General features: G+C 42.5%; 1 protein-coding gene across 1 annotated transcript; it reads right to left on the bottom strand.

The window, feature by feature from the left end:
- Positions 1 to 11,187: 11,187 nt before the first annotated feature.
- SV2B (synaptic vesicle glycoprotein 2B) lies at positions 11,188 to 39,952 on the bottom strand. The gene is given in 13 exon segments (XM_026709341.2): positions 11,188 to 14,509; positions 16,646 to 16,805; positions 18,392 to 18,592; positions 20,873 to 21,006; positions 25,207 to 25,371; positions 26,277 to 26,342; positions 26,344 to 26,354; positions 27,224 to 27,334; positions 28,588 to 28,677; positions 30,718 to 30,851; positions 32,574 to 32,725; positions 33,922 to 34,102; positions 39,438 to 39,952. Coding segments are annotated over 13 exon segments (2,073 nt in total). The 5' UTR covers positions 39,922 to 39,952; the 3' UTR covers positions 11,188 to 14,325.
- Positions 39,953 to 71,874: the final 31,922 nt, after the last annotated feature.

Genomic DNA, 71,874 nt, shown 5'->3' with positions numbered 1-71,874 from the left:
TTTCTGGCTCTAGGGGGCGGTGCTTGTCTCCGTTACAAAGCCAAAGAGCCAGCACTGTCCGAAGACGTCTCTGTGGTCATGTGGCCAGCATAACTAAATGTTGAAGGTGCGCGGAACATTGTTCCCTTCTCACCAAAATGTTCCCTATTTTCTATTTGCATGTTTACATGCTTTTGAACTGCTGGGGTGGCAGTGGGACAAGTAGCAGGAGCTCGTTCATTAGGCAGTGCTAGGGACTCGAACCACTGAACTGCTGACCTTTCTGATCGACAAGCTCAGCGTCTTAGCCACTGAGCCACCACGTCCCCAGTGAAAGGTATACTTTACTAAAAGCCAAGAGGTACAGCAGAGGCCCCCAACCCCCAGCCCATGGACCGACACCGGTTCCTGACATGCCAGAAACCAGGCTATGCAAACAAGTGAAATCCCATCCACGGCATGCAGGCAGCATGCAAAACGAAAGCCCCTCCGGTCCACAGAAAAAGGTCTCTCCACAGAACTGGTCCCTGATGCCCGGAAGGTTGGTGGCTGCTGGTTCCCTGTATAGTACAGCCAGAACTGAAGTTCACATGCCAGAATTTCCAGGTTAACTTTCCCCACCTAGTTTCTTTCCAGTTCCTGCCACTTGCTAGTCTCTTATTAACAGATTAACAGAGTTGGAAGGGACTTTGTAAGTCATCTAGTCCAACCCCCCGCCCAAGCAGGAAACCCTACACCATTTCTGATAGATGGCAGTCCAGTCTCTTCTTGAAAGCTTCCAGTAATGAAGCTCCCACAACATCCAAAGGCAACTTCTGTTCCATGGGTTGATTGTTCGCACTGTCTGAAAATTTCTCCTTACTTCTAGGTTGAATCTCTCCTTGATCAGTTTCTATCCATTGTTCCTTGTCTGGCCTTCAAGTACCTTGGAAAATAGCTTAACCAACTCAGTTAAGCATGTTGTGTAGAAATTAATCTTTATAATACATGAATATTATATACAATTACATGTTCTATGGAGTGGCTGAGGTAGGGTTGGATGGTAGTGGAAGGATTTGGTTACATAAGAGCATTTTATCCTTCCACGGCAGGCCTTTAGTTGAAGCTGTTCTTGTCCTTTTGTAAAAGTTGGGCACTTGCAATTTCTGAGAATGAGAAAACTACTATTCATGTTTTCCTTCCAAACTCACTAAAAAAATCTTGCTGGAACAGTAGAGTGGGATCTTTATCGATTCACATATTTCGACAGTATGTTGACCGTTGCCGAGTATTTCCAAAAAACATACTTGATGTAATCCTTAGCAACTGCATTTTTCTCCAAGCAAGTATTTTTCCCTTCTAATACCCTATAAAATCAGTTTTCATAATATAACAGGTCTACTTGCTACTCGGTGTGTGTGTTTGTGTGCCTCGTGTAAAGTGCTGTGGAGAATGTTTAGCAGGTGGCTTTAAAATGCAGCAGCGGGAGCTCAGTAAGATAAGTACTCCACTTATCCATAGTTTGAGATGTGTGTGTGTGTGTGTGTGTGTGTGTGTGTGTTGAATGGCACCAACTTGAAGTTTCAAGCTCACCCAAATGTCACTAGAGTGGAAAATTAAATCTAGACTCTGCCAGAATGGATCCCAGAGAAGACAAGAGACCATGAAAGCCAAGACAACAATGTCCTAAAGAAGTTTCTCCTTGATATTTTGTATTTCAAATCGCTGGAAATGTCTCCTATTATCACCAGCCCTTAGATAACTAGGAAACAGAAGACAAAAATAGCTTTTCAAAGTGATTGGGTAAACGTAGGGTATTTTTGCGGCAGATTGCTTAGCTGGTTGAAGAGAAGGAATGAGGATGATCTACAGTATTTGACAGGCTGTCATAAAGAAAAAGGGGTTGACCCAGTGGTGGGATTAAAAACTTTTTACTACCAGTTCTGTGGGTGTGGCTTGGTGGGCGTGGCAGGGGAAGGATACTGCAAAATCCCATTCCCTCCCCACCCTACTAACCTGCTTTCCAGCTCCATTCTCCTGTGCAGGGCAACCAAAGAAGACCCAGCCGATCATCTGGGACTCAGGAGGCAGAGAATAAATGGGATTGGCGGGGCCAGTCAGAGGTGGGATTGGCCAGTTCTCTGAACTACTCAAAATTTCCGCTACCGGTTGTCCACAACTGGTCAGAACCTGCTGAATCCCACCTCTGGGTCAACCTATGCTCCAAAGCATCAGCGGGCAGGGCATGAAGTAATGGGAGAAAGATCGTTATTGGGAGATTCCACCTGAAAGTAAGGACACATTTCTTAACAATGGGAACAATTCATCAGTGGAACAGTTGGGCAGCCACTTGTCTGAAATGGTATCCGATCTCTTGCTGGAGCAGAGGGTTGGACTAGTTGACCTCCAAAGTCCATTCTGTTATTCTCCCACCTTGGTTCCCAGTTATTTTCCTTCCTAAAGCATTCGGTGATCAACCCTTACAGATCTGAAACCTTTGGAAGATATCTCTGGACAGAATAAAGGAAGAAAAAACTACAAGTCATCCTCACTTAGTGACTGCCTTTTCAAAGTCACTAAATGGCGCCCAAAATCCACTTAGCAACCAGTCCTTGCATGTATGACCTTTGCAGGGTCCCTCTGCTCTCATTTTCACTTGCTTATTTACCTCATTCCAAGATGCCCTCAAGGAGAAAAGCTAAAAGCCCCAGTTTGGCTGAAGAAAGTAAGGAAAGCTGCCAAGGAAAACTGAAATAAAATTGTAAGCACTGCTGTGATCACGTGATTTTCACTTAGCAACAGCTTTGCTTTGTTTCATAACAACTTTATTAAATGTTCCAAAATGTACACCTAAAAACTAACATAAGCTAAGAATCAAGCAAAAAGATAAAGAGGAGAGAGAGAGAGAGAGAGATAACACTGCAGAAAGATATAAAAAAAAAGAAAGGAAAACAAAAATGCAAACCAAGAATGACTTCTGACTTCTTCCAAGGATATTTAAAAAAATTATGCTTATATTCAGCTCTTCATTTAAGCACCCGGAAGAGCTTTTCTTCTGGCCTTTTGTAATCAAACCTGGAGTAGAAGAGTAAAAGGAGACCCTCAGGATTGGAGAAGATTGATTGCCAGTTCATTTACTTAGATGCAGCAAGAGGAAAACAGGGCTCATATTTTCCATTTCACAATGCCAAAATGCCCAGAGCAAACAATGCTTCCTGTCATCCATCCAGGATTTATACAGCGTTGAAAGATTGGATTGAGTTTCTTTGAAGTTGCCAGCAATAGGTTTTTAAAATATTAGACTCTGGAGAAGTTTAGACAATGCCAGGATGCAATCTGTCAGAATCTGGAGCTTAATTGTTTTGTTGGTTGTTTGGAGGGTGTGATCCTAACGTTTGCTCAAACTGCGCGGTCTCTCTGTCACCAACCACTGACCATCCCTGGTTATGCTTCTGATTAGGGGTAAAACTGCTGATTTTGGGGAGCAATAGCAATGCCACTTAGACTTATATACTGATGTGTCGTGCTTTACAGCACTCTGTGAGTGATTTACAAATGTCAGCCTATTGCCCCCAACAATATGGGTCCTCATTTTAGCCACGGAGCCACCATGGCTGCAAAGCATGGGGAGCATTTCAAAACAGACCCAAGTTTTCTGAAGACTAAAAAAAAAAAAGAGGGTGTGGAAAAAAACTTTCCACCTTGCAAGTTTCTGTTAATGTAATCTTACAATAAAGTAGGATTAGTTCATCTGGGTGTCCATCTGATCTGGATTACTTCGCAAGGCTGACTCTTGGGCTGCATTCCTCTGAATTTGTCTCATGGAATTTAGATGTGGCTGTCACCCTATATGGGTAGTTCTCAACTTATGACTTATAATTGAGCCCCAAATTTTGGTTGCCAAGTGAGAAATTTGTTGAGTGAGTTTTGCCCCATTTTATGTCTTTTATCGCCGCATCGGTTAAGGGAATCCCTGCAGTTGTTAACTTAGTCACATGGTTGTTAAGTGAATCTGGCTTCCTCATTGACTTTGCTTAAGCGAAGGTCGTAAAAGGGGGAATCCCATAAGTCCAGGACACTGTGACCGTCGTAAATGTGACTCAGCTGGGAAGCAAATGTATATCATGAGACCATGGGGATGCTGCAATGGTCATAAGTGTGAAAAATGGTCATAAGTTGCTTTTTTCAGTGCCGTTGGAACTTCGAATGGTCACTAAATGAACTGTTGAAAGTCAGGGACTCCTATACTTTTGTAAAAGAAAAGAAAGAAAACAAAAAAACAGCCACGTGAAAGGTAAACTTTGACATTTAAGAATGGAGATAATTCCCAAAGAAACTTCTGAGGGGGCGCTACCTTACAAACCCTCCTGCTTTGACCTGTTGGGAGTTAAAAAAACCCACCCTCTCTCCTAGGAAAATGAAATATTTTAGGACCGTGTTGGCAAACCTATGGCATGCATGCCAGAAGTGGCACGCAGAGCCACTTCTGCTGGCATGCGAGAGTTCACCTGGAAGAGCCCGACTGCGCATGCTTGCACACCGCCACCACCCGACAGGTGATTGTCGGGCATCTGGCACGCATGCGCAGGGGGCAGGGGGGCAAGGGAGACAAGAGCTCATGCACAGAGACGCACAGCATGAGGGGGAATCACACGCGCATGCGCAGGGGGAAGGCCCAGCACACATTGCCTACTGGGTGCTGGCACACAAGCACGAACACACGAGCGTGCATGCAATTATTGGCACGGGAGCCGAAAAAGGTTAACCGCGACTGTTTTATGATATACTAAAAAGACAGAATATCTCCCCTAAAGGGAAAACTAGAAACTCAGAGGCAGAAACTCAGCCGCCCACCTTTGCTAATGGAGCATTACACGGACCTGGGCCAGTCTATTTTACATAACAAAGTTCTACCTCATTCAGGCAGACCTGTAATAGGAATTGCCCAAAGCCCTTTCATTACATCATCATCCAGCGAGGCTCAACCAAGCCTGAGACTCAGGACAACCTACAGAGTTGCCCTTGCATGACCCCACTGGGAGTCTGACAACCAATCAGAATACAAGCTGAAATTCAAATCCCAACAGAAGGTATATAACTGAGGTTCTCTCAGCATCTTGCGCCTTCTTTTTTCCTTCAGCCAACATCTTGAAGCATGTGACCATCCTTTTCACTTTGGAGCTTCAAGCCATGTGGTCCTGTCCACCATTAAACCATCTTTCCAAGCAGCCACCATATTTCCAGTGTCTTTCTTCCCCACTTGGAACTGAACCCAGAAGGATATTTCTTCCAACAGACCCATGACTTATTCTTAATTATCTGAGGGGTCCTTCATGGTCTCTGAGCTTGGTGGTTTTCTTGCAGATGTTTCATTACCCCAAGCTAGGTAACATCCTAATCTTAATTATCTTCTCAGCTATTAGAGAAGCACAGAGGGAGAAGAACTGGAACTAAGGATATATATGTTGCAGCAGATGTGACATATTTTATTGGCACAGTTGTTACCTTTAGCAGATTTAATAAAACAAAACTCAGACATATTTTTAGCTGTTTAGAGACATAAAGAGAGGACAGATTCCTTGCTTTTAAAAATACACGTTTTATTTTAATGGATCCAGCTTGGGATATCCATAAGTCTTGTTCTAATAGCAAAAAAATCCTAGGGACAATGAAGGGATCATTTTGTGACCTTTCCTGGAAAGATCAAGGATGCCTGACATCCCATCTTCCTATGAACAGATGGGGCAATATTACTGTGGGGAAAAAATGAAGGCAAAAGCTGGTCCCGATATTTGAGGGGCTGCCCCAAAGAAGAGGGAGTCAAGCTATTTTCCAAAGCACCTGAAGGCAGGACAAGAAGCAACGGGTGGAAACTAATCAAGGAGAAAACTGACCTGGAAAATAAAGAGAAATTTCCTAACAGGATAATAAATCAGTGGAATGGTTTTCCTCCAGAAGTTGTGGTTGCTCCAACCGTGGAAGTTTTTAAACAAGAGATTGGGTGGCCATTTCTCTGCTCTTACATCCTTGGCAGTTACCATCAGTTCAGAGGTGGGTATTCAGCAGGTTCTTACCAGTTCTGGAGAACCGGTAGTGGAAATTTTGAGTAGTTCGGAGAACCAGCAAATCCCACCTCTGACTGAAGCCACCAACCCCATCTCTTCTCTGCCTCCCGTTGAGTCCCAGATGATCGGCTGGGTTTTCTCTGGTTGCCCTGCACAGGAGAACAGAGCTGGAAAGCAGGTTAGTGGGGTGGGGAGGGAATGGGGATTTTGCAGTATATCCTTCCCTTGCCACGCCCACCAAGCCACACCCACAGAACCGATAGTAAACATTTTGAATCTCACCACTGCATCAGTTGCAGTATAGCAAGGAGAATAAGTGAGTTCTGAAGCACCCTCTAGCTTTCTGTTTTGCCACTCCAGGAGAGCCTGCAGTGTGAGCTCACAAGGCCAATTCAGTCAAAGGCCGCTAATGATGAAGCAAAAGGAGTTGTTCAACTTATTTTAAATCTGCCAGAGCCCTGGCTGCAGGCTGCAGTTTTCTGTTACAACAGCCCTCGAGCCAGTTCTTCTCATTTAGCCTTCAAGCACCCTGCTGATTTTAATGGATTGGACTTGGAACCTACAAGGGTGAACCAGGAAACTCAGCAAGAAAACACCCTGGCAATAAAGCTTTAGATCTAATCAAACTTTGCAGAGGCAATAAATTAGCCCTTTAAATATATTAAACATTCAGGAGCTATTAACATAAACATTCATTGCTCATTTATTGTCTGTTAGCTTGGAGCCCTGCCTTACCAAAAGCTTCCATTGTTTTCTTTGCTTTTCTTTTTTTAAAAAAAGATGGTTTTATTAAAAGTTTTTCAAGCAAACAGTAAAGCAAATTAATATAAAGTAAGCAAGAAAAAAAGAAATCAAAAGGAAAACTAAAGAGAAAGAAAGAAAGAAAGAAAGAAAGAAAGAAAGAAAGAAAGAGCTTCTAATCCTTTTTCCAGCAGTTCAAAGTACAACCATAAATTTGCCTCTTTCTCTAAAGTCACATTGTGATTCTCTTCTTTCTATAATGAATCCCGTCTAATCATCAAAAACATAAATCAAAAGTTCATTTCCCCCCTATTTTACACAAGAAGAGCCCATAAGAGGTTTCCAGCCGGCAATAAATGGAAACTTTGATGTTCTCTAATCAAAGAAGTCAATTTGACCATCTCAGCAAGTTCCATCATCTCTTCCAATCATTCTTCCTTTGTCGGTAGCTGTTGCCAAATCATTCCACCTTCCAAAACCCTCCATTTCTGAGTGATTTCTTAATTAGGGAAAGGAGGGAATCCAAGGAGGATTAAACATCGTTAATGCTTGGTATATCGAAGAAATGTTTCATTCTTTTCTGGAAAAATGGCAAAAAGAAAGGAATTAATGAATGTAAAGTCAGCTGTGGACCTTAGCACAGCCCTTCTCCCCGCAAAACCAATCCTCCCAGCTGCTTCACCCCTCGCTTCTCCTCCATGTCTGTTTTCATGCGAGTTAGCTTGGAACGTGGGTTTAGCACTCTTTCAAAAGACTGCTGGACTCGTGTTCAAAAGTAGCTCAACAGGCGTGAAGGAAGACTGCGCCAAGCAGCAGGAGAGAGAGAGAGAGAGAGAGATCCTTTCTGACTTTGTTATCATCCATGTTGGGGCTTAAACCTGTCGTTGTAAGCAGCCACCTGCCTTCACCCAACCCAAACCTGCTTCTCATTGGGAAGAACAATTGGTGATTGTTTTCCTGCTAGTAGGTGGCAAAAGTAGCAAAACTGGGGAAAACCCACCTAGTCTCTTCTTTAACTTCTTTAACTTTAATGTGCCACCACACCAAAGGGGCTTTTTTCAGGAGGCAACTGGACTTTCTTGTTTTTTCTTTTGAAGATGTTTCGCTTCTCATCCAAAAAACTTCTTCAGCTCTGACTGGATGGTGGGGAGTGGAAGGATTTATATTCCTTGCAGACAGCTGGTCGTTTGCTTTCTTTTAGAGAGTCATTGAGGCCACTTGGAGGTTTATCTGTGTCCTCAGGGTCACCTGAGTGGTGCTCCTGGTTCCTGTAATTATTTTCCTCTGGAAATCCATTCCTGCTCCATTCAAAGGGTGTCGATCCCAAATTGTACAGCATTCAGGAGGCAACTGGACTTTGTTTTTTTTCTTTTGAAGACATTTGGCTTCTTATCCAAGAAGCTTCTTCAGCTCTGACAGGATAGTGGGGAATGGAAGGATTTATATACACCTTTGGGACAACCATGACCTGGATGACTGAGAATCTTGAGAGTTTTTAGTAATGGTTCATGGTTAGAATGCAGTCTTGCAGGCTAATTCTGCCCACAGTCAGGAGCTGGATCCTGGATGGCTCGAGGTTGACTCAGCCTTCCATCCTTCCGAAGTCGGTAAAATGAAGAGCCAGATTGTTGGGGGCAATAGGCTGTAAACTGCTTAGGGCTGTAAAGCACCAAGAAGCAGTATATAAGCGATATGTAAAGATAACATATTTCCCAGCCCTGTTATTGTTGTAGGAGGCAGCACAATTTATGCCAGGGCTGTCTTAGGCCTCCTGAAGGATTGTTGCAGAGCCCTTGGATGCAGCTGGCTGAATTCTCTTTTCAGCAGTCTTTCCTGGCTGTTATTCTGACTGTCAGCCGGACAGTTTTCATGATTAAGGGCATCAGAGATATCCAGAAACAACTTGGGAAGCTTCCGAGATATAAGCCAGGCAATTACGGTCCCTTTTAAAGCAGAGGTAGATGGGGAGGAGGGGGAGAGAAAGAGATGGAGAGAGATTGAGAGAGAGAGATTGAAAGGGGGGATTGGAAGAGAGTGCGGGGGAGATTGAGAGATCAATTGCTTGAGAGAGAAATTGAGAGGGGAGATTGAGAGACAGAGACAGACAGACAGAGAGAGAGAGAGAGAGAGAGAAAGATTGAGAGAGAGCAATTGAGGGGAGAAGAGAGAGAGAAAGAGAAAGCAGGGGACATTGTGGCTTTACCTCAAGCACAACTACCAATTACAGGTAGTCCTCAACTGACAACCACAACTGAGCCCAGAATTTCCATTGCTAGGCGAGACGGTTGTTAAGTGAGTTTTGCCCCATTTTATGACTTTTATTGTCATGATGGTTAAGTGAACCACTGCAATTTTTGTCAGTAACACAACTGTTAAGTGAATCTGGCTTCCCCGTTGACTTTGCTTGTCAGAAGGTTGCAAACGGGGATCAAATGACCTCAGAACACGGCAACCATCATAAATAAATACCAGTTGCCATGGCTCCAAATTTTATCATTTGACTGTGAGGATGTTGCAACAGTCTTAAGTGTGAAAAATAATCATAAGTCACTTTTTTTCAGGGCCATTGTAACTTCTAACATTCACCAAACCAATGGCTGTAAACCAAGGACTACCCGCACAAGGCTTGACAAGGGGAAAATGGAGTTATAGTACCAGAATATTAGATACCTAGCACCACAATCAGGATCTGTCCTGTGATGGATGGTTAGAAAAATACAAGTCCACTGTGGATAGCCAGACCCGCCACCAAGCTCCTTCCACAGTGCTCCCAATTTAAATCCAAGTTTCTAATGATTTGAAATGGCTTTTAGCTGGAAGTCCCTCGTGGTTCCCCAAGGACGGGAATGGGTTGCAAGGTTAAGCTGGATATGATGGCTCCACAGTGGATGATTATCCGTTCATCACAAGATGATTTTTTTTTACTTTTCTCATCTGAGAAGGATCAGCCATAATTTTCTGCAATAACTTTGCATTACTGCAAGTGGATGCAGCCTTCAGCTGTAGCTGCTTCCCGTGGAAAATCACTCCCATCCCATCCACAGTAGCATCCTTGCATTTCGATCTAAGCGAGAGGTACTTCATCCAGATGTACATCAAGTCTCAAGACCTAAGAGGAAGGATTTCTGGGAATGTTAACTTTCACACCCCAGAGGGAGTTGTGAGCCTCGATGGCGCGGTGGTTAGAGTGCAGTACTGCAAGCAACCTCTGTTGACTGCCGGCTGACTGCAATTTGGCAGTTCAAATCTCACCAGGCTCAAGGTTAATTCAGTCTTTCATCCTTCCGAGGTTGGTAAAATGAGGACCCAGATTGCTGGGGGTGAGAGGCTGATTCTGTAAACTGTTTAGAGTGGGCTATAAAGCAAAGTGGTATATAAGTCTAACTGCTATTACTATTGCCCGCCCTCCCTTCCTTCCTTCCTTCCTTCCTTCCTTCCTTCCTTCCTTCCTTCCTTCCTTCCTTCCCACCCACCCACCATCCATGGTGGCACAGTGGTTAGAGTGCAGTACTGCAGGTTATTTCTGCTGACAACCAGCTACCTGCAATTTGGCAGTTTGAATCTCACCAGGCTCAAGGTTAATTCACCCTTTCATCCTTCCGAGGTTGGTAAAATGAGGACCCAGATTGCTGGGGGCAAGAGGCTGATTCTGTAAACTGCTTAGAGTGGACTATAAAGCAAAGTGGTATATAAGTCTAACTGCTATTACTATTGCCCTTCCTTCCTTCCTTCCTTTCCTTCCACCCACCCACCCACCATCCATGATGGCACAGTGGTTAGAGTGCAGTACTGCAGGTTATTTCTGCTGACAACCAGCTACCTGCAATTTGGCAGTTTGAATCTCACCAGGCTCAGTGTTGACTCAGCCTTCCATCCTTCTGAGGTTGGTAAAATGAGGACCCAGATTATTGGGGGCAATAGGCTGACTCTGTAAACCGCTTAGAGAGGGCTGTAAAAGCACTGTGAAGCGGTATATAAGTCTAAGTGTTACTGGATTTAAGTCAGGAATGGATAGGACACCAGCAGACCTTGTGTAGCAAATATCTCCCAAGCCTGTTTATGGCCTGTCAAATCTGCCATCATGATGCCCTACCATTTGAAGATAGGAAAAAAAAACCCCACAGAAAGTCCAGTGTAAGTTTTGCAGACTATAAACACAGAGGGCTATCCTGCAAAGTTCTTTCCCAAAACCTGGAAAATGGAAAACAGTAGTTCTATCCATCTGCACATGGAGGCTCCCAACGCTTTGTAACATTGCCTCTCTCATTATAGTCACTTCCCCATGAAATGTTTACCTTCACCATTAAAATGCCCCCACCTTGTGGCTCCATCCCTTAATGGCTGCCAGGCTAGGAGAGATGGTAGAAGGTCAGCCAAGCAGCTTCTGCAAGAATGCTAGAAAAATGTACAATGAACGCCGAGCCTTGGGTGACCCATTTGGTCTGTATTTATTGCAATCTCATTGCCCGACATGAAATCCAAGGTGATGGGTATGCATTCTAGGGAGGTTGATACAGAAGGTAAAGCAGTTTTTTGGCAGGGGTGGGGAGAGGAACAAGGGTCTAAAAGAAACGTCAGTGCGGTTAGTGATCGCATCTATTCAATAACACATTTTTTTTTCAATGTACACATAATGCTACGGCTACAGGCCCCACAACGAGCGGGTAGGTGTATTAATACACAAGATGCAGGTTGGGTACAAAAGAAGTCCTTAGAAGTGCAGGAGAACATCACAAGAGGAAATGGGAAGATTCAGGTCTGGCTCTGGACCCGTCCACGTCCACATTTTTTATCCCTAAGAGTGGACCAGACCATATGGCTTTTTGATATTTAAGACAACAGGGAGGAAGCAGCTGGGACCTCAAGCTCATTGAACAGATGCCAGAGAACACTGAACATGCACCAGCTGGACAGTATGTAACTGAGTCTTATCTATGCCATAGGTATCATTATGGTTATGGCGGTCTTTGACCATAATAAAGATTGGATTGGATTGGTGCATCCTTACAGTGAGAGGCTCATTGTTTTAGTTTGCTTGTTTTTTGTTTTTATGGCATTTCTCTGAGGATGGCTTCTTTTTTTCCCCCCTGATCTTTTATTTTGGAAGCAAAATTGTGAAGCAGTTTTGTCAATGATAGCAGAGAGAAGGTCAACAGCAAGTCTTCTGCAAACTGCCAACAAAACAGGATGCAGGTATTATGAGAGGTCTTTGGATCCTGGTGAGGATGGACATTCCTGAAAAGCATCCAGTTATCATTTTTATCGGAGTCTTCCTGGCCTCCTTGCCAATAGTCCAAAGCATAGGTCAAGATTCCACATTCGCCAACTGTAGATCGCATGTCTTCAGGCCATCCGTAATGGTCACTCTGCCTTTTTTTGGCAATCACAATCTCTTGCCATCTCCATCCATGGACGGCCTGTGTCTTGATACCTGCAATATGTCTTTGCCCTTTATGCCAATGTTGACTTCCCTCCGTGCCTCCTAAACTTGACCTTGGCATGGAATACTTGAGAACAAGGCAGGCTAAGCAAAGTCAGAATTACAGGTTTCCTCTTCCTGAAAATCTTCTTTTCCTCTAGCCGATGATGAATTTTTAGTCTGTACTACAAAGAAACTTTTAGGGGCCCCAATCTGTACTTTGCATAGTCCAGTTAAATGGACATCTATCAAGAATTCAACAATTGCCATGCATTCATATGGCTATAGTGTGCACAACAATTCCCAATGGTTCTATATTTTCTGCAGTGATAAATTAAATCCTTGCCCCTCTTCATGGGATAGAGAAAGGACATTATTGGTTCTGGAAAACAACATTCAGATGAAACCAGTTCAGTCAAAGACAGCAGCATAAAACCTCATTTTGTAGAAATATTGCCCAATAGAGTACTAGAATACTGTCCAATGGGTTAAATTAACATTAGCAGCACTTTCTCTTTCTACTTTAGGGTCCATTACAGGAATTAAAGTATCCATGGGGAAAACTGGAAGCATTCTGCTTTGTTTGAGACCGTCAGTGAGAATGAAATGGGTTGTTTATTCAGCGTGTGTGTGTGTGTGTGTGTGTGTTTACATGCATACTTCAGAACAATGTGTGTATTTGTTTGCATGTGCATATATATAATACATATAATGCAAATACAGGTCAGGCTTTTTCAAACTGAATACAAAATCTAAATGACCTGAGTAAAGGATTGGACTAAATGGCCTTTGATTCCTCCAATTCCATAAAAAGGGGGGTTTGTTTATTGTGAGACAACAGGAGAAGAGGCTGAGCGCGCCTCCCTGAAAATATAGGCAGCATTGCTTTAAGATCCCCTAAATAAGACTCTACCTTCTACCAAATGTGGGGCTGATGGTTGACATTTTAACAAAAAAATTATCTGAACCCTTGATGGGGCTGATGTTTCTCAGCTTTGGCAACTTTGAAGGTGTGTGGATTTCCATTCCCAGAACTGAGTTTGGGGAGTTGAAGACCACGCATCTTGAAGTGCCCACACTGGACTAGAGATTGAACTGCATGTCTAGCACCTGGGACACCCAGGTTCAAATTTCTCCTCTATGGAAATGCATGTGGGGATCTGAGGCCAGTGTGTCTACCTAAGCCCAACCTAAAAAAAGAATTCTTTTGGGGAAGGAGTGTTATATATTCTACCTTGCTCTTCAAGAAAGGAGAAGGTAGGTAGATGGATGATGGATGATAAAGAGATGGATGGATGGATGGATGGATGGATGGATGGATGGATGGATAGATAGATAGATGATAGATAGATAGATAGATAGATAGATAGATAGATAGATAGATAGATAGATAGATAGATAGATAGATAGATAGATAGATAGATAGATAGATAGATGGATGGATGGATGGATGGATAGATAGATAGATAGATAGATAGATAGATAGATAGATAGATAGATAGATAGATAGATGGATGGATGGATGGATAGATAGATAGATAGATAGATAGATAGATAGATAGATAGATAGATAGATAGATAGATAGATAGATAGATAGATAGATAGATAGATAGATAGATAGATAGATAGATAGATAGATAGATAGATAGATGAATGGACAGATAGACAGAGACGATAGATGGATGGATGGATGGATGGATGGATGGATGGATGGATGGATGGATGGATGGATGGACGGACAGAGGGACAGACAGACGGACAGACAGACAGATAGATAGATAAAAATTTCCTGGAAAACTGTAGAAATACAGATATCAAGGTATATTGATATCTACAGTATATTGATGTTTATACATTCCTTTTAATGTAGAATTTCTCTAATCTACTAGGCTGTGGTGGCGGCTATTGATTAGAACTTTGGACATATTTGTCAGGTAAGGGGTTTATCATGTGTTTTGCCTGGCTGTGTGGGCTCCACCATCACTACCCAATAGTCCTAGAATTCAATAGGAGGTCTATTCTTCTCCCCCTTTCCCCACAAAATATGAGGTACTGGCAGAGAAATATCGGTAGATGTTTTGATGTTCTTCCAAACTGGTCTCTTCGCCATAGGCCGGTTTTGCATTCCATCCTCCAGCTGCTCACATCAGGACTTGGTCTCGTGTGTCTGGCAGCCGCAGGGATAAGAGGCCTCCACCAACTAGAGCAGAAGACGCCAGAAGAATGGGGATCACTTTGGTGATCCCAACAAAAGAGGCAAAGATGGAATTCCCCAAGATGGCCCCAACTTTACAGATGGCGGTGAGTATCCCAAAGGCTGTGGCTCTAGATAAGGAGAGAAAAATCATAGGAAGGTTTCAGAATTCAAAAGCCAGAGACCCAAAGCTCAGTTACTTTGACATATGAACATATGAACATTCTTTAAATATTCATAATGGTTATTTCACCTTCATGGGCATATAACTGGGCACACCAAGGAAGCCAGAACTAACTTACCAGACTTCAATAGGTATCTTGTGTCAAGCACAGCAAAAGGGATTTCCTAACCTCATTTATGGCAAATTCATTGAGTGGTGCAATGGCCTAGAGGTGGAGGTCTAGCCTCACAATCAGGAGGCTGTGAGTTCAATTCTAGGTAGAGGCAGATATTTCTCTCTCTGGGCACAATGAGAATATATCTGCTGAACAAAGCTCTGCATTTAGTGACAGGAAGGGGGTCATGGGGTCATTAAAGGAAGATGATGATTTATGGTGAATTCATTATAGTGGACCAATCTCTTTGAATGTTATGAAACATTTTATACAGAGGCAAGAACAGCAGACAAAGAAATAAGGAGATGACACAAAAGAGAAGGGGAAAAATGCGAGGAAAAAGATTTGAGGGTTCAGTTATAAACTAGGATTCCAGAACCAGCAAAATCTACAAGGAAAAGCTTTCAGGAGTTTCTATGGTAAGTAGAATGAGATGCCAGCATTAAACATTCCCGTGAATAGGCTCACCTTATGCTATCACTGGGGTTAAAAACATGCTTCAACCCATTTTGCCCAGGTAATGGATCCTACATATTTCCATCGAGGTCATCTATCTTAGTCTCTAGAGATGAATCTCATCTTATAACAGCTTAGAACATTTCTTGAGTATTTCCATCAAGGTCATCTCCCTTCCTCTCTACCAGATTTAAATTAAGGTACCCTTCAAATCAAACTCAATTCTAACCTCAATACTCAATCAATCGGTAGTTTCCTGGGAGCAAGAGGAGGGTAGATTTGATATTGCATTCTGCCCAGGATTTTTGTTGTTGTGGTTGTTGCTCACTGTCCGGTCTAATCTGGGGCAATGTGGTTTCCTAGTGATTCCTCTCCGATATCTACTATTGCTTGAGATCTGCCAGCATCCCTGAGTTTAGAAGGAAATAGTTTGGCTTTGTGGGAGGAATTAGGTGGATTAAAGAAATATGATTTCATTTTAATAGAAGGTAAACACATTCCCAATAGGATCACGTCCATCTAATCTCTGCACATAGTTTTGCAACTGTACCTGAACACAAATCACACCAATGTTATCCAGGCTTATTTTTATCTATGTTTTGTTTTGTTATAAATATTCCTATATTTTATTGCAGCTTACGTTTCAGTTTCAATTGCACAATCTTTACTCATAACTCCATTAACACATTTCTCAGAGTTCTAAAGGTTAGCTTTTGATATCTTTTCCGAAGAGAAAAGGTTGTTTAGCCAACATCAGGATTTAAAAATAATGCAAAGGGTGGCCCCTTTAGTCTAATCTAATGAAAAGAAGGACCAGGGGTGACATGATAGCAGTCTTCCAATATTTGAGGGGCTGCCACAGAGAGGAGGGAGTCAACTTATTCTCCAAAGCACCTGAAGGCAGGAAGAGAAACAATGGATGGAAACTAATCAAGGAGAGAAGCAACCTAGAATTAAGGAGGATTTTCCTGACAGTCAAAACAATTAATCTGTGGAACAACTTGCCTCCAACAGGTGTGGATGCTCCAACACTGGAGGTTATTAAGAAGAGATTGGATAACTATTTGTCGGAAGTGGTGTAGGGTTTCCTGCCTAAGCAGGGGGTTGGACTAGAAGACCTCCAGGGTGCCTTCCAACTCTGTTATTCTGTTCTGTTACTCTGTTACTCCTTCTATGATCATGTCTACCCATCCCATAAAGACCAAAGAAAATCTAGAATGCTATAGGATATCCTGCCTTGGGCAGGTGGGGTTGGACTAGAGGACCTCCAGCGTCCCTTCCAACCCCGTTATTCTATGTTCTTTTCTTGGACAGTAAAAATAGATGTGATAAAGGGGAAGTTGGCTAGATTCCCAAGGGGAGCTTTCAAGCAATATATTTTGCATGATCCGATTAAGAATATTCCGGAATACAAGTTCCCGAAAGCTTGAAACGGAGATTCTCCAGAAAAAGAGGTCAGAGGAAATGAATCACCTTTTATGCGTGGGATACAGCTCTACGGTGATGACGTTCAAGGCGTTCCAGGCAGCGATGCTCATGCCACAAAAGAGACACTGCCATCCGATCATGGCTGACTCGCTGTGGCCAAAGAACAAGAAGAAACAACACACTGCCGAGATCAGCATGGACCCCGCTGCAAGAGAAAGCAAGAAAGAGGAAAGAAATATGAGCCTGGCAGTCAACCAAGTCAAAGATGGCGTCCAGATGTAGGTAATTCAAAGCCCACCCTTTTAAAAGGTGCACCTGCAAACAGTTTAACTGCACTGTGGCTGTTTTGACGTCCCTGCAGACGCTTCTGTTGCATCTGTCCAAACTGAATAGAACTTGAATGCCATCTCTGGGTCAGACCACGTCAAAGCAAAGAAAGTGGGATGAAAATTCATTGGAGGGGCACAAGGGCTTGACGATGCCGAAACTGCCAATGATTTGCTCCCAGAGATTGGGTGACCTCCCATCACTCGCTCCCTGGCTGGTGCTCACCCAGCAGTTCGAAAACACGCAATACGGCAAGTAAATAGATGAGTACCACTTGGTTGGAAAAAACCTAGCTAGTTATGTGTCTTTGGGGACCAGAAGCTGGCACTGGACCCGGACGGACGTGAGGCAATGCAAGACAAGGCAAGACCGATGGAGGAGCCTGAAACAGCCAGCAGCCTGAGCACCATTAGTCAGCCGTTGCTAGCTAGTTCACCCATATACCAGGCACACAAACACAGAGCAAAATGAACTAGCAATTTAGGCTATCGGGGCTGCATTGTGTCTACTATTTGTAGATTTCCCTTATTTAACAGAGAGAGAGACAGAGACAGAGAGAGAGACAGAGAGAGAGAGACAGAGACAGAGACAGAGACAGAGAGAGAGAGAGACAGAGAGACAGACAGACAGAGAGATAGACAGACAGACAGAGAGACAGAGACAGAGACAGACAGACAGAGACAGAAACAGACAGAGACAGAGACAGAGACTGGATGAACAGATGGATGGATGGATGGATGGATGGACAGATAGACAGACAGACTGGATGAATAGATGGATGGATGAATGGATGGATGGATGGATGGATGGATGGATGGATGGATGGATGGATGGACGGACAGACACATAAATGGATGGATAGATAGATAGATAGATAGATAGATAGATAGATAGGAAACTGATGGCAGCAAAAGTAAGTTTTTTGTTTTCCTTTTAATTTATGTATTTATGATTTTTTAAAATTTTATTTATTGATTGATCATGATGGACATGTGTTTACCTCAAGGATGTTTAAACTCAGATGACTGATCTACTACCTCCGGTTCCAAGCTACCACTATTCTTTCTGTAAAGTCATACTTTCTAACATTACTTTTGAACTTCCCTCCTGTCGGTTTGAAGTTATGCCCTCATTTTCTTGATTTTTGCTTAATAATTACCAAGGGGGAAATAGTCCTATGGAAGATAATCATGCTAGGAAAATAAATGTACAGCTCCGCCTTCTTAGGAAGGCGCTGTTTTTTCCCACCCAAAGGGATTTTGCATTGTTTGTCGACTGTTTTAAGAAAGGGAGAAGTCCCCACCTATGCAACCCTCACCCCCTATTTGGAACCTGTACAGTCCCAGGAGGCTCTGTTGCTCTTCACCTGTGGATACCTGGCTCTTGAACCAAGACACAACAGCCATCGCATGAAAGGGCTGCGAGACCCCCCTTTCTCCTTTGATACCGTTCATCACCACTCACCAATCATCTTGATTCTTCCTAATTTGTCCATCAGCAGAGCTGAGATGATATTACCAGGCAAGACGGAAAGGCTGCCCAAGAAGCTGACAAGGTAAATGAGAAAATCGTTGTCTTCCTCAAAATCCAGCTGGCAACCCTTCTTCTGCTCAAAGTTAGAGACGTTCATAAATTCGCAGTCAATGAATTTATACTTGTAGAAATCTGTAAGAAGGAAACAATGGAGGCCCATCACTAGATCATCACCGGTTACAGGAACTGAGCCTGGCTGGTCTAGTGAAGAGAAGGACCAGGGGAGCAGTGTTGCAGTGTTGCAATACTTGAGGGGCTGCCACAGAGAGGAGGAGGTCAAGCTATTCACCAAAGCACCTGAAGGCCAGACAAGGAATAATGGATGGAAACTGAACAAAGAGAGATTTAACCTGGAAATAAGGGGAAACAGTGGCAGTGAGAACAATCAACCAATGGAACACCTTGCCCTCAGAAGTTGTGAGAATGCCATCACTTGAGACTTTCAAGAAGAGACTGGACTGCCATCTGTCAGGAATGGTGTAGGGTTTCCCGCTTGGGCAGGGGGTTGGACTAGATGACCTACAAGGTCCCTTCCAACTCTGATGTTAGAGCAGCTTTCAAAGCGAGCGACAAACCTCCAGCAGCTCAGATTCCTGGGAACAGCCATTCACAGTGAAGGTAAGAATTATTGGGATGGAGAGTGCATATTTCTCAATTTCTCTGAATTTCTGATAGAATTTTAATGAATGAGGGGACCGTGCAAATGATCTTCCATGAGGTCTTGTGGAGTCTTGAAAGCTAGGTCTCCAAAATTATTCAGACATTTCTAATGTTTACATAATTTCACAATTATGGCTGGCATTGCAAGACTGGTATTTAAAGAGATCATCTGGACCAGAGTCATTCTAGAACCCTAATTCTGTATGTTGCAAGCTTGATACCCATGCTTCACTATGAAACTATGTAGTCTGGCTTAGTTTTGGGGGAGGAAAATAAGGGGAAAAAATTCTGCTTCTGTCTACCAACATCTATTGGTATTCATCTGGATAGCATGCTGTCAGTGTGTGAAAGAGTTGGGGGCTGTTTGGAAACTGAAACAGTATTTGCTGTGCGAGCAAAAAAAGAGACAGCAAGGAGCCTGGGCGTGGCTTAGCTCAACTGTTCTGTACTAAAGCTGCTTGGTGCTGCTGTGAAACTGAAACTGAAACTCCTCTGCTTGTGGTTTTGCCTTTGGAAGAGATTTCTTTCAGGTGGGGAGGGGGAATAGAACTTCTTAGCATCAGAGCGGGTTAATAATAATATAGGAAATATTAATGCTCTGATGGTCATTTCGAAAAATCCTTTCTTAGTGAGCACCTAGAAGCCAAGAGGAACATACGTGCCAAATTTCAAGTTTGTAGGCTTTACGGTTCTGCAGATTTTGTGATGATGCTTGAGTGTATATAGATTCTGAGAAGGAATATCTTCCCTTGGAAAGCTAGAAACCATCGTGGTGTGGCTGCAGGGAGGTTTCAGACCAGGCAGTTCCAGCCTAACCTACGTCCACGTGGCTTTTAGCACCATTTTGCAAAAAGAACAAGACTTAGATTGGGCTGTTGGAACCATCCTCTGCCCCCATCTGACGGTCCTAGGGATACTGCTGAATCAAACCCTTAGCATGAAAATTACAAATAATGACGTGTCCTTTCCATCCTCCAAAAGAAAGAAAAGTGAATGTTTGGGACTCCATCTCAGACCTGCCACAACTTAAACCTCCAAGCAGAAACTATCCTCGGCTCCATTTGTTGAGAAAGGTATAGTTTTGAGAGATCAAGTGTATTGCAGCAATGCATAGCCAGAAAACTGAGAACCTGTGTGCCCTAAAATCACTAAGTTCTACTTTCCTCCCCCTTATCTGCCCCACGCTGCCCATCCCACTGTAACCAATCAGAGCCATGCAAGGTGTTTTGACAACAGGCAGTCTGGGTGCAGGTCGGTATGCAGCTCCCTCTTTCTTCCAGCTGAGTGGCCTTGAAGTAGCTTCTCAGGATGACACAGTCTTTACTTTCGTTTCCCCCAAAACATTCCCTCTCCCTCATCATTTCCCCTCCCCGCAGTTCATGGCAGTTTGTCCCTGCCTAATAGTGAAGCAAACATAAGGTGGCAGCTGACATTCAGTCCAGGGATGTCTGCAGGGTCTAATCAAAATATTCAGCATGGCAGCCATGATGGTGTGATGCAAATTCTGCTTAATTGCAGGTAGGTTGCAGGTAGAGCTTGGATTCCACCACTGGAGCTGCCATTTTGACTATTATGGACACCCACTGCAGACCCTCCATGCCTCGGATCTGAGGAGGGATTATTCTGCTTCTCTTGCAAGTTCTCCTCTAAACGCTTGGCTCTCTGCTTCCGCTTTCGCAGAAAATAAAATCTTCCCTCCCTGACGCACAGAGACCCTTCACGCATGCATGCCCAGGTGCTCCTCCACCTTACCTGTGTTATAGAAGCTGGTATTTACAAGCGTACACTTTTTGAAGAAGGTCGCGCTGGATGTCACATCTTCAAACTTACAGTCCTCAAAGAGGGAGTTGTCAAAAGTCACATCGCGCATTTTCATTTGAATGAACCTGAGGATGGACAAGAGCTAAGAGCTTGCCATCATACCCCAAAGCTTTTTTTATTAGCAAAGGTCAGAAGGTAAGAAATACAACTGGCTGCTACAGAATCTGCATCTACAGAATCTACAGAATCTACAAGATGCAATGAGTTAAACCAAAACTAGGAGTATCTTTACACTTAGAATACAAACCTTTCCCCCCTCATAGGCATTTTTGTTAGTGGAAGAGTTGAATAATTTGGATGTAAGGAGGTCCATCAAGCCTTGCTAAGATTTCCTTTAAAATCAGCAATTGGGGGTTAGGGAAATAACTGAAATTGTTCTAGAAGAAACTTGAGGGGACGGGAAAACAAATGATGCTCAGAAGCTCCCAGTTCTGAAATTATTTCAATATACGATGATTGTGGTGATATTATATGCATGAAGATGGAAAGATTCAACACTATGTACTACAGAGGAATGGATGGTGATTTTTTTTTTATTTGTCAATCGCTTACAAGATACAGGTATAATAATAAATATAGTTATGAATATATGAAATGGGTACATATAAGAAAAATAAAAGAAACAATAGGACAGGGACGGTAGGCACGATTGGTGCGCTTATGCACGCCCCCTACAGACCTCTTAGGAAGGGGGTGAGGTCAATAGTAGACAGTCTACGGTTAAAGTTTTGGGAGGTTGGGGAAGAAACCACAGAGTCAGGTAGAGTATTCCAGACATTGACCACTTTGTTGCTGAAGTCGTATTTTCTTCAGTCAAATTTGGTGTGGTTAACCTTGAGTTTGTATCTATTGTTTGCTCTTGCATTGTTATGACTGAAGCTGAAGTATTCATTTGCAGGTAGGACATTGCAATGTATGATTTTATATACTATACTTAGATCGGATTGAAAACTTAGTTCTAAGTCCTCTAGGTCTAGAATTTCGAGTCTGGTGGCATAAGATATTCTGCAATGAGTAGAGGAGTGGAGAACTCTTCTTGTGAAATATTTCTGGACTTTCTCAACTGTATTAATATCAGATATGTAATGTGGGTTCCAGACTGATGAGTTGTATCGATGTATTGGTCTAACAAATGTTTTGTATGCTTTAGTTAGTAGTATAATATTACCAGAGAAAAAGCTACGTAGGATAAGGTTAACAACTCTTAATGCCTTTTTGGCTATGTAGTTACAGTGGGCTCTAGCACTTAGATCATTTGAGAGGAGTACTCCAAGATCCTTGACAGAGTTTGGATCATCAACAAGGTTTTGACTATTCAGCCTGTATTTTATTTTCTGATTTTTTTTTTGCCAATATGTAAGACAGAGCATTTATTTGTTGAGATTTGAAGTTGCCATTTGTTTGACCATTCTGATATATAGTCGAGGTCTTTTTGAAGGGTAGCAGTATTGTTAGTGGTGTTGAATAGCTTTACATTGTCAGTGAAGAGAACACAGTTGCTCTTAATATGATCACAGAGGTCATTTATGTAGGGTATGAAGAGAGCTGGTCCTAGAACACTGCCTTGGGGGACACCACTGTTGACAGGTACAGAATTTGATAGGACACTCCCAATTTTGACCATTTGTTTCTTGATTAGAAAACAGATACTCTATGTTTATTGGTACTGGAAGCCTCTTATGGGCTTTGTGAGGAAAATATGAGCTTGGGATCTTTGATTTTAATGATTAGATAGGATAAATTAGAGAAGGAAGCTCTAGAGTCATGAAATGCAGCCCAACCATAAATTTCCGCAGGTTTACGTGAACTGCTTTCCCTCATATCACCACAAGAGGGCAGAATCCCCCAAATAGAGACCAACAAGTACTTTTAAGTTGACATCCATGCAAAGAAACGGAAAGAAAAAAACATCTGACTTCTAAAATAGAGGTAAGTTTCCTTCAAGTTGAGCTGGACTCCTGGTGCCTCCTGGTGTCAGCCCAGAAATGACCTGATGTGTGAGAATGACCTTGGGAGACAAGGAAAAAGAGCTGCAGGCAGGTCAGGCAGGAGATAATCTCAGTCCACAGAAGGAATGGGGGTATCTCAAATGGGACCCTTCATAGTTTTCATTAGATTAAAAAATAAGAAGGAGAGGGATACTTCCAGACTTGCAAGTTTCTATCACTATAAACTTAAACATAAATGTATAATTGGTGTTCATGCTTGGTGCTTCTTCTCTGGACTACCTCAAAGACCCAATATCTGAAAGTAGCTCGCCCCTCCCTCCCTCCCTCCTTCCATTTCACTGTCCTGAAAATTAGGGAGGGTTCCTTCTGAAATGGGTGGCATAGCAGCTTCAGGGTTAAGATGCTGGGCTTGCCAGATAGAAAGCCGGCAGCCAGGTTTGAAACCCGAGTAGCACATGATGGCATGAGCTCCCATCCTGGCCCCAGCTCCTGCCAACCGAGCCATTTGAAAGCATGCAGATGCAAGAAGATAAACAGGTACCACTTCGATGGGAAGGTAACCGTGCTCCAGGATGTCATGCTAGCCACGTGACAGTGGTGGGATTCAAATTGTTTTACCGCCGGTTTGGTGGGCGTGGCTCGGTGGGCATGCTTTGCACACGGGTGCAGTAAACGCTTGCTTTGCGCATCCGCAGAGGCTTTCCTTCTGACCTTCTCCTGCAATCCTGCACTCTCCCTGTGTGTTCAACAGCTGACATGCGGCAATTGGCTGAGCCGCATGATGCAGCTGAGTTTCAAATCCAGGAAATAAAGGTCAGTATGGAGCCGGGGCAGGTGGGTGGGCCCAGCAGCTGATCGTTGGAGTGAACAGGTTGGCTCCCAGACAATCGTTGAAACTATCGGTTCAGCCGAGCCAGGCCGAACTGGCCACATGGCCATGCCACATGACCATGGAAATGGACCATGGACAGTACTGGTTCAACGGCCTTGAAATGGAGATGAGCACCCATCCCTATAGTCAGCAACAACTAACAGGTTAAAGTCGGCAGGGACTCCCACACTCTCCTTCTGAGATGCTTTCTCCACCCCCATTCCTCCTTGGGACTCAGATTTCCTTTATCAGGCCATTGTCTAGGCTGCAGCTCTTCTTCCTATCTCCAAGGTCATGTCCACCTTCAAAAGCATCACTTAATGGAACCAAGTCTCCAGTTTGTGGCCACCTTGGGTGGCCTCCCGAAGTGCTAAGCCACTTCAAACCTAGTTAGTTATTTGGGTAGGCAGACTGGGCAAAAGGCCAGGCAACAACGAAGAAAGCAATTATGAGCCACTTCTGTATTGACGAGGAACTGTTCATGTAACCCCGAGTGTTGAGTCGAACTAGAAGGATTTTTTTTTTTTTACTTAATCAAATAGAAGGGGGAAAGCATTACATCCATGCGGAATAATCATATTAAATGGAGTTAAATTAATTTAAAGGCCTGATAGCAGCCCTTAACCCATAAGTGCTCGCTGGCTGCATATCGGCCAAATGTGCAGCGTATTTCATTAAAGATCTTTCTGACCATCAGTTTTTGTTATCAGTTATATTATTATGTAATATACTGCTTTCTCTTCTCTTGGAATACACCATTTATTAAAACATCAAATAGTGTCTAAGGTGAGTAAGATAAAACCATAATCAGGTATGGGGACTCCCTGGGGTTTTCATTCCCCCACCCCCCAAATTTAAAAGTGACTATCTCCCTCTTGATCCTTACTTTAGAAATGGGCTTTCTGGAGCCATTTTATCAATAATGTGATAATAGATAATATGAACATTCTAGGTTCAACCCATCAACTCATTCCAAGCTCATTTTATTTTAGTTTACTTTATTGTCATTGCACCTTGTACAACGAAATTAAATTATTAAATTAAAATTTCACACTCAAGCTCTCCCTGTGGTCACAGGGAGGGAGGAATTAAGTAGTAAAAGAGATGGGGCGCCTAAGAACCTGCCCACCCACTTCAATTTTGTGGGTCCTTTCTAAGCCAGGAATTAATTAGCCCCTTGGTTAGTAAGATATGGCAGTTGGGGAGAAGCTGGTTTCACCCTGTTCCGGCTGGGATGAAATCTAACGGCTGAGAATGAATCGATTGGATCAATGAACTCCTTGGAATTGAACCCTGTGGTCAGTGACTTCCCAAGAGCTGGGAGAGGATTCACCTCCAAAAGTTGACCTCCACCTTGTACGAGTTACACCATTTGGAATATCTGACCTGACACAGTCGGGCCCTAGAGGCTCAGGGGGCTGATCCTTACAGGCTGGGTCACTCACCTGTCATTCTTGAATGTCCAGTTCAAGTAGAGTTGGTTTCTGAGGTTAAAGTCAAAGGTGAAGTCCTTCACTAATTCCGACTCGAAAGTCTTCCTCTCAGACTTATACGCTTTCTCTTGGTAATACCGTATCATATCAGGGAACCAGACAATCAGGCCATAGTAACTGCAGAGAAGTGGAAATATCAGTTGCGTTGCTCTTCTTGGTGGCCCAAAGAAATCTTCCACAGTTTTAGCACTGGAAACAGAAGCTGGCTACTTGTCTAAATTCTAGGAGTTCATTCCTAATCCCCCATTGTACAGGGACACTGGCTGCCCTGATCTTAGTAGGCATTTTATTTTATTATGGCTAATGGTTCTAAAATCCAACTATACTACATATAAAGAAGCGGTTTCCCACCCACCCACCACCAAAAAAAGTTCAACCTTCCAAAATATACTGCATGTGTGAATCTTCTGGGTTTCGTTTTTATCATCCCCCTCCCCACTACAAAAGGTTGGATTCCCTTCCTTCCCTTCAATCCCAGAGGGAGAATCTCAAGAAGGAGCGCCTTGCAAAAGGTTTTATTAGTTGTACTTATCACTAGTGGTTCTACAGTAACACTAAATACGAGCCATGCCCTTGAGGGATGGTTGGAGAACATCTCCTTCCACTGGACATCATTATCTTCATTTAACGAGCCCATAATCCCTTGTGGAGTGGAGCTAGCGGAGTGTTTAATGGCCGGGTGCCCTTCCTGTTGCCAATGCAGAGTTTTGTTCAGCAGATAGATTTTCAGTGTGCCTCTACCTAGGGTCGGACTCAGTCTCACAGCCTCCTGACTGTGAGGCGAGAGCTCCACCTCTAGGCCACCACACCACTCTCTCCTTCCTCTGGACATGTGTAGAAAGTCAATTTTCCTGTCCACTGATACAGGGCAGAATTTTGAAAGGTTTCAGTTTTGAAAAACATGTAGGGAGGCATCAAACTAGAGTTGATTTCGTAGCTGATATGCTGAACGTACTCACTGCAGATCAAAGAAGAAGGATAATGTTCTACAAACCTAAAAAAAAACCCGCTAAGACACCTACCTTAAGGCCATTGAAAACCAGACAACTGACAGTAAGAGCGTGTTCATTCTGTACTGTGCTGTCAGCATTGTCCGTTACCTAAAAAATCCAAAAAAAGTTATCATGAAAAATGACTAACTCTTGGTAAACCCAGTGGCAATCTCAAATTAGTTCAATGAGATGGGTGACCTTAGTTTATTCTATAATTTGTTAGGATTTCTTTCATATTTCAAACAGCATGTTCAACTAAGCTATTCAACTACGTGAAACTTCTCGTGTTTAATCAGCATCACTCCTAGGCCGAGAGTTTTGTGTGAACTAATGTTTGTTGGATCATGCGCTGTGTTAGGATATAATTGGATTTGGTTGATCTTAGTTTAAGGCAATATATGGGCCGCAGTGACATATTCAACAAATCATGGCTAAACATTATCATCATCTTCATTTAATAATCCCTTACGGGATGGAGTCTGGGAAACTGAATGGAACTAGCAGGGTGTTTTAATGGCCGGATGCCCTTCCTGTTGCCAATGCGGAGTTTTTGTTCAGCAGATATATTCTCACAGTGTCCTAGGATTGAACTCACAACCTCCTGATTGTGAGGCGAGAGCTCCACCTCTAGGCCACTGTACCATTCCCATGGTTAAACATTTATGACTAAGCAAAATAGGCAAACATGCGGTCATAGATTTTCAAAATGCATCCCAGAATAGTTTCATCCCAAGGATTATCCATTGAAAGGAAAGCAGAATAAATTGTTGAATTAGGACATCCTAGATAATGCACTAGACTGTGACTGAAGATATCATATGTACTTAGCCTTAAGAAAAAGCTGTTTCTTAAGACATAAAATGGCTTGTTTGTTAGCACATGTTATGTGACCATGGTAACTGTGTTTTGCTAATTCAGGTTGTTGGGTTTATATCCAAATCCTGGGTGTGTTTTGCTTAGTTACCCTTATTCCCTACCTGTCTGATGGTAGTCATAGCTCTAACAAAGCAACGTTGGTACCATGTTCCTGTGGAGCTCTGTATTTCAATAAATTCATCAACTTGCTTGGGAGTTTTTATCTGAGCGACCTGAAGAAGAAAAAGTGAAGTAGAATTTATAAATCTCATCATTACCAGCAGCCTCTTCAGACACAACCTAGTTTGTGTTAGCAACGTCACAAAGGCTACAGAAGGCAGAGCTCATTCTCATCTCTGAACATCTCTGAACTGCTAATCCTCTGGAAGCCAGAACTGTTTGTGACTACACAAAAGAAAAACGTTGCTAGATTCATTGGGCCTTTCCTCCAGATAAGCATATACACCTACCATCTCTGGATCTATGCTATCTTTTAGAAAGGTGAATAAGTGGCCAAGATCTTTGTTCTGAAGAAAAGGGGAATGTTGAGCTCTCTTACTTATCTTCTACTATCTTACAGCATCTCCTACCATCAGGTTTGATTGGGAAGTACAAATGATAATGAAAAAAAAATTTAAAGGAACTACTCCAAGAGAGAGTTTGCAAAGCTCATTTATGTACACAAAAATAATGAACAGGAAATGATAATGCCTGATGTGTGCCACTTATTCAGGTACTGGATGCCATCATGTAATTTCCCATGTTGGATTCGATGCTCAAAATAATAATGATATTGATAATAAAAATGCCAAGTGTGCTCTGGCTTACTGTGTGATGAACCATAATAATTTTAAAAATGCATGCATTTTAAAAATGGCCAAAACTGAACAAGATTTTGACATTCTCATTGAAACCTGTTAAGATTTGTTGTCACAACAGAACAAAATTGTAGGATTTCAGGCAAAACCACCAAAATCTTCTAAGATTTGGCCCATTTTTGTTTCATTATGTTTTGTTTTTAATCCATTTTTATTTATGGGGTGACATTGTCCCAGTTTTTCCAGGAGGACTTTAATTACTGTGGATATGAGATGTTCTCAACAGTTGGTTGGGAAAAGCAACTATAGATATATTTCATTTGAGGTTTTCATTGACATCTCTGGGAAAAGAGGTGATCATCTAATTTTGCCTTCCTTGACATGTTTCCTTCTAAAAGTGTTATAACTAGAACATCCATCATCCTCAACCAAATGAGTCATTATGAGAATGATAGGTAGTACAGTATAAGATATCTGGAGAAGTCTGCTTTAGAGTACACTTGGGCATGAAATACAACAAGAGTCTTGAAGGAAAAACAATGTCCAGGGTGATACTGATGTCTTTTTTTGAAAAAAGGAGGTCTGATTTGGGGCATTTATCAAAAATGGATTACCCTTTGGCCCAGGTTTATCTAGAAGAAAGAAGAAATCATGTAGATTCAACTCACTGTAAATACCCTTTCTGGTTCTCCCTTGGCCCTCATGTTGACATCATGGACTTGCTTAAGAATCATCCATGCTTCATCATGCTTACCCATCTAGAAAAATCACAGAAGAAGTAGTCAGGAATCCCATATTGTACCCCATTCTCATCCAAAGTGCTATTATCCAAATGAGATGAAACTGCAACTCCAGATGTTCACAGCTGAGAGAACACTGGATGGGAGTGCTTCCATTCCTGAATGAACAACTTTCATGAACCTACGTGTCCCAGGATAATGTGCGAGGATCCAACATGAGCTGGTCACCAGGAGCAGAGCTTTATTCTTTCAAGCTTTTGGAGTTGTGCTGGAACCCATCCTCAGGGATCGTCAGAGAATGGGCCCCACCAGGAGTCTGAAAGCTTGGAAGAATAAACCTCTGGTCCCAGTAACCGAATAACTTGTACTTAATCAGCATTCCCCCCTCCCAGCTTCATGGGAAGCTCTACTTACAGAGAACAAGAAAGGTGAAAGAATGTTTGAAAAAGCATGGTTCTCCCTTTTTTTCTGTGAATATAATCTGAGATGTAGGACAGTTTGCATTTCCAAGAAATGTTAGGAACTCCAGCAATCTTTTAATGGGAGGGAGAAAGAAGAAATGAATGTTGCAGAGCCATAAGAAGTAATCATGTTAAATCCTATTTAATTTGCTTTCATGTTAATTCTATCAATTGTATTTTAAATTAAATCAAATTTAATCCGGCTTGTCCAGATTTGTTTGAAGAGTGACAGCCAAAGGACAAGTAGGAATCTCACCATGAAGCAGTTGTGCACACGGCATTGGTGTAAATTCTACTCATCTGCTGCCCTCCAAGTAAATTCTCCCAATTCCTGATACCCCCAGCCCTTGGGCATAGTGGACAAAGACAACTGGGAGCTGAAGTCCAACACACATGGAGGGCTCGCATCTGGCTTTGTGGTAGCTGCCTGAAATCAAAAGCAATTGCTTTCCAAGCATGATCATCTAAGAAATTCTCTTAAGCAAGACTTACTCCCGTGCATACATGGGGTTACAGAAATTCCAGAAACTGAACTATTTCTCATTTAGAGCCAATATGTCCTTGTGGAATTTGGAAGGAGACTTTCCATTGGTCCTTCTCACAGTCTTCTGCTGAAATGACAAGGAGGTAGATCTCTTCACAAGGGAAGCTTAAAGCTGGTTGTTTAATTGTGGTCTCCTGAATCTTTATCATCGAGGAACCAATTACTATAAGACAGGTTTTGAGAGATAGTATTTATCTTGGACAATCTCTCAGAGCTCAAAAGCAAATTGTGGGCCATTGAAATAATAGCAATAGCTTTTAGCAATAGCACTTAAACTTACATACCGCTTTACAGTGCTTTTACAGCCTTTCTGAGCCAAGGGTCTTCAAACTTGGCAAGTTTAAGACTTGTGGACTTCAACTCCCAGAATTCCTGAGCTAACATGACTGGAGGAGGAATTCTGGGAGTTGAAGTCCACAAGTCTTAAAGCTACCAAGTTTGAAGACCCCTGCTCTAAGCAGTTTACAGAGTCAGCCTATTGTCCCCAACAATCTGGGTCCTCACTTTACCCACCTCGGAAAAATGGAAGACCGAGTCAACCTTGAGCCTGGTGAGATTTGAACTGTCAAATTGTAGGCACCTGTCAGTCAGCAGAAGTAGCCTGCAGTACTGCACTCTAACCACTGCACCACCATGACTCAATAAAGTATGTAACAAAAATAAAAACTCTGCAGATTGCTGCTGTGACTCACCGTAAGTTATGAATCTCAGCACAGAGTTATCTCTTTTCATCCTGCTTTGTATCTGTATCTTTAGAAGCAAGAGAAAATCCTGCACAGCAATCTCTCTTTCTGACATGGAAAAAAGGAGAATTCTGCGTACAGAATTTTTTCATATATTCATAGTTGGAGTAGAGTTTGTAGTCTGATTATTTTTAGTCTATGTTAAGCCTTTCTCTGGGCTTCTGTCTAACTGCATAGTCCTTTCACCCCAAAATAGTGAGAAAGCATGCTGCTGCTTTGTAGCCCCGTTTTTAAATCTGTGCTGAAAAATGGGGAGAGGGTTCCAAGTGACTCTGTGCAACTGTCTCCTTTCCCAGATCAGATGGCTTACCTCTAACAAAAAACGTGGGCTTTCTGGCATGAATTTCAGAGCCACAAGGGACGCTATGCAAGGGAGGGAACAGACCACCACAAAAACCCGCCAGCTGTGGAAGTGGTAATGGGTTCCCATACTGAACCCCCAACCTGTAAGGGAGAAAGAGGACAGAAAAAATAGAATACAAGAGATCAGTCCCGGTAAGGCATTCCGGGTTGAAGTTTCAGGGAGATGACAGACAGATAGTAGATAGAGATAAGAGATAGATAGATAGATAGATAGATAGATAGATAGATAGATAGATAGATAGATAGATGATGGATGGATGATAGATAGATAGATGATAGATAGATGATAGATAGATAGGAGAGAGAGAGATGATAGATAGATAGATAGATAGATAGATAGATAGATAGATAGATAGATAGATAGATGATGGATGGATGGATGGATGGATAGATAGATAGATGATAGATAGATGATAGATAGATGATAGATAGATAGGAGAGAGAGAGAGATAGATAGATAGATAGATAGATAGATAGATAGATAGATAGATAGACAGATAGATAGATGATGGATGGAAGATAGATAGATAGATAGATAGATAGATAGATAGATAGATAGATAGATAGATAGATTAGATACCATAGACAGACAGACAGATGGGTGGGTGGATAGATGGATAAATATAGATAGAAGAGAGAGAGGAGGATGGCCAGCCACTGACTGGGTGGGTGGGTGGGTGATATTTATTGTGGTCTCAGTGATTAGATAAAACAGAACATATATACCTAAATTAAGTAGAGCAAATAAAAAAAAATCTAACCAACTTCCAGCTATAAGACATGTGAATTAAGCAGGAAGATGTCCAATCAGCATCAGATTTTTTTTCCTTCAGGTTCGTCCATATTATATGCAATGTCCAAGAGTCATTAATTTAGGAATTGCTGACCCAGCTCATTATGTTGTTGGACTAATCAAGAAAGCCACAGACTATCATTATTCAGCATTACAACATATAGCATGGTCAAAGAGATCTATTACATCCTCCTTTGTGAAGCAAAGCAGGCTTGGATTGTCTAGAGATAAGATGACCTTATCTCTAGACAAACGTATATGCAATAAAATGCACAAATACATTCCAGATTACTCCAAGATCCATCCAGAACCTCAGAAACATGCCACAATTGGCAAATTTCATTTGGGATTAAACCTGTAGCATTCCCCCAGGTCGGTCTACTGGATTGGCCTTCTCCATTTAGATTCCTTCCACAAATGGTTGGACTATGATACCTGGCTAAAGAAAGTGAGAAGTCTCATCATCTACATCTACATCATCATCATCATCATTTGACTTAAGCATAACTCTTGATGATTTGATGGACGTGCCAATGAAGATTTTGTGGTAGCTACTATATGGAAATGGTTGCTTAAAGGTAAAAGGTAAAGGTTCCCCTTGCACATCTGTGCTAGTCGTTTCTGGCTCTAGGGGGCGGTGCTCATCTCTTTTACAAAGCCGAAGAGCCAGCGCTGTCCGAAGACGTCTCTGTGGTCATGTGTCTGGCAGGACTAAACGCCGAAGGCGCACAGAACACTGTTACCTTCCCACCAAAGTGGTCCCTATTTTTCCACTTGCAATTTTTACATGCTGTTGAACTGCTTGATTGGAAGAAAATGATCACTTAGCTTCTTCCAAATACACAGAAGATATTGGCCAATAGAAAGAGGGCAACAAGTGGAATAAAGATACATATTGCAACCTGTTTGGTGTCCTGGTCCCACGAGATGATTGGAAGCACATAAATTTCAATGAAATAAAAGCCAGCCAACAACACAGAAGCAGGAAAATTCCCTCTGGAAGCAGTTACCATAATGTGGGATGATGCTCCAGGCCATGACTGAGGCGTACAAACCACCAATCATCCAGAACATGCAGAGCCAGCTCAGGTGTTCTCCTCGCTTCTCACGGGCTAGGAATTCAGAGAAATAGGCAAAAACGATGGGCAGGGAACCTCCAACCCTGAAGAAAGAAAAAACAACTTAGAAACCGGAGATACGGTTTCATAGTAGCCTAGTAATATCAACTATGTTGTCTCTTCGTTATTATTTTTTTCTTTTTCTACATCTATGTTGGACTTAACAGAATAATAAAATGATAGAATTGGAAGAGACCTTGGAGGTCTTCTAGCGCAATCTCCTGCTCAGGCAGGAAACCCTCTCCCATTTCAGACAAACAGTTGTCCAATCTCATTTAAATCGAACGTCGGACCTATATCCATCTTGAAGCTTTCCCCTGTTCTGTTGTCAATAAACTGGGTTTGATTAAACACAGTAAACAATCCAAGTGATATCTCTGCGAACCATGGCCGAGAAAGTGCTCTTAAGTTTGCTTATTTGCTGTGGTTTTTCAGGAGGCTGGGAGGGAAGATGGAAAGAAATGGGAGGGCCTTGGAGGTCATTTAGTCCAGCCCTTTGCTTAGGCAGGAAACACTATACCGTTTCAGACAAATGGTTGTCCAATCTCTTCTTAAGAACCTCCAGTGATGGAGCATCCACAACTTCCGGAGGCAAGCCATTCCACTGGTTAATTGTTGTCATCGTCAGGAAATTTCCCCTTATTTTGGGGTTGGCTCTCGCCTTGATTAGTTTTCATTCATTGCTTCTTGTCCTGCTTTCTGATGCTTTGTAGAATAGGCTGACCCCTCTTTCTTCTTTGGGGCAGCCCCTCAAATATTGGAACACTGCTATAATGTCACCCCTAGTCCTTCTTTTCACCAGACTAGACAAACCCAACTCCTTCAACTGTTCTTCATTTGATTTAGTCTCCACCCCCCTAATGATCTTTCTTGCTGTTCTCTGCACTCTTTCCAGAAGCTCAACGTTATTTTTATAACATGATGACCAAAACTGGATGCAGTATTCCAAATATGGCCTTATTAAGGCTTTATATAACAGCACTAATACTTTGCATGATCTTGATTCTATCCCTCAGTTAATGCAATCCAGGATTGCATTGGCTTTCTTGGTTGCTTCTGTTGTAACATTGCAAAATTTTACACTGCATTGTAAAACTGCAACGTGTTCAATTGTTGTTCAAAGAGTCTGCTTTGGAATGAGAAGTGTAAGAAGCCAATCGGCTAAGGAATATGACCAAATATCAGATGTCTCCCTTGGCCTGGAACAAGCTTGTTCTTCTCCAAAACGTTCAGTACGTACCCAAAACCGGAGATCAGACGGCAGAAGAGGAAGAAGCCGTATTGCTGAACAAAGGAGGAGAGGAACGCAAAGCTGGCATTGATGGAGAGCGAGATGATCAGGCACTGCTTCCGGCCCAGCTTGTCTGCCAGGCCGCTCCAGAAAAGGGCCCCCACCATCATTCCAAAATAAACAATGAGTCCTGTACAACAGAGGGACGCAAAGACATATATTACTCCCTGTGCTTATTCTTGTTACCAGTGGCATCTCTCCAGGATTCCAAAAACGCCCACTTGCCAACTCTGCAGAAGTGATGATCCAGGTACTGCCTTCTCCCCCAACAAGGGCCCCCAAGTGAACATCCCCAAAGCAGAACAAAAAAAACTGCCACAATGAGGCGCCTGGCTCGTGCAAGACCCCCAGTTTGCTAAAACAAGCTCCTAGAAAGTCACAATTCATTGCTGACTCCCTTATTTTACCAAAGGAAAGTGGGGAGTTGATTAATTTCCTCTCATTATAGACCAAAGGCCCTTGTGACATTAAAAGGCACTGCAGCATTAACAACAGCAGCAGCAGCCAGAAGCTTTATATCTATGGTAATCAGCCATTGGAGGAGTCCATAAATACTGTTATTTCTCCTAATCAGGACAAAAGCAAAGGCTTTGTAGTGAACAACATAATATTTAGATGCATTGGCTTCAAGGCTGCAAGCCAGCTGCGATTCCCTTTCATGTGGATTTATTATTTCTTTCTTAGCTTGGTTTTGTTTGGTTTAGGAGATGCTTTTCCTTTTCTTTTTTCCTTTTTTCTTTCTTTCCCCTACTAAGCATGTGCATAACACACAAAAGACATATAAATACATGCACACATCATCATCATCATCTCCTTTTAATGACCCCATAATCCCTTGCAGGGCGGAGTCTGGGCAACTGAATGGAGCTGAGTGTTTACTAGTCGGATGCCCTTCCTGTTGCCAATGTGGAGGTTTTTTTTTCAGCAGATATATTCTCTCACTGTGCCCAAAGAGAGAAATATCTGCCTCTACTCAGGTTCGAACTCACAGCCTCCTGATTGTGAGGCAAGAGCTCCACCTCTAGGCCACCGCACCACTCCAATTATAGAAGTTATATCAGATTTCTTATTTAATAATGAATGTAATATGAATTTAATAATGACTAGTCCTGGCAATTATTACAGACAAAAGAAAAGGTTTGTTGCAGAGAAGAAAACAGATACATCAGGCCAAGTGTTTCACCATGCACAACCAGCATGGTCAATGCATGTAGATCAATGCATTAGGTTAGATAAAATACTCTTGTTAGATCGATACAGTCCCCAGGTCACAAACGGGAATGATTACTGCTACCAGGCAAGTACGGATGCCCTGCTTTGACTCGAGCCTTCGCTGACAGATTAAAAAGGGTAGGAGGGGGGTAAACAGCCTTTTCTGCAGAGAAAATCCTTCACACCAGCTGTTCTCCAAAGCTTCTTAAAAGCAGAGGCCGTTCTCCTCCTTCACCCGGCACATATATAAATGCCTCTGATCCAACTTTTCCACTCTGCTTTTAATATAGACACCCCACCCTCCAGGAATGGGCTGCTGGGGGTTCGCAGGGGTCCAGGAGACCCTCTAGCTAAGATTCTGCACAGTCTGGAGAATCCCCAAATCTCACTCCTGGCTGCCCCCCCCCTGCCCCTCCCAAGAGCCCCCACACAGCCCGTTTTGGTTGCAGGTAAGTGAAGGACATGCACGGAGGATTGGGGTGGGAAAAAGACAGGCCTCTCGGGCTCATTTCTGGCTTCCAGAGAGCCTCCGGAGCCCAGGAAAAGCCTCCGGAGCCTGGGGAGGGCAAAAACACGCCCCCAGCCGTGGTGCAGGAGGCTGACTAGGCCACGCCCACCCAGCAATTGGGCAGAGAACCCATTGCTAAAAATTTTCAAGCCTGCCACTGGACGCATCATCATTCTATTGCTCTCTGCAAATACGTTTGATTGGCATAACAAGGGACGTGGGGCTCCCTCAACCATTCTGAAATGTTTTCAGCTTCCTAAGAACTCTTTAATGCTCTTGAAAATGAAATCCCAGTCTCTGGGTCCAGCTGGGTTACACACACACACACACACACACACACACACACACACACACACACACGGGTCCAAGGATTTTGCCAGGGGAATGCTGAAATCTTTGCTCCAATGTCTTTCCTGGGTGCTGGGTAATGCGAGTATAGCACAGAGATGAGCAATTGATTTTCCCCCCAGGGTCACATGCCAAACCAACAGAGTTGTGAAGGTGCACAGGCATGCAGGCAAGCACCTAAGTAAACTGGGGGGAAAAAATAAACAACAGTATCCTTCAAAATAAAAGCAATACACTTGTATTGCCTGAATGGTGTACACTTATTGACATTTGTTTTTCAATTTCCAATTGACCTCCTGAGGGCAGGGTAGGAACAGCCAAAGTGTCAACCCTGAAGATGACATATGTGTAGCCATATTTTATTGCAGCTTTTGTCGGCTCTCTAGCTGTTGAAAGGGTGGGTTAAAGAGATAAAGGGGGAATGTTATGTCTAGGTGGGATTCTTTCCTGTGAGAACAGAGAAGATGCCTACAGCTGGAGGAAAGTAGACTTTGGAGTCACCGGACTCGGTTGGGGGGAGAAGTTTCAAACTTTTGCCTTTTACTGGGTATAATTCCGGAATCTAGCCAGAGTCATAATTACACCAAGACTTTGCCAATTTGATATGTCCCTAATAAACAGACTTGGATTTTATTTCAGGGGACATATTACTTGGAAGATTGACACACAGCTGGATATGGCTTGGAGGCCCTAAAACAGAGGTGGGCAACTATGGCCCTTTTATGACTTGTGGACTTCAACTCCCAAAATTCCTGAGCTAGAATGGCTTGCTCAGGAATTCTGGGAGTTGAAGTCCATAATTCATAAAAGGACCATAGTTGCCCACCCCTGCCCTAAAATGACCAGGTCTAACAACCTAATGATTGGATTGTATATAATCTAGAAATATTGCGCCACGAACCTTAATAAAGGAAGCTGCTTTAAATTTCTTTAGAAATTTAAACTTTGCTAGTGGCAATGACCTAATAATGCAAGACATTTCAAGGGGCAGGTGAGGGAGTCTCATAAATGCTAGAATATCACCAGCTACCAAGCAAAGAATGTTCTTCCCTTGTATTGGTATTCCTCACTCTCCTGTTTTTTAAAAAAATGATGCCAGCAATTTTCATTCTCCTTTAAAAAATGAAAGTAGAGCTTGCTTGAATACTGTTCAGCTGATGGAGGAACTGCAATAATTGTACCCAAAGCGTTAGATGAAGTTACTTCCTTAAATGGCCCTTGTTACAAGCATTCTCATGAACAACCTAGACTCTTCTCCAATCTCTCAGCAAATGTTTCTGATGTCTTGGAAAAATGGATCTCCACTCTTTTCTTTTCTTTTCTTTCATCCATCCTTCAGATTCAAAGCCTAAATTCTGGCTGATGGGCACCTACAGGATCTGGTTAAAAAAAGTCAAGACAATAGTTGAAGCTCTATTCAGTTGAGTTGCACTTTGAACACAACATTGGGGTGCGCCATTTTTGACTTTTTGGATTATACCCTGCAGTCCCTTCGTGCTTACGGTTGTCTCTTCCACATCACTGCTATGCAGTCCTGGCTTACAACTGAAAGAGACATCTGAACAAGAGGTACAAAAATTACCCCAGCTGGGACACAAACACCACATTGAATCACTTTCAGATCCTGCAGTATTGCATGGATATCTCGATTCACAAGACAACAGAAAGACATTTTTTAAAAGGGGGGGGGCGAGGGGAAACAATGCTTTTCATATATCTATCAACACAAATAAACCATACCGAAGAATGAAATTAATGCAATTCAAGTGCAATAAAATTATATAAGAGTCACTTGAGGGGAGAAAACCAAGTCGAATGGTTTTCCACTTGGCCTAGCAGAGTTTTACTAATGTAATTACTGCGTAGTTTAGACTGGCAAACTGTTTTCTTCAGAAAAGAAGTCATTTGAACTCAACACCCCTGCCGAGTTGGCTTTCAGAGTGGCAGGGGGTGGGTGAGAACTGCAGCAAACTTATTTTCACATCTAGAAAAACGATTGACAGTTAACCACGTGGAACACAATATACTGAGGACAACAAACTTCCAATTCTGTGGATGTGCCGTGGAAAATTTAAAAAAATCTACTGTGAAATGTAAAGAAAGAATATCTACACTGATCTGCTTCTAATATTGAGGAAGTCGTCTTAGTAGGGTTTTTTTTTCAATTTCATTAGCGGGTTTTTTTGTTTTGTTTTGCTTTCCTGTTAAAGCCATTTGATCTTCCTAGAAAGCTACAGACTGCTGCAAAGAGATTTATCCAGAAGATTTCATCACTAAGTCCAAATTCTTTTCTTCCTTTTAAGAAAAATCAAAAGCAAATTCTCTTTCATCCAACTAAATGAGAATTGATAGACCAAAGTGCAAAATTGCTCAGAATCCAACTCTGAAATCCAGTGACTGCAGGTGGCTGAAACGATGCAGTTTGAAATTTGCATTAAATTTCCCAAACCTGGTTGGATGTCTAGATGTATGTGAATAAATTTGGATCTGTGGTCCAGCCTGAAACCCCTGACATTTACAGCAAGTTCACACAACATATTTAATCAGGTCTGTGTCACGCCAGCTTGCTGAATTCATGCAACAAGCTAAATTTGGTTCGTTCTCCCTTTCGATAGATTGCACATGCCTGCGTTTGTGCTAATATTGTGCTTATTTTATGATTCCACATTGAGCAAATCCAGAAAATAGACTAAAGAATAAACAAATCAAATCATAATCTGGTCAAACAAATGTGTAAAATAATTTATAGATAATACAAGACATGGAAAGTCTATGGATTCTATGGCTTCCATTTGGTAAGATTTAATTCATCTGGTTCATCTACCCATGATGTATTGTATTGATCCATCCTACCCCTAGCCATCCATCAATTTAAAAAAAACATCCACATTTTGATACCCTCTGATGTGAGTAGCAAGAATTAGCCAATCTCGGCACTTAAAGAGATTGGAGAAGACTTAGGTACAGTTGATTTAGAATGAGAAATACAGAGGAGCAATTCACCTAGCAGCTTTCTGCCTGTTCAGTTTTACCTCTCGATACTTCCACCCAAGAATGAGAGCAGGCAATGAAATTAGAAATTTCCCAAAGGTCTTTTTTCAAAAGGCAACTGGACTTTGTTTTTCCTTTAAGGCATTTTGTTTCTCATCCGAGAAGCTTCTTGATTCTGTAGTCTTCTTTAATTCTCTGTTCTTCTTTAGCTCAGAACTGAAGAAGCTTCTTGGATGAGAAGCAAAACACTTTCAAGGAAAAGCAAAGAAAGTCCAGTTGCCTTTTTAAAAAGCATCTTTGGGACAACCATGACCTGGAAGATTGAGAATTCCCATAGATGTTTAAATATATAATCAGGAAAACTATGCTTTCTCCTTCCTAGTTCCTTAAGAGATATAGAACCCACCTAGCATTCCTTTGTTGGAGCTCGATAAGCACATGTCCTTCTCAGCACTGGGCAAGACAAAACCAACCACAAACACTTCCACTCCATCCGCCATCAGGGCCAAGCCCAGCACAATGAAAAGCATCCACTGGAAGCGTCCGTGGCCACATTCCACAATGATATTCTCATACTGGTGGGCCAACTGCTCTTCGTCTTCCATCTTTTCTGCTATAAGCTCATCGTGATCTCTGAACTCATTGGAAAGACCGGCTTTTTTCTGCTTGGGCTTGTCATCTGGGTGAGGAATGCCCTGGTACTCTCCTTCATAGACTTCGTCATCTTCATCATGGCCTTCAGTAGCATCGCTCTGAGCATCTTCTTCCTGATTGGGCTCCTCTCTAGTGTGATAGGTTGGGTCATTGGGCGCATAACCCATGTAGCCACCATCTTGGTAGCGATAGTCATCAAACCCATGGCTTCCCTGATTTCTATGGCCATCATCCATTTTGAGCAAATAGGTCTGGATTTGACAGTTATATTTTTATCAATGTTTGTTCTGTGTTTTGTGCAAGTGGATATATTTTTAACCTGTTCTGTTAACTACATGGGCATAACTTCCTCTTCCTTTGAAGATGTGCTTTATATGCGATCAAACCACCACAATTTAGATGAAACTTGAATTAAGGAACTGTATCCTTCCTAAAGTATGCCATGGTATTTTAGAACTGCCTCTTTGTGTTTTCTGAGTCCTTCAGCTGTCAAGCAATGCTGTGGGAGGAAACCCAAGGGATCAGCAGCCTTTTTGCATCAGGCCCTAGTGAGTCTTGACAAATTGTTTGCTTTCATGGTCCATCTTCCTGTGAAAAATCACATCCTAGAGAAGAAAAGAGAAAAATACAACATTAAATGCTTTGAAAGACAGAGAAACGTCATGCCACGGTATATTTTCTGACACATATTTCTTCCACAAAATCTGCCTGGCAGAAATACCAAAGGAATTTCAAGAAAAGATGTTCAACTCATCTGGAAACATCTTATGGAAGGGGAGAAAAGGGGCAGCTAAAACATATTTAAAGACACTGCGGTCCCTAGAATGTCTTTGTGTGTTCCATTTATATTCCATATTTTGTCCAGGTGTTCGAACTTGGCTAGCCCTCCATCCTCTTCCTCCAGGGAGTTTCATGGCTGAGGATGGGCTACAATCCGAGTTTCTTTTGCTCCCAGTCCAACACTTTCACAACTACATCACATCAGTATACAAGAGAACAAAAACAAGTGATCAAGGCTTGCAGATTTCCTACAGGTTTCTCCCACAAGTGGAATTGTTTCAGCTGGGTCATAACAGCTGTCCTCTGACCATTGGGGAAAAGTCCAAGTTCAACTGGAAAGTCACATTTTGTAAAGCGGGGTTTTGAAATGCTGTGTAACAACCTGTATTCATCACACTCTCCCTTTGTGTATCTGTACATCTGTATGAGACCCTCTCCAAAATTCCTTAGCATAATCCCAAAACACCAGCATTGCTTCTCGCATGTTTGGGATGGTAGAACTCCTGAAACGATCATGAATTTCAATCAGGATGGTGAACAAACCTTGGAAGTGAACTGCACAGAAAAAAACAATGAACAGCTTGTGACTCTTACAGACTTTTGGAAAGACAGAGGCACAAAAATTTATGGCTCTGACTTTCAAGATTTTCTCTGTGTCTCTTTCTCTCTGTGAGGAAGAGAGCATTAGCTAATGAGCCGTGCTTCTCTGTTTCAATTCCACTTGAAAAAATAGTCGTCTTCTGGATCCTCTTACAGAGCTTCAGGCCATCCTTTCTATTTCAATGAAATGCTGTTTGACTCAGCATTTGCAATGTTGCACTGAAATGCACTCAAATCCATTACGACTCTTGCAGAAAACTGTGCGAACTGCCGCTCGCTATATTCATGCATCTGATGAAGGGAGCTACGGCCTCTGGAAATGGGTGCCTTTTTATAAAATCAGTCAGTTAAAAAAGTTACTACCAGGCTCCTCCCAACCTCTTCCCTTTCCTCTTCCTAGCCCTGGCTCCTCACCTGCTCCTTTGCATAGTTCTGTGGATGCATCTGGATAGCATCTGGATTAAGAGCCGGGGTGCCGCAGTGGTTAGAGTGTGGTACTGCAGGCTACTTCTGTTGACTGCTGCCTGCCTGCAATTTGGCAGTCTGAATCTCACCAGGCTCAAGGTTGACTCAGCTTTTCATCCTTCTGAGGTGGGTAAAATTGTTGAGTGCAAGAGGCTGACTCTGTAAACCGCTTAGAGAGGGCTGTAAACGCACTGTGAAGTGATATATAAGTCTAAGTGCTATTGCTATCTCCTTCCTTTCTTTCCTTCCTTCCTTCCCTTCTTTCCTCCCTTTCCTTCTTTCCTTTTCTCCCTTCCTTCTCTTCCTTCCCTTCCTCCCTTCCTTCCTTCCCAGTGGTTAGAATGCAGTATTGCAAGTTAATTCTGCCCACTGCCAGGAATTCAAGCCTGACCATCTGAAGGTTGATTCAGCCTTCTGTGAGGTGGGTAAAATGAGGACCCAGATTGTTGGGGACAAGAAGCTGACTCTGTAAACCACTTAGAGAGGGCTGTAAAGCATTGTGAAGCAGTATATAAGTCTAAGTACTATTGCTAAAAAAACCCTACTGTGCTGTAATACATTTAAAGAGATAAAGCTCCGCTGAAATGAATCCATTGCAAAGTGACATTTCCTGCAGCCTTTGTAAAATCAAATCTGTCCTTTAAACAGATGGTTTAGTGGTGATGATGATGCTTGTGATTTTAAGTGAGGCAACGTCTCAAAATCCATGTTATTTCTTCGGAACAGAAACTACCCCCCCCGCCCAAAAGCAGATTGTCTCATCTGAAAACTGGATTAGATTTTTTTTTTTAAAGATACACACTCCCATTGCAAGGGAGAGGTTATTTTCTGCTGGCATCTCTGCTTCTCTCACCAGGAAGATGTTCAAGAATAATAATGCTCATTAACATCTAGAATGAGAAAAGGGGAGTCTCAATTCCTGCTCAATTCCTTTACTCAAAATTTGTACTATGCAGCACAAGAAATCTAGCATTGCTATTATAAATCTAATACCAGTTCAGTCTACTGGTGAAGGCACCAAGCTAGAAACTGGGAGACACTAAGTTCTAGTCACCCCTTAGCTAGGAAAGCCAGCTGGATGACTTTGGGCCAATCACCAAGAGACTGTGAATTCTAGTCTCACTTTAGCCATGAAGGCCAGCCAGTTGGATGACTCTGGACCAATGTGAGTTCCAATCCCAACTTAGTCATGAAAACTAGCTAGGTGATTGTGGGCCAATCACATTCTCTCAGTTCAGCCCACCTCACAAGGTTATTGTTGTGAGGAAAATAGGAAGAGGAAAGAGTATTAATTATGTTCACCACCTTGAGTTATTTATAAAAATAATAAAGGAAAGATATGAATAAATAAATAATCAATAGAATTGTACTTTGGAAACAACTTATGGCAAAAACTCTGAAAGGCACATATATGTTTATGATGCCTGAGTTGGCTGTGACAACTTGTGGACATAAATTTCATGTCACTGCAATAGCATTGAACAATTAACATTAACCAGACATTGGTAAAATTATATATTGAACAGAACTGGCTAGAACAATAGCAATAATAATAGCACTTAGACTTACATACCATTTCATAGTGCTTTACAGTCCTCTCTAAATGGTTTGAAGAATCAACATATTGCAATCAGGGCCCTCATTTTACTGACCTGGGAAGGATGGAAGGCTGAGTCAACCTTGAGCCAGTCAACATCAAATTGCTAGCAGTGGGCAAAGTTTGCCTGCAATACTGCATCTTAACTACTCTGCCACAATGGCAGAACCAGAATTAAAAATCTGCTGTAGATGAGAGGTTGCAATATTTGAGAATTTTCAGCTCAGGGAAAAAAGAGAGGAAGAGATATCACAACTCGTTCTGAGTTTCCCCTGAGCATTAAGAGGCTAAGAAACGCCACATTTTTCCAGCTTGTCAAATAGATGATGTCAAGAATAGGAGTTTGGGCTAATGGACAGACTCTCCCTTCCTTAAAGCCCCACCTCTTGCATCATCTGATTGACAGGTGGTAAGCAGTCAAACCCAGTCTCAGAGTAGATTCAGTCTCAGTTCCTGGTTTTAACGCCCTCCTATATCAGTCCTCCCTTCCAAGTTAGGTTCCATCTCAATTCATAACAATATCCATTTCTCCTCAGGGAAGATGTGGAATTATTTATTTTCAGTATTGTGATCCTGACCGAGTCTTAATAGATCTCAATACAAAATACTTGGTACCAAAGAAAAATACACATAAAATAAAAACACATGAACAAGTGCTTAAAAGCAAACCAGGGTTAAAAGCACATTCATACAGAATGGGTTTGACGTATTTACAAAAAAATAAGCAAGGCTGAGGCCATGTGTAACTCCAAGACCAGGTAATTGCCTGGCCTAGACTCCATGGATCTCACGGAGGGCCTTTGAATGTTGTACTCCATCCAGAATCACTTACTTGTGAGAGGGGCAACTCTATAAATTAGATAATGTCATGTTCCTGTCAATCAGCAGATGGCTTGATTTTGGTTTTGATTTTTTTGCTTTTCTGAATGCAGATGGAATGCTAATGCATGCACACACACTCCTTGGTATCAGCCTCACTACTACCAGCTTGTAATCTGTCAACTACAATTATAAAAGGCCTCTTTGAATCCTCTGCAGAGAGGGAGGATTCACTATCAGGGTTAATACTGAAAGCATCTTCCACAGTTGTTCACTCAAAATCAGGCCCAGGGAACATAGATTTAATATTTGCAGGTTAAGGCACTGAATATTTCTTTTCCAATATCTCCTGCTTGTGCAGGGGGCTGGACTAGAAGATCTCTAAAATCCCTTCCAGCTCTATTCTATTCTATTCTATTCTATTCTATTATTTCAGTCAGAGTTCTATTCTATTCTATTCTATTATTTCAGTCAGAGTGATTCTTTTAAATAATTCTTTTTTAAAAAACCATCAACCCCTTCTATTCCAAGAGAGCTTGAAAAGAAAAGAAGCAAAGAAATAGCACGACAGATGTGGCATTGCAAGCGGCAGGAAATCCCAGTGGGGCTTATTAAGTGAGCTACCTGTGGATCCTATACTCGGAGCTGAAAGGCCCCTGAAAGTCATTCTAATGACAGGAACAGAGGCTGCCAAGCTGATTTCAGCACCATGGCCAGCACCTCCTCAGATTGAGAGAGAGGACCAGACAGACAGACAGACTCCGAACAAGTCCAAGCCAAGTTACAACAACTTCTGTTATGCGTGGCCAGAATCTGACAATAACATTTAACACAGCACAGGATTTAAGCAAAATGGTTCGGTTGAAATCTGCACACATGGGACTGATTGGAGTAGATTGTAGGGCTGACACCAAAATATAATTTGTATCATATTTTATCTGTGTCTTGAATTATTGTATTTTATTCCAATTTTCATTTCAGGCTGTTTTCATCAAATTTTAGTAATAATTGGTTTCTGGAACTCTGCACTTTGAAACGGCCCATGGGCTAATCAGTAGATAAAGATATGCAGGTAGTCCTTGACTTAAGATTACAGTTGAGCCCCAAATTTCTGTTGCTAAGTGAGACCTTGGCTAAGGGAGTTTTGCTCCACTTCACGACTTTTTTTTACCAGTTGTTAAGTGAATCGCTGCAGTTCTTAAGTTAATAATAAGGTTGTTAAGCAAATCTGGCTTCCCTATTGACTTTGCTTGTCAGAAGGTCACAAAAGTTGATCACAAGACACTGCCACCATCGTAAATATGAGCCACTTGCCAAGCATCTGATTTTTGATCCTATGACCATGGAGATGCTGCAATGCTTGTAACTGTGAAAAACGGTTGTAAGTCACCCTTTTCAGCCCTGTTGTAACTTCAAACCGCCACTAAGTGAACGGTTGTAAGTCAAGGATTACCTGCATTCACCTATTTCCTTGATTCCTATTGTGTCTTTGGCACAAAGGCCAAAGAAAACATTTTTTAAAACAACAGGCTAGAAAGAGAGGGGGAAAATGCGACTCCGTCTCTGCAGAAATCCATGCAGCCACTGACCACATGAATTTTTTAAAGAGACCATTTTGCTGCCAGTTGTAGTGTTGCAAAAGCTTTCCTTTGCGTGCACAGGTAAGAGGGCAAATGATGCTATTGCTTCATTAACAAGCATCTGTTTTCTCCAAGGAAAAGTGAGCAGACCTGAGGGTGAGTAATTTATTCCTATGAATAGCTGGGGTAGGGGGAGGAGTTACTTCTAATCTCAACAAGGTTTGCTATTTTAAAAAAAGAAAAACGTACTGTAATTGATGAGGAAGTCATACATTCTTCTACGTTTCTACTAAAGTCTACTGAAAATAGATAATAATGGAGGTGGCGGGGTGGGGGTTTAAAGAGAAGGGAATAAAAACAATTTTCTCAAATAGATAGAACTGCCCCTGGGATTTCTGAAGCATCCTGTTATCCTTTCTGAAATTCCGACTGACTGTAGTTGAATGTTTACTCTCACCAACAGAGAAGGCAAATCCATCAAAAGAGGATGCTTGACGTTTTTGCTTCTAATCTCAATGGTATAACCGTAACAGTTGAGGAGCCTCTGCAAAAACAGAATGAAACCATCTACTAAAACCACTTTGCAAAGAAAACAGATTTCAAGGAAATCCTGATAACTCATTGTGAGTCATCTCTTCACATTTTGAGACAAGATAGAACAGATTTGACGTGAATGTTTCAATTGGTTTCATTGACCAGTATTGTCTTAGTCTCTCATGGATTCAAGGTAGTCCTCCAGTTACGACCACAACTGAGCCCAAAATTTAGGTTACAATAGGAAGCATTTGTTCAGTGAATTTTGTCTCATTTTATGACCTTTCTTGGATGCAGTTGTTAAGTGAATCACTGCAATTGTTAGCACAGTTGTTAAGTGAATCTGGCTTCCCCACTGATTTTGCTTGTCAATAGGTTGCAGAAGGAGATCACATGAACCCAGAACACTACAACCATCTTAAATATGAGTCATTTGTCATGCATCCAAATTTAGACCATATGACCAAGGGTATTCTGCAATGGTCGTAAGCGTGAAAAAACATTCATAAGTCACTTTTTTCAGTACCATTGTAACTTTACTTCCTTTCCCTTGTTTACTATATTGATGGAAACATGTTTATTATTATTTTATGTTTTCACTAATGTTCCCCCTTTATAATTTTTATAAACAACTCAAGGCAGTAAACCTATCCAACACACCTTCTCCTACTACTTAAAAGGTAAAAGTTCCCCTTAATTTCATGTTCATTCTCTCCTGGATTAGTTTCCATCCATTGTTTCTCATCTTGCTTTCTGGTGCTTTGGAGAATAAGTTGACTCCCTCCTGTTTGTGGCAGCACCTCAAATATTGGAATACTCCTATCATGTCACCCATAGTCTTTTTTTCTTCCAGACTAAAGGTAAAAGTTCTCCTTGCACATAGGTGCTTGTTTCTGGCTCTAGGAGGTGCTGCTCATCTCCGTTACAAAGCTGAAGAGCCAGCGCTGTCCAAAGACGTCTCCATGGTCATGTGGCCGGCATGACTAAATGCTGAAGGCGCACAGAATGCTGTTCCCTTCCCACCAAAATGGTCCCTATTTTTCTACTTGTGTTTTTACATGCTTTCGAACTGCTAGGTTGGCAGAAGCTGGGACGAGTGACAGGAGCTCACTCTGTTATGCAGAGCTAGGGATTCGAACCGCCAAACTTGCTGACCTTCCTGATCTCAGCCATTGAGCCACTGCGTCCCTTGCACTTAGGTGCTCCTACTTAAATCCTCCTACTTAGGTGTGCACCTTTGCTATATAACTATGCTGGCCATAGTTTAACAAAACATGTAGCTAAGAATCCCTGCTCCAGTTTCTGATGTTTGCTATGCTTCTTGTCCATATAAATCCTATTCTGATAAACCCCCAATTTCTTTACTTTTTTCTCATGATAAATTAGAGAAGGATGCTCAAGAATTGGGCCAAGACCACCAGCCCAAGGCTGCTTTCCAAAGCTATAAATTGGAAGGAATGTGGGTGAGGTGTTATTCGCAAAAGATGTTATCTATTGCAAAACAATAAGAAAAAACAGAAGTGAGAATTTACAGAATGCAAGTATAACTTGGAAATTTTTCAAAAGAGCTTCAATCTGACCTGAGGTAACAAAGAATGGGAGGGTCAATAAGAGATCACAACTGCTTCTGTTGCATGAGGCACATTGACTTGAAAACTGTGTGTTCCCATATTGATGGGCTGAGTGTGCACCACACATGTCACTTTTGTGCAAAATAGGGCTGGAGAGTTTTTGATTCAAGATATTATTGTAGGAGCGGCTTCTGTACTTCCATATTGTTGCCAAAAACATAGATCCGTCAGGGGGGGAGGGAGGGGGAGGAAAAAATTTTCTGATAGTGAGAGCAATCAACCCATGGAAAAGAAGTTGCCTTTGGAAGTTGTGGGAGCTTCATCACTGGAGGCTTTCAAGAAGAGGCTGGACTGCCACCTGTCAGAAATGGTATAGGGTTGCCAACTCCCTTCCAACTTTTTAAATCTAATCTAATCTGACTGTCAGGCTACAGAATTTTTTCCCATTCAATTAACAAGAATGAACTTCTGAAAACTAAATGTGTCAAAAGGAATCCTTTATTGAGATGAGACAATTCATGTAGGAGTTCAAAGCAGCGTCTGAGGTCTCTCAGGCATACAGGGGTAGATAAGGGAGTTTAGAACCCCTCCCCTTATCTCGATGTGTATTTAGTGAAACAAAAGCCAGTATGTTTATTCCCTACCCCCACCCCTTCTGAAGGAACGATCTTTTTCACAGTTTCCCAAGCATACATCTCACTGTGGAATCTTTATGGTCTTCTCATCTCCTGGCTGTGCCTCTCAGAGGTGATAGGTTCTGGCCATCTGGCTTTTCTCCCTCCATTGTATCGTGTGTGGATTATATAAATTTGATATAAGATTGAATGTATTCAGGTTACATCAAGAAAGGATTTCTTTATCAGTTCCCCCCCCCTTTTTTCTTCTTCCACTGAAGAAATGACAGATACACGGATCTGACACTGATATAGTCATCTGGATCTGAGCTCAGCTCAAAAGAGACTTTTCCTTCAGAGCAACCCAAAAGCCATCCATCTATCTCAGAGGGCCCCAAGGATCCCTCATTTCAATCCTGAGCTACATATATTCTCCTCAGCTATTTTTGGTTCAGCATTCAAAACATCTGCAGCCCATGGACTCAATCTGCAGTCCAAAGCAATACAGGGAGTCCTCGACGTCCGACCACAATTGAGCCCAAAATTTATATTTCTAAGTGAGACATTTTGTTAAGTGAGTTTCACCCCATTTTACAACTTTTCTCGCCGTCGTTGTTAAGTGACTCCTGTTAGTAACCCTTGCTAAGTGAATCCCCATTGACTGCGAGTCAGAAAGTCGTAAAAGGGGATTACATGACCCCCGCAGGACACTGCAACGGTCATAAACATGAGTCTGCGATCAAGTGTCTGAATTTGGATCACGCAACCAATGGGGATGCTGGAATGGTTGTAAGTGTGAAAAATGGTCACTAGTCACTTTTTTCAGTGCTGTTGTAACTTGGAACATTCACTAAATGAACAGCTGGAAGTTGAGGACTACCTATATCACCCAGGATTCAAGCATCTCATTCTGCATAATGTGTAAGCCAGCATTTTATACAATCTGCAAAGTAATGGTGGGATTCAACAAATTTTACTACGGGTTCTGTGGGTGGGGCTTGGTGGGCGGAGCAGGGGTAGGATACTGCAAAATCCCCATTCTCTCCCCACTCCACTAACCTGCTTTCCAGCTCTGTTCTCCTGTGCAGAGCAACCAAAGGAGACCCAGCCGATCAGCTGGGACTCCAGAGGTGGAGAAGAGATGGGGTTGGCGGGGCCAGTCAGAGGTGGGATTTGTTGGCTCTCTGAACTACTCAAAATTTCCACTATCGGTTCTCCAGAACTGGTCAGAACCGGCTGAATACCACCTCTGATGCAAAGTATTGTGTGTGTGTGTGTGTGTGTGTTGAGGGGGTGTGGGTGGGGCAAAATCCAGACAACAGTAGGAAAGATGGATAGATTGTTCCTTCTGCATGTGATTGAACCTCCCCCGCAGCAAACTGCAATGCTCAGAGTTACTGGCTTGTACTTGCAAAAGCAACTGGCAATAAACAGCAGGCTTGGACCCTCCCATTCAACTCCCCCCCACACACACACTGTCCCCTGCAACTGCTGCACTGAGGGTGCCTCCCTAAAGGAAAAGCTCGGTTAGCAGAGCACACTTCTGTCTTCTTGCTTTTCAGTCCGCTTGGCCCCGCCCTCCCCACTGTGGCAACCTCCATCCTACAAAGCAGCTGGTCCTTTCCTGTTCCATGATGCTGTTTAAATATTGGAAGGAGCTGTCATCTGGGAGAGAGGAGAACTGCAAATGGATGAGTCACACCTAGCAGGAGCTTCCAGGCTGCCACCTGGAAAGCACCATCATTTGAACAGCTCACTGTTCAACTACTCCAGCCCCCAAAAGCACTGCAGATCAATTTCTTTCTTTCTTTCTTTCTTTCTTTCTTTCTTTCTTTCTTTCTTTCTTTCTTTCTTTCTTTCTTTCTTTCTTTCTTTCTTTCTTTCTCTCTTTCCATCTCTCTCTCTCTCTATCATCACTATCTAGCTATCATCTTTATCAATCTATTTACTTCTATCAATTTATCTATCATCTACATGATCTACTTCTCTATTATCCCCATACATCTATCCTGTCTACCTATTCTATCTCTCCGTGTATACCTGCATACCTACCTACCCATTCATTCACCCTTCCATACAACTATTTATCTATCACTCTCATGTATATCTATTTTCTCTGCTTATCACTCTATCAATCTCTTTATGTAATCTATCCTCTCTCTCCCTCCCCCTCTCTCACGTACACTTCAACTGAGTTCTTCCAGTGTTGCTGGAATGGAGAAGAAATTATACCTGCAAGAGAAATCTATCTACTTTGGCAATGTTCAAATGCGTTTTCAAGGATCATTGTTCGAAATTCATCTTTTCTGAATTTTGCATTTTTTCCAGCCTCGGTGAAACGTGTCTTTAGTAGAAAGTTGGCCTGTAAGCAGGGGTATCTGCAGGACCCGATCAAAAAGGTCTTGGTAGGAACTGCAAATTACAATCAAAGCTCTGCCTGGATTTAATGTGTCTCTGCAGGCAGGAAATCCCCCACAAAAAAAGGGGAAAGTCAGGGCTTTGACTGCAAATACCGCCTGCTTACAGGCCAACTTGTCATTGTGCCTTTTTGATACCTCTTCTCTATGAACCTGCCACTCTCCCGTTATTAAGGCTACATAATGGCCAATATTTGGAGAACTGACTGATGATCTGGTCTGAGATTTAACTTTTACTAGCTCCTACATAACATTACTAAAACTACAGGCAGTTTTAAAGTGTAGTTAAATAGGGAGTCAGGGGTCTACTTGAAAAAGAAAAAGGCTGGTAACATCATGGGAAATCACACACTCCAAACATCAACCCAACCCAGAATTGTTCCAAGGCTGAGGAATTTTAAAAAATGGCCTAGTGATCAGGAGAAGTTAGCATCCTATGGTATGTGTGTGACATGGAAAGGCACTATGGGTTTAAGACTAATGGGGGACTATTTTTGAAAGTGTGTGTGTATGAGAGAGAGAGAGGGAGGGAGGGAAGGAGGGAGGGAGGGAGGGAGGAAAATTTCTGGATTATAAGAGACGGTTGTGTTGGGATTGGCTTTTTTCCCTTTCTTATTGGATCAGAAAATCGATCCAAGACAGGAAAAAAAACAGACAACATATAATGGGCGCACTAAGTGTTGTCTCTCCAGGAACAGCACTCATTTGCTTTTAGAGCACATCAGGTGCACCAGGAATTCTCTAGGTTTCTATCTTTTATCTCTTTTCCACATTTGCTATGATTCTCGGGTTTAATGGTTTAATGAAACGAAGGACTAGGGGTTATAGGATAGCAGCGTTCTAATGTTTGAAGGGCTGCCACAAAGAAGAGGAGGTCAGCCTATTCTCCAAAGCACCTGAAAGCAGGATAAGAAATAATGGCTGGGAACTAATCAAGGAGGGAAGCAACCTAGAACTAAAGAGAAATTTCCTGACAGTTAGAACAGTTAATCAGCGGAACTGCTTGCCTCCAGAAATTGTAAATGCTCCAACACTGAGAGTTTTGAAGAAGAGATTGGACAATCATTTGTCTGAAATGGCATAGTGTTTCCTGCCTGAGCAAAGGGTTGGACTAGAAGACCTCCAAGGCCCTCCCATTTCTTCCCACCTTCCCTCCCAGCCTCCTGAAAAACCACAGCAAATAAGCAAACTTAAGAGCACTTTCTTGGCAATAGATCGCAGCGATATCACTTGGATGGTTTACCATGTTTAATCAAATCCAGTTTATTGACACCAGAACAGGGGAAAGCTTCAAGCTGGATATAGGTCCGATGTTCAATTTAAATCTTCCGAAATTCTCCCAATGAAATGAGAATTCAGAAGGAATGGAAGACGAACTGACATTAGGGAATTTGGGCCTCAAATAAGCTGATTTTTTTTTTTCATTTCTAAATGAAAATCTTCTGTGCCAAATAAATTATTAAGAGGAAGACACAGTGAAGAGGAAAGGCTGCCTGGAGAGACTACAGATGGGGGAGAAGAGAGAAAATAAACAGAGGAAGAACTGAATGTTCATGGCAGAAGGTTTGAAGGATGTACAAAAGAGAAGTAAAATGAAGCATAGGAATTTGGGTATGGCAATGGCATAGGATTTGGGTTTCGCTAGTCTAGAGAAAAGAAGAACTAGGGTTGACATGATAGCAGTATTCCAGTATTTGAGGGGCTGCCACAAACAGAGGATGATTAACTTATTTACCAAGGGCATCAGAAGGCAGGACAAGAAACAATGATCAAGTAGAGAAGCAACCTAGAACTAAGGAGAAATTTCCTACCAGTCAAAACAATCAACCAGTGGAATGGCCTGTCTTCAGAAGTTGTGGCTGCTCCATCTCTGGAGCCTTTGAAGAAGAGACTGAACACAGCCACTTGTCTGGAATGGTATAGGGTGTCCTATTTGGGCAGGGAGTTAGACTAGAAGAACTCTAGCTCAGCTGAGCTCAGCTTAGCTCATCTCTGCTCTACTCTACTCTACTCTACTCTACTCTACTCTACTCTACTCTACTCTACTCTACTCTACTCTACTCTGTATTGTTCTGCTCTGTTCTATTCTATTGTATTCTATTTCTTCTATTCTATTCTATTCTATTCTATTCTATTCTATTCTATTCTATTCTCTGAAACAGGACTGTGTTTCTGGCCGAGAGAGAGAATCTTAAGAAATTAAGGGTGAGTGAGAAGACTGGCTAAAGAATTTTATAGGCTGTTCATTCCTTGTAGTAACCGTTTTCTGTGCCTACACCCAGAGATCAGGGGTGTCCACAAGATATGGTCCAAAAATCCAAAATTGTGCCTCTGGGAGTGTGATCAAAGTATTGTACATTTCAAAAAGTGAAAGTGTCATCTATTGACAAACAATAGAGATGCTTTTCAATGGAAAAATTTGAAACTCTCCACAGTGGAAATTGGTGAAAATAATGGAGATTGGGAAGTTAACTTCTTTAATTAGAGAGACGGCAGTAGCTACATTTGGGATCCCTTTATTAGACATTTTGCATGAAATAGGAAAAAGAATCACTTAAGATCTGAGTCCCCGAGGTGCTTTTTCAAACAGCAACTGAACTGAAGAAGCTTCTTGGATGAGAAGTGAATCATCTTCAAGGAAAAACAAAGAAAAGTCTATTTGCCTCTTGAAAAAGCAACTTTGGGCCAACCGTGACCTGGATGACTGAGAATCTCCACAGACACTTAAGATGTGTGGTTTTAATGATTAGGGGGGAAATGGATAGTTGAAAAAGTGAGATTTTTTTGTAATAAAAATAAGAAATAACTTTGTAATCATACTTGTATTCCAAAGAAAATTGGAAGCTTCTTGTTTCGAATTCTTCAGATTTTTCCTTTTTCCAGTCTTTTCTCTCTCTCTCTCTCTCTCTTTCTTTGTTCAGTTTATTCTCTGTTAATTTTCTGTTAGTTTTTATGTTCTCTCAATATAAAATTTATAGGAAAAATAGAGATGCTTTTCAAGACATGTGAGTGTTACGCTATGCCTCACATATGAATAATTCAGTAATCTGCATTTTTCTTTTGACAGAAAGCACTTTCATTAACCAGTCAACTTGCTCTCTAGATATTTCCAATTAAACACAAAAATTGTATTACTCTTGACACAGCATCGTAAATCTGGCTAGCTCACAACTGTTCTCAAGAAAATGTCAAAATAAATTTCGCCAAGTCCCTTTACAGACTTTTTCTCTGTCCTTGGCTACCAATATTTGATGTTTTTGCATATAGTGGATAAAAACGCAAAAGATGGAACTTTTTTCATTGCATTTGATTGAGGCCATTGCATCACACCCCATTTTAGGCTTTCTTCAAAGATTATACTATCTGCATTAGCACAACTTTTGTTTCTGAGCCAAACACAAAGTGCTGAGCACAATATTCAAAGCTCTAAATCATTAAAGCTTCAGGCATCTAAATCCAGGCAAGTGACTACTTTGGCTTTTTTTTTCTCTAAAATATTAATTGGTAACCAAGATCACATAGAACAGATTGCCGGAGGATTGCAAAGAATGTAAACTTTTTCACAGCCTGAAGACTTTAAAAAATTGTTTAAGGGGTGTTCAGATCATCTGATCTTAAACATGAGAGTTGTTCTTTGTTTTCAGGTTATTCCAGACCAAACATTGTCTGGAAATTTTGGTACCACTGCAGAACCAATGCAGAAAAATAGACTGGTGTAGACAGCCATTGACTGGTGTAAAACTCATGCCTTGAGCAAGGGGTTGTACTAGAAGACCTTTGATGTCCCTTGCAGCCCTATGAATCTATGAAAAACCAAAGGAGGATCACTCCAAGCCAAAATGGAAAGACATAGATCCATGAACTTTTGGAGGTGAGTGCAACTTATTGCTCAGTACTTCGACTTCTCTGGAGCTCAAATTTTCCTTGCAGCAACCATTTCTTCAACACTTGATGCAGCGACCACTTTTTCTGCAAACTCTCACATTTGGAAGTGTAGAGGCTTGATAGATAAACTATCTTAGGAACTATAAAGATGTAATTAATAAACTGAAAGCAGTGCATTTCTACAGAGAGGCTCCCAGTCTGGGTGGAGCTCAAAGGGCATTTGCAGCACACGCACCAAAGCAATGAACTGATGAGGCAATCTGAAATGGGTAGCTGCTGAACTGTACTACAGCGTAAAGAAAATGACCTTGATAGAGCCCAGATCTGTTACCCAAGTGACAAGTGGAAAGAACATGGCTTAAGTCCAAAGTAATCAGTATGTATGCAGAAGCAGCTCCACTCCCTAACTCACAAGGGTATACGGAGAAAGAGGAGATGCAACACAATCAGACATGCAAAATTCTGATATTATAGTCACACTCAACAAAAGCAGATTTTTGTGGTCAGTCCAGACTTCAAATGGTTTCTCCCCCCTCTTCCAGTAGGAGCCAGGTTAGCAGTGTCCATCTTACCACAAAAGCCTCTTTTTCTCATGCAGCCGATCACCTCCCTGTCTCCATAAGTTTATGGGAAGTGTAGGTGCAGGGCTGTAATTTTCCTTGGCTATTTCTTTGGAGTAGCACTGCTCCCACTGCCACATCGCTGGCGTCTGCTTGGATGACGAAGGGTTACTCGGGGTCAGGATGATTCAGCACGGGTTTCTTTGCAAAAAGTTATTTTAGTGTTTCAAAGGCCTTTTGGCAGGTTACGTCCTGCTGTAGGGGTTGTCCTGGGCAGGGCTTCATCCCTGGGCCCCTTGTCTTTAAGGAGGCCTGTCATGGGTTTGGCAATTTTCACAAAGGAGGGGATGAATTGCCTGCAAAAGTTTGTGAATTCTAGGAAACTTTGTAGTCGTCTGTGGGTGCGAGGGGGCTGCCAGACTAAGATGGTTTGTACTTTGCCTGGGTCCATCTCTATGCCCTCATTTGACACTCGATAGACCAGGTAATCTAGCCCAGAGGTCTCCAAACTTGGCAACTTTAAGACTTGTGGACTTCAACTCCCAGAATTGAAGCCCACAAGTTTTAAAGTTGCTAAGTTTGGGGACCCCCGGTCTAGCCGTTCACGGTGAAATTTGTATTTTGTACCGGGCATGCGGGAGAGGGTGTCAGCTAGGAAATTAATTTTCCTGGGGAGTTGAGTTCCTGATGGGACCTGTCTGGTAGGGCTGACACCAAGTAAAATTTGGAGCAATTTCTTTAAGCCGCCTAGAGAGGATTTGCGAGCCAAGAAGGTGACCTGCCAGAAGCCCAGTTGAAGCCTTTCCCAACCTCTTGAAACCTCCTTCCCAAATAGATATGGTGGGATTCTTCCAAGGATGCCCCTGCTGGGGTTAAATAAAGTCAAAATGGCAGCCACACAATTGTGTAATGCAAGCTCTATCTTGTAATGGGGAGACATTCACACTTGCAAAATTGATCCCTTTGAGGCAGACCAGACTCGAAACCAAAGATATGAGCGCTACTAATACTACTCTTCACTACAGGTAGTTCTCAACCTGCAAGCATTCGTTTAATTATTAAAGGGTACAAAAAAGTGACTTATGGCAGTTTTTCACATTGGTGACCATTGCAGCGTCCCTAGGTCACGTGATCAAAATTCGATCTCTTGGCCACTGGCCTGTATTTATGACGGTTGTAGAGTCTCGGGATTATGTGATTCCCTTTTGTGGGAATTTTCTGACAACAAAGTCAATGAGGAAGGCAGATTTGCTTCATAACTGTGTGACTTAATGTAACACTGCCATAATTCACTGTGGCAAGAAAGGTCATAAAAGGAGGCAAAACTCACATAACAACTGTTGTGCTTAGCAAAAAAAAATGGGGTTCAGTTGTGGTTGTAAGCTGAGGACTAGCTGTATAGGTTTACACTAACAGTAATCTTGGAAATCTGGATATCGCTTCCTCCCCGTCCTCAACTAGAAAGACATTTTCTCCAATTACGTTTCTGCCCTGGACTCGAATTTCAGCCCTTCCTCCCGCTCTTCAAGGTCACCGCTACAACCCCCTTTTCATAGCCATTGCAGGGGTTCGATCACACGGATGTGATGCCATCTTGACTTTTGCTACGTGTCCCTCCCTCAGGCCCCCTGGAGGTTGTCCTATCTCATTCACAGTAGAAGCAAGAATGGCGAGATCTTTTCTCACTCTAAAACTGTGAGGAAAGGAAAGGAGAGGAGAGGGAGGGGAGGGAGGGGAGGGGAAGGGAGAGGAGAGAGAGGAGGGAAGGAGGGGAGAAGAAGGGAAGGGAGGGGAGGGGAAGGGAAGGGAAGGGAGAGGAGAGGAGGGGAAGGGAGAGGAGAGGAAGGAAGGGAGGGAGGGAGGGAGAGGAGGGGAAGGGAAGGGAGGGGAGTGGAAGGGAGAGGAGAGAGAGGAGGGAAGGGAGAGGAGAGAGAGGAGGGAAAGGGAAGGGAGGAGAGGGGAGTGGAAGGGAGAGGAGAGGAAGGGAAGGGAGGGGAGGGAGTGGAAGGGAGAGGAGAGAGAGGAGGGGAAGGGAGAGGAGAGAGAGGAGGGGAAGGGAGAGGAGAGAGAGGAGGGAAAGGGAAGGGAGGAGAGGGGAGTGGAAGGGAGAGGAGAGGAAGGGAAGGGAGGGGAGGGGAGTGGAAGGAAGAGGAGAGGAGAGGAAGGGAAGGGAGGGGAGGGGAGGGAAGGAAGAGGAGAGGAGAGGAAGGGAAGGGAGGGGAGGGGAGGAAGGGAGAGGAGAGAGGAGGAGGGGAAGGGAGAGGAGAGAGAGGAGGAGAGGGGAAGGGGGGAAGGGAGAGGAAGGGAAGGGAAGGGAAGGGAGGAGGGGTGGAAGGGAGAGGAGAGGAAGGGAAGGGAGGGGAGGGGAGAGGAGAGGAGAGGAAGGAAGGGAGGGGAGGGGAGGGGAAGGGAGAGGAGAGGAGAGGAAGGGAAGGGAGGGGAGGGGAGGGAGGGGAGGGGAAGGGAGAGGAGAGGAGAGGAAGGGAAGGGAGGGGAGGGGAGTGGAAGGGAGAGGAGAGGAAGGAAGGGAGGGGGGGAGGGGAAGGAAGAGGAGAGGAGAGGAAGGGAAGGGAGGGGAGGGGAGTGGAAGGGAGAGGAGAGGAAGGGAAGGGAGGGGAGGGGAGAGGAGAGGAGAGGAAGGGAAGGGAGGGAGGGGAGGGGAAGGGAGAGGAGAGGAGAGGAAGGGAAGGGAGGGAGGGGAGGGAGGGAGGGGAAGGGAGAGGAGAGGAGAGGAAGGGAAGGGAGGGAGGGGAGTGGAAGGGAGAGGAGAGGAAGGGAAGGGAGGAGGGAGAGGAGAGGAGAGGAAGGAAGGGAGGGGGGAGGGGAGGGGAAGGGAGAGAGAGGAGAGGAAGGGAAGGGGGAGGGGAGGGGAGGGAGGGAAGGGAGAGGAGAGGAGAGGAAGGGAGGGAGGGGAGTGGAAGGGAGAGGAGAGGAAGGAAGGGAGGGAGGGGAGGAAGGAAGAGGAGAGGAGGGAAGGGAAGGGAGGGGAGGGGAGTGGAAGGGAGAGGAGAGAGAGGAGGGGAAGGGAGAGGAGGGGAGAGGAGGAGAGAGGGAAGGGAGGGGAAGGAGAGGGAAGGGAAGGGAAGGGAAGGGAGGGAGGGGAGGAAGGGAGAGGAGAGGAAGGGAAGGGAGGAGGGAGAGGAGAGGAGAGGAAGGGAAGGGAGGGAGGGAGAGGGAAGGGAGAGGAGAGGAGAGGAAGGGAAGGGAGGGGGGGAGGGGAGGGGAAGGGAGAGGAGAGGAGAGAGGAAAGGGAGGAGAGGGGAAGGGAGGGGAAGGGAGAGGAGAGGAGAGGAAGGGAGGGAAGGGAAGGGAAGGGAGGGAGGGAAGGAGGAAAGGAGAAGGGAGGGAGGAGAGGGGAAGGAGGGAAGGGAGAGGAGAGGAGAGGAAGGGAGGGAAGGGAAGGGAAGGGAGGGAGGGGAAGGAGGGGAAAGGAGAAGGGAGGGAGGAGAGGGAAGGAGGAAAGGGAGAGGAGAGGAAGGGAGAGGAAGGGAAGGGAAGGGGGAAGGGAGGGGAAGGGAGGGGAGAAGAGAGGAAGGGAAGGGAGGGGAGGGGAAGGGAGAGGAGAGGAGGGGAGGGGAGGAGAGAAGGGAAGGGAGGGGAGAGGAGAAGAAAAGAAAGGAGGGGTGTCCAACCTTGACAATTTTAAAACCTGTGGGCCAACTCCCAAAATTTCTCAGGACAGAATTCAGGGAGTTGAAGTCCCCAAGTCTTACTTTAAGTTCCGAGATTGGACTCCGCTGGTCTGAAGACTCAAGCCAGACTCGGGTTTATACTGCCTGGTTAACACTTGGAGGAGAAAACGGGAGTCATCGCCTCCCTCACAATAATCTCCAGCCAAGATTTCTTTTTTTTTATATATATATACCATTACTGCTCTTCCTATAAATCTCGGCCTTTCTTCACCCTCAGCCCACTATGACAGCCGAGTGCAGATTAATGTTCTTTGGGGTGAAGACGGGACTTGCAAAGTATGTTCACTCTTCATCTTCATTTCTCAAGAATGAATATATTTAGTTCCCCGAGTCTTTCCTCCTAGTTTCCAGTCCCCACAAGCTCCTGTTAGCACATCGAACAGGTGGAAGAGTTCAGTGGAAAAAGGAAGAAGAAAGAATACCCCAAGGAGAGAGGATTTTGTTTAAAAAAAACAACAGACACACAGGGATGGGAAAAAAACTGCTCATTTCCTTGAAGGTAATATTTTTAGCCAAGTGTCAACAGGTGTTTTGGAGGCCTTAAGACAAGACACGTCTTTTCCACATTTTTTTTTCCTCCTGTGTAGTTCTGTTCCCTCCATCCTATTTGGGGATTTTCTTTGGCATCGGTCCTTTCTTCCCCACCGGGAACTGACTTCGTCTGTTGCTTCTGGTCCGATGCACAGCTCGAGTCTGTCTCTGCTTTTCAAATTGCCAAAGGGGGAGAATTGTTTTACGAAGCAATTTCGGAGAGCTTTGACTTTACTACTGGTGGGTGTGTTTTTCCTCTCAGCTGCAGTGAGACCGAGGAACGTGAACTATGTCCTCGTTTGCACCTGACCCACAGCGCATTCATACCTTGGCAACCTTTTCCCCCAGGAGCCCGGCTTTTACATTGCTCCTTTGAGTAAGAGAGGCTTCTCCCATCCTTAGCTGCACCAGGGTGAAAGTAGCATTTCCCCCTCCTGATTTCAGTGCCCCCAAGGACAGACTCTAAGTGCATGTATCAATTTGGTTTTGTCACCCTTCATCTTGGAGGGAAGTCAGGTGACTGGCAGTGACCCAGGAACAGAAGCAATAGAGATGGCAGAGAGATTGGTAATGGGGGGCAGCCAATTTCATGCTGGTGTCCTTTTTCTGTTAAATCAAGGATGGGTGAAGAACATTTCAAAAGGCTAAGAAGGATGGCGCCCTGAAGCTGCAGTTGATAAACTCCCCATCGAGAGATTCCTTGAGTGGTTAAAGGAGGGAGAGAGGGAGGGATGGATGGATGGATGGATTGATGGATGGATGGACAGACAGATGATAGAAGAGGAGGAGAAGGAGGGGGAGGAGGAGAAGTAATTGTAATAGTAGTACTAGTAGTAGCAGTAGTAGTAGTAGTAGTAGTAGTAGTAGTTCACTGGGACCAGTGGGTTAGACTTCTAAGCTTTCAGACTCATGCTGGAGCCCATCCTCAGGGAGCTTCTCTCCAATGAAGTGTGAGATAGATAGATAGATAGATAGATAGATAGATAGATAGATAGATAGATAGATAGATAGATAGACAGACAGACAGAGAGAGAGAGAGATGATATAGATAGATGATAGATATATAGGTAGGTATGTAGAGATAAGAGAGTGATGAGAGAAAGAGAGAGAATGGATGGATAGATATACAAATAGATAAAAGAGAGATTAGAGAGAGACAGACAGACAGACAAATAAATAGATAGATAGATAGATAGATAGATAGATAGATAGATAGATAGATAGATAGATAGATAAGAGGGGGAGAAAGATTGTACATTGCTCTGACTGTAAGAGCAATTAGTCAATGGAATAGCATATGCCTCCTGGGGTTATGGATGCTCCATCACTTGAGGTTTTCAAAAATCGACTGGACAAACATTTGATTGGGATGGTATAAGACCCTGCCTTGAGCAGGGGGTGGACTGGAAGATCTCTGAGGTCCCTTCCAGCCCTATGACTCTATGATTGATAGATAGAGATAATCAATTTACTGATCCATGGGTAGCTAGATAGATTTTCTTTCTTTCAATTGTTTCCACTTCTCAGAGACTGCATGGACAAGTCCCTACAGTTTTCCAGGCAATATTTCCGGAAGTAGCTTTCCCTTGCCTCTTTCCTGGGGCTGAGAGAAAGGGACAGGCCCAAGGTCGCCCAGCTGCCTTCGTGTCCAAGGTGGAACCAGAACTTGTGGTCTCCTGATTTCCAGCCTAATGCTTCAACTGCTACACAATAGGTAGATAGAGAGGGTGGTTGGTGGGTAGATGGTGGATGAATGTGTGAATGTGGGAGAGAACAGATGGACAGATGGAACAATAGAGAGGAAGATATTTTTGTTAGAATCATTGAGTGGCACAAAAATAGCACGTAACTTAATTTGCAGCCCACAATCTTTGCTGTAAAACTAGACCAAACATAATCAAATCAGGAAAAAGAGGGAAAATCAGCACTATCGCTAATATAAAACACTATGTAAATACAATAAAATAAAAGTGAAATCTAAGAAGCTATAATAACTAGAGTGGTAGAGAAGTACAGAGTACAAAAAGACAACTGGATTAATCAAATTCAAGTAGAAAATACAAAAAAAACCCTGTTACATCAATTAGCAAATAACATTAAGCGTCACTGGATCATTCTGTTTGGGTTCTGCAGACATTTAAATCAACGTAGCCACTTATCAGCCAGCAGGTATTGAAAATAAAACTAAGGGGGTTTACACATTTCATGGTATCAACAGCTGGAAATGCTGACGGAGGCCAAGCACCATATAATTTCAATGATTAATGCGAAAATAGACAGAAGACTGGCAGCCTGATTTCTTAGTTGTTGTTTTTTTTAAAAGAGAGGAAGTTGACTTGCTGTCTGATAAATAGTAGCATAGAATATTTTTAATATGCAGTAGAGTTACAGCAATTCCCACTTCTGACAGTAATCTAAGCTGGATGCCTGCAGAGCACACCAAAACTTAACTCACTGCAATACAAGAAGCCAATCGATAGCACTATTTTAAATGGAATTCTGGAACAAGAAACAGCAGTACAGGAAATGATTTCTGCGATGATCAGAGTCGTCTCTACTCCCTTGGAGCAAAGGGGGAAGGGAAGCTAGGGCAGAGATGGGGCAAGGATGCTATCCATGCCCCCAAGAGGCCAGCTCCACCAGGCCTTCCCTTCTCCTGTTGTCCTTTCAACAGTCAATTCCCCCAGAAGTCTTGTGTTCGCACAACACACCGGTCCAGATCATGATTCATAGAGGCATTTGCCTAAGAGGTTAGGCTGGTTTAGGGCAATGGTTAATGCGGTTCCTTGTGGCTTATTGTATTAAGCTAACATGGTCCCTTGGGTCTGTTTCCATCCCTAGAATTGCCCATCTCTCAAACATAGCTCTGGGTGGTTGATATGGTTTTTTTTTTAAGTACAATATGGAAAATAAATCTGACAGTTAGAACAATTAATCAATGGAACAACTTGCCTCCGGAAGTTGTAAATGCTCCAACACTGAGAGTTTTTAAGAAGAGATTGGAGAACCATTTGTCTGAAATGGTATAAAGTTTTCTGCCTAAGCAGGAGATGGACTAGAAGACCTCCAAGGTCCCTTCCAACTCTGTTATTCTATTCTATTCTTTCATAATTCTATTCTATTCTATTCATAATTCTATTCTATTCTCTTCTATTCTAAATACATTCCACAATCAATTAAAACACCAAGCAGTTGAGAAAGACATCATACCAACAGCGTGGGCTCAGTTATTCTCTTGCCCCCATGACCAGGAAAACACACAGTGCTTCCAGCTTTCTGAAAGGTGAGCAGAGTCACTCAATGGATGAAGACCTAATTACAGGTAATCCTCAACTTACGACTACAATTGAGCCCAAAATGTGTATTGTTAAGCAAGACAGCTGTTAACTGAGTTTTGCCCCATTTGTAACTTTTCTTGCCACCATGGTTAAGTGAATCACTGCAACTGTTAAGTTAGTAACATGGTTGTTAAGTGAATCTGGCTTCCCCCGTTGATTTCGCTTGTCAGAAGGTTGCAAAAGGATCACGTGACCCCCAGGAACCCTGCAACTGCCATAAATACGAGTCTGTTGCCAAGTATCTGAATTTTGATCGTGTGACTATGGGGATTCTGGAACGGTCGTAAATGTGAAAAACGAACATAAGTCACTTTTTTCAGCGCTGTTATAAATTTGAACAGTCACTAAATGAATGATTGTAAGTCAAGGACTATCTACTTGCTACCTAGCAACAGATTACCTGCAGATGTAGAATTAGTATGGCCAAATATAATGAAACATGGCACTCATTTATTCAAAATACTGGGTTATAAAACAGCATAATTATGCAGTGATCAAAATTCAGGTGCTTGGCAGCCAGTTATGTATTTTTGATCATTCCATGTCCCAGGGTCATATAATGAATAATGGTAACCTTCCCAGCCAGCTTCCAACCAGCAAAGTCAGGGGGGAAGCCAGTTGTGTTTAACAGCTGCAGTGATTCACTTAATAACTGTGGAAAAAAGGTTGTAAACTGGGACACTTACCAACTGTCTCGCTTAGCAATTGAATTTTTGGTCTCAGTTACCGAGAACTATCTGTATATTTGCTTTACATGAGAACTATACATTTCTTTAAATGATATACATTATTGTTTGCTGTATTTTTCCCACTTGTTTTGAAAAAAGCACCTTCTTTGTGTGTGTTTCTCTTTTGACAATGCATGCATTTCTATTATAATTCATCTTGTGTTTTGCTTCTCTCTCTCTCTCTCTCTCTCTTCTTTTTACTCATTATTTTAAAAGCGATTTTGGAAAGGTGAGCCAAGACAGGCAGCCGGCTGTTCCCAGAGGCGACTTCAATTCCCTTCCATTCTGCAATTCTTGCAGTTGGGACCCTGTGATTTGGCATACTTCACAAATTGATTAATCCCCCTGTGATGGATTCCAGCACTTAGTCTTTCTGGAATGACAAAGGGCTCTTGGAGGCTGGAATCCAAAGACCAAAGGAGACTTAAGACAAGAACTGTTAAGGGAGAGTTTTTTAAAAAAAAAAAAACCGTTCAGGGAAGTATATTATCTTGTCTCTTGGCCACTGAGCACTGGCTCCTTTAAGGTAATTCTTTTTTGGAAAGAAAGTCTAGCCAGGGCTAGGTAAAAACTGACTCGTCATTGTCCCTCTCTTTCTCCAAGGACCGAATCCAGACTCTGCACACCCGATAGAGCACTACCCACTTTTCTCATAAAATAATCAAACAGCTATAAACATGATTCATGGTTAAGGAGGAGGAAAAGTGGAAAGTCAGCCATACGTGCCAAAGGGAGATCAGACTTTTTTTTTTTCTCCCCAGACAAGGTCATCTCTGAAGGCCACTGGGGCAAAGCCCTACCAAGACCCTGGGATGTCTTTCTTCACAAACGGAAATGGAGGTGGTTGCTGCTTTGGCAAAGCCAGGTGAGTTTGGGGTTTGGTGTCTGCAAGATGCAAGCAACCAGAGCCTCTTGTGAATAGCAAATGTCAGTAACTTTATTGTCCACCACCTATTCACAAGAATCTCCCCAGACTTCTTGACTTCCCCTAAGAATGCTGATTTGATGCTTCATGGGTCTTGGAGATCAAGGTTACGCTGCTTGCAGCTCTGCAAGGATTCCAAGCTAGGCCTTCTCTTGACCCCTCCTTCCAGTTTCCCAACATGGCTCCAGGGCTATGTGGATTAGGCCTTAGTGCAAAGGCTGAGCCTTCTCAAAGGTAGTTTATCCAACCAGGGATAGTTAAATGCAAACCAGGCCACGGAGAGCAATACAACTGGCTGAGGCAGGCAAAAACAAACAAACAAACATTCAGCCCAGGCAGGAAAGGGAAGACCATCCCAAAAAGGACCTTCATTTCAAGAACACAGAAGAGACTGAGGAGTAAGCTAAAATGTAAAACAGCCCGCGAGAGAGCAAAGGATCTAGTCATTCTTCATTCTGCCCCAACGTCGCCCGGATGCAGGCAGGCAACGTTCCTGCCAGGCTGATCAAGCTTTAATGAGGCAGCTTTCCTGACCAGCTGCTCTCTGCCATTCTAAAGAGAATGGGAATTTTTAATTTGTCTTTTTAGCCTAACCTTGAGAAGAAAGGAAAATAATGGGCTGAGGAAAGGCACCTGACTGCAAAAAAAACACAAAACCATCAGCCCAAAGAGGGTATATTGGTGTCCTGAAAGATCCCAATTCTAAAATTCAATTCACCAGAAGGAAAAGGATAGAGGTTGAGCCCCCTCACCTGAGAACCCCCTGGCCAAATCCTAGAGTTCTGGAGACCAGATTCTAGAATTCTACCTATTGACCAAATCCTAGAGTTCTGCTCAGAGCCATTCCTGCAGAGACAATAGCATTTTTCTTTTCTTTTCTAGCAGGACTACCAGATCCTGTAACAGCTTTGTTCCCTATGCTAAACTCACAAGCATTGTTTTTCTCACCATAAACATGTATACATCCGAACTAGACTGTGTTGTTTAGCTGTGTCATACAATATATGTGGGTATATATATAATCTTGTATGTATTTATCTTGTCATGTTTATGTAGTGTAAAATTGGAGGTGGTGACCTTTTAAGAGTTGTACGAAACAAAAATTATTTTTTAATGTATGCCAATTAGCGTACATTCAAAGTGAGAATAGTTGTTCTATTCTATTCTATTCTATTCTGTTCTATTCTATTCCCTATTCTATTCCATGTTAGATTTCTCTTCTGCCTTTTGTCTAGAACCTCATGATAACTGTAACTAAAATTGTGCCATCATCTTTGGGATACGATTGTCTCTAGCCATGCAACCCTCTTTATCTTTTTGAATGCACTCCAGAGATCCGGATTAATCCTTTTAGATCCTGACATGTTGAGTCACCTTGCCTTTCGTGAAATGAAATACTGCTACAGCACACATGTATTCTGAATCACCCAGCATGAAACTCCCCAGTTTCTGAAGTTCCTGATTGAAATGCAAATATCATATTGTTAGAGCTAAATAATTACATTACAAACAACAGGGTTTGTTCTTCCTAGTAAACATTCAAAAGATAGTTTGTAATGATTCCCCCAAGCTTATTTTTAAGATTGTAATTATCGAAAAATATAAATGTGTGATTTGACACTGAATGTTTCTTCACAGAATTATGTAAAAAAGATACTCTCTATTTCAACAAAGCTTATATGTTTCATTGTGGTTGTTTGGATACAAATTCACTGCATTCTAAATGTTAATAACCCTTTGTGGAAAAAGGAACAGCTCTTACAGCTTTCTTTGTTAATTGGGTCAAAAAAAAAAGAATTTCAGTATGAGTAATTAAAACTACATAAATGGAATTCAGGCTCCTACACAGCTATTAAAAACAGACAAGTTTTCCCTGACATCTGGCTTCCCCATTTATTCCCCTACCTGCTTACCAGAAGAATTTTGTATAATATAAGAATTATTTTCTGGTTGATTTCTTCACATGCCTCAAACTTTGCACTGATGATGTTACCTAGTCACCTAATCAAGCATCTGCAAGCAAACTACTAAGTTCTGAGCAGCAAGGAGTCCACCAACTTTTCCTCTGCAGGAAGAGGCTTGACGGTGCAATGTTGCACACACCAAAGGCTCAAAAAGGAGGCCCACAAAATCAACAGATCTAATGCCCAGGAAGCAGAAGAAAGTTCTGACATACAAGATGGATATCAAAGTGGGGTTTTTTTTAATACTTCTCCATCTGGTTTAGAGGCAGCCACTTAAAATCCAAGTTGCTTCAGGTGGTTCCAGGTAGATAGGTAGGTAGGTAGGATACATAGATATTATATATATATATATATATATATATATATATATATATATATATATAAGAGAGAGAGAGAGAGAGAGAGAGAGAGAGAGAGAGAGAGAGAGAGAGAGAGAGAGAGAGAGAGAGAGAGAGAGAGACTACATAGATAGGATATTTAGATACATAGATGGATGAATGGATGGATAGATAGATACATAGATAGATGATAGATAGATACATAGATAGATAGATAGATAGATAGATAGATAGATAGATACATACATACATACATACATACATACAATATTGAGATAGATATAGATATGATATAGATAGATAGATAGATAGATAGATAGATAGATAGATAGATAGATAGATAGATAGATAGATAGATAGGATATTGAGATAGACAGACAGACAGAAGATAGATGAGACAGTGGGAAGAGAAAGAGGAAGGGAAAGAGAAAGAGAGGGAGAGAGAAGAGGGAGGGAAGGAGGTTGGGTTGGCAACTGAGGCAAGGAAGTTTCAGGTGCCCTATAGCAGATGCCCCTTCTGAATGTTTTTCATTGAATCCCAAAGAGACAATAATTTTTTTAAAAAAGCAGGCTATTCATAGATAGCCTTCAACTGCTATCTCACTAAGCATGTGGAAGAACATCACATCATCCCAGGCAGTTTCTCCAAAACGTCCACCTCCTTTGAAAGAATTGTAAAAAAGGACAACCTCTCCTGAGCTTTGGAAGAATTGTAAAACCTCTTTTATCCAACCTCGTGAGACCAGTACAAACATAAAAATGCCAGGGATGGGGATTCCCTCCGATTCTACCTTGAAATACTTTTCCATTAGACATGTTCTCCCCACCACCCTGCACACCGTAACTTCCGCTCATTTGAGAGATCCCACCAGAAAGAAGATGTTCCCATAAATAGAATTCCAACTATAGTTTTGAATTAATAATTCAAATAATCCATACTTGCTTACTGATGGCTTTTCAGTAGAAGCAGGTTTGGCTTTAATTATTTAACCTTTTTTTTTTTACATTTGTAACTGAGTCAACAATTAGCCACAATCCTAAGTAAATATCTTTAGTTGCTCAAGACTTTGCTGGTTTTGGTCAATAAAATAATAATAACAATTACCTCAACAGCCAACTTTTTAAAAAGGCAAAACACTGCATTTGCTATGCTGGTATTCTGGCACGTGGTTTTATGGCACAGATCAGAAATATTTGTGGTCTGGGGCAATTAATTAAAGCCTGATTTGTAAATTGGCAAGAAAGATATATAATGCATAGAAATATATACTCATGATTCTATGGACCCCTCATTTTGTAGGTTTCCTTTTACCTGTGTTAAAAACAAAACCCTCTTATAACCATTGCCATCTGATTCACAGAATAAAATAATTGCCCATTATCTTTTCTCTTCTACTTTCTGTCTCTCTCCTCCCCTTTTATTTGTTTGTTTGTTTGTTTGTTTGTTTACCCCAACAGAGTTACCAAGTCTGTTTCGCAGAGCCCAGTTTGAAATAACCACTGCAAGAATTAGCAACGTCCAGCAGCTTAACAGAAAGGAGTCCATTTTAAATGAAGGCATGTAAGCCTGTAACTACTGTATCTGAGCCTCCTGAAAACCTAATACAAATTTTCCCCACTAGGTTCAACAATCAGCAGTAAAAATGTGCAGGCAGGCAGGCAGGCAGGCAGGCAGGCAGGCAGGCAGGCAGGCAGGCAGGAAGGAAGGAAGGAAGGAAGGAAGGAAGGAAGGAAGAAAGAAAGAAAGAAAGAAAGAAAGAAAGAAAGAAAGAAAGAAAGAAAGAAAGAAAGAAAGAAAGAAAGAAAGAAAGAAAGAACTTGGCTTGAGGTGGTCATGGGAACCAATCTCTTTCTGGCTACTTTTTCCTTTGCATTTAATTCTCTATGACAGACTTTAAAAAGCTGACCCTTTTTAAAACCCACATGCATAAAATGGGTTCTTGTGTGAGTATATAACTTGCCCTCTTTTAGTTCAGGCCTGGAACAAAGTCTTTCTGGAAGAATTACCCCATTCTCACAGCAATGGACTATCTGCCAACTGTGGTTTCCAGAGTCAGCATGGAGCATTACAGTGTCTTTATTCAGTTTAAGTCTGTTCTGCCTTCACTCAGGCAGACTTTTGCCATCTCAGGACATATCTAACATTCACTTTTACGTTGTTTCTGCTTTTAAAAATCAAACATATCAAATTCTTGCAATTTTAAAACATGCACTTTACATTTCTAGGCATGGTATTTTCCTAACCCCATCTCCTACCCCATCCAAAATAAAATTGTCAATTGGACGTTGGCAGCAATTTTAATCTAAAGCTTAATGGCATTCAATTTGTTGGAAGTTTCCTTAGATGGATGGCCATTGTTGACTTCCTGCTTCCCTAAGACTTTTGTTTTCCACATACGCTGCACTGAATAATTCTCTCCTGAATACAAATGAAACTGCAGCAGATGAAAGTTTGTTTTTTCTTTAAAAGAAAACCACGTTGTGGCATTTGTCACCGAGATTAACAGGTGATCTTTCTCCAAGGCATGGGGTCCGTTACACTAAACTCCCCCACTGAGCTGCTAACAAAATGCACCAAATTGCAGCACCGTAGTGTAAGAGCCTGGTGCTGGCATCTCAACGCATTTGTGCAGCAGCCCTTAGCGAGTAGCAGAGAAGCAGCAAATAACACACCCATCTGCTTTCTTAAAAACCCAGATAGAACTTGAAGACGTTTTAAAACTGTCTTCCAAACTGCCAGCTATCTGACCAGAGATGAGCTTAAAGACCTGTTGTGGTTTTTTTTGCTATCCAAATCGTTTCTCGGATAAGCTTTAGAGACTTTGCAAAATCTCACCATCATCTCTGTAGCCACTCCACCCTGCTGCCTCAGCAAAATTTTTTCCAGTCCCTGCCACCCCGATGCGCTCCTGCCTCATGCAGAAAGAGAGGGAGAGAGAATACAGCTCACAAAAGAAGAAATATTTCTCACCCAAAGTAAGCAAATGTTTCCTGCCCAGCAGCCAACACGTCCGTTTATTTGTTCCTCGGTTGTTTCTCCTTCTGTTTTTTCAGCCGTCGGCTGTTCAGATGGAGCAGCCGGGGGCGGGGCGGGGGGGGGGGAGAGAATAGGAGGAGTAAATCTCTCGGAGAGCATCAACCCACTGAGGATGCGCGACCAGGTAAGGCGAGATGGAAGAGTGAGGAAGAAGTCCAAGCCACTCCGCTGGAGAGCCAAAGGGAGATTCCCCTCTTGTCGGATCCACTCCCACGCCACCCACTCAGCTGATTGTGGGCGAGTGGGTGAGGGAGTGACAAAGAGGCTGCTGGCGGATCGGATGAGGGGGAAGGGGTTAAGGAATTAGAGCAGATGTGCAGCCTTGAACTCCCTTCATCAGGAAATGGATGGTGCTCAGCGTGGGAGGATGGTGGGGAGAGACAATGGGCTGTGTTAGAAAAGGAAGGTGCTTGTAAGGCATCGGCCATTCTGGGACTCTCTTTAGCCTTTGGTAATCTTCAGAGGGGGAGGAACTAGTGCCAAGCAGGGAAATCCTCCTGCTGAATATTCTATTGTCATAGATAGATAGATAGATAGATAGATAGATAGATAGATAGATAGATAGATAGATAGATAGATAGATAGATAGATAGATAGATGATAGAGATATTTGTTTTCTGAGTTTTTCGCGGGTATTTGTATGTGGATCTTTGGTTATTCGAGTTTTCTCCTGCCTAAAATTGGAAGTATCCTGGCGACGTTTCGATGAAGTCTCATTCATCATCTTCAGGCTTTACCCCCACCCAATCAGAACACAGCCAAGCCCCCACCCAATCAAGTCACACCCCCACTAGCAGTTAAAGTTTGTAAGAAGCAGCTGCAAGCTCACATTACTCCGAGAAGCACAAAGCCGAAGACACAAGCCTGAAGATGAGGAATGAGACTTCATTGAAACGTTACCTAGATACTTCCAATTTTACCTGGGAGAAAACCTGAATAACCAAATACACACACACACACACACACACACACACACACACACACACACACATATATATATATATATATATATATATATATATATATATATATATATATATATATATATATATATATACACACATACATACACACATACATACATACATATTTGTTTTCACGGGTACTTACGAACAAAGCTGAATACCATACATATATACATATACATATACATATTCATACATACATACATACATACATACATACAGATATATAGATATAAAGCAAAATGCTGCTCACGGATCATCACAAAATCTCCAGAACTGTAAAGCCTACAAACTCGAAATTTGGCATGTATGTTCCTCTTGGCTTCTAGGTGCTCACTAAGGATTTTTCGAAATGACCATCAGAGCATTAATATTTCCTGTATTATTATTAACATGCTCTGATGCTAAGGAATTCTATCCTCCTCCCCACCCGAAGAGAAATGTGTTCCAAATGCAAAACACAAGCAGAGGAGAGGAATTTCAATTTTAGTTTCACGGCACCAGAGTAGGAACAGTTGAGCTAAGCCACACCCAGGCTCCTTGCTGTCTCCTCCTTGCTCACACAGCAAATACTGTTTGAGTTTCCAAACAGCCCTCAACTTTTTCACACACTGACAGGACGCTAGCCAGATGAATACTGATGGATGCTGGTAAGCAGAGGCAGAATTCCCACCCCCCCCCACACACCCATTTTCCTCCCCAAAAGCTAAGCTCAATCACATAGTTTCGTAGCGAAGCACGGGTATCGAGCTAGCACCTAATAAAAAAAACCTACGGCTTTCATAAAGGACAAATAGTCTTTGATCAGATATTGTTGAACTCTGATGAAAAATTAATTAAGAAAATATATAATTTTTTTAATTAAACTGGAAAATGGAGGGTGTAGAAGGCACAATGACACAGTGGGGTAAAAAACTTTGGTTATAGTATAGAATTGGAGAAATGGCAAAACTTATGGGAAAGGAACTATACATTGACAATGGCAACTTTTTATCAAGAAAATTTATATAAAATGTTTTATAAATGACACTTACCGCCTGTTAGGTTAGCTAAAACATTTAAAAACTTATCTAGCACAAGTTGGAAATGTGAAACCAAAAAAATGTGCATTTATGATTATATGTGGTGGACTTGTGTAAAAGCAAAAAAAAAAATGGGCAAAAATACATAAGTGGTTAGAAAAGATGATAGGAGAACCTGTAGATTTTAAACGTGAACTGTTTTTATTAGGTGTAATATCAGACTCTTC

Source organism: Pseudonaja textilis, chromosome 13 (genome assembly GCF_049901715.1).
Source record: "Pseudonaja textilis isolate UNSWEBS1 chromosome 13, rPseTex1.2, whole genome shotgun sequence".
Taxonomy (NCBI): domain Eukaryota; kingdom Metazoa; phylum Chordata; class Lepidosauria; order Squamata; family Elapidae; genus Pseudonaja; species Pseudonaja textilis.
The sequence above is the reverse complement of the archived record's forward strand: the minus strand, read 5'-3'. Positions and strand labels throughout refer to the sequence as shown.